The following is a 71,282-nucleotide window of genomic DNA, read 5'->3' as shown; positions in this document are numbered from 1 at the left end:
TTGCATTTTAGTTTTAGTTTGAGTTAACTATAATAACGCTGCTGCTGCTCACCTGCCTCTACTCAGGTGTGCAGAGATTCCTTTCATTCATTCTTTGAGTTAAATGTATAAACAATTGTTGGAAGAATTCACACCTTCACTTTCCTCCTTCATAGCAGCTTCATGAAATCAAAGTTTCAGTTTAGTTTGTGACCAAACCTGAAAAACTATTTTAACTGATGAATTATCTCTCAGTCACAAGTCATTCTGGTCTCAGTCTGTAATTTCAGGTCCTCTTATAAATGTTCTGGTGGTGATTTAGGAGATTATTGATGTTAACAGAGAATAAACTAATATTAGAAAGTGAAGCAGCTCAGACCTGGCAGAGAAAAGCTGGAGAGAAGCCGAAGAGGCAAAGTCCAAGTGAAAGTGTGTGTGTGTGTATGTGTGTGTGTGTGTGTGTGTGCGTGTGTGTGTGTGTGTGTGTGTGTGTGCGAGTGTGTTAAGTCCACACTCGTATCTCTGACATTTATTAAAAGGTTTGATGATAGCAGAGCGCTGAGAAACAGAGAAGTGAAAGAGGAAAGCAGTGACATCACACAGCAGGAGGAAGTCACCCGAGTCACAGAGTCACACGTCTACGCTTCGACTGAAACAGGAAGTCGTGTAAAGTCGGTCGGGGGGTTTTCTCGTGTTTGCTTTATAAGAAAAGAGAAGAGACGGGAACGAGAGACGAATAAAACAGAATGAATGATGAAAAGAAAGAGAGAAAGAGCAAAGTGAAAAAACAGGAAGTGAAAATTTCCTCAGAATAGAAGAAACAGTAAGAAAGTTAAAGAAGAGTCAATAAAACTTTTACTGTAATACTGCATACTACATCACTCATAATACTGCAGTACTTTTACTGCAATACTGCATACTACATCGCTCATAATACTGCAGTACTTTTACTGTAATACTGCATACTACATCGCTCATAATACTGCAGTACTTTTACTGCAATACTGCATACTACATCACTCATAATACTGCAGTACTTTTACTGCAATACTGCATACTACATCGCTCATAATACTGCAGTACTTTTACTGTAATACTGCATACTACATCGCTCATAATACTGCAGTACTTTTACTGTAATACTGCATACTACATCGCTCATAATACTGCAGTACTTTTACTGTAATACTGCATACTACATCACTCATAATACTGCAGTACTTTTACTGCAATACTGCATACTACATCGCTCATAATACTGCAGTACTTTTACTGTAATACTGCATACTACATCGCTCATAATACTGCAGTACTTTTACTGTAATACTGCATACTACATCGCTCATAATACTGCAGTACTTTTACTGTAATACTGCATACTACATCACTATAATACTGCAGTACTTTACTGTAATACTGCATACTACATCACTCATAATACTGCAGTACTTTACTGTAATACTGCATACTACATCACTCAGAATACTGCAGTACTTTTACTGTAATACTGCATACTACATCACTCATAATACTGCAGTACTCTTACTGTAATACTGCATACTACATCACTATAATACTGCAGTACTTTTACTGTAATACTACATACTACATCACTCATAATACTGCAGTACTTTACTGTAATACTGCATACTACATCACTCATAATACTGCAGTACTTTACTGTAATACTGCATACTACATCACTCAGAATACTGCAGTACTTTTACTGTAATACTGCATACTACATCACTCATAATACTGCAGTACTTTTACTGTAATACTGCATACTACATCACTCATAATACTGCAGTACTTTTACTGTAATACTGCATACTACATCACTCATAATACTGCAGTACTCTTACTGTAATACTGCATACTACATCATTCATAATACTGCAGTACTTTTACTGTAATACTGCATACTACATCACTCATAATACTGCAGTACTTTTACTGTAATACTGCATACTACATCACTCATAATACTGCAGTACTTTTACTGTAATACTGCATACTACATCACTCATAATACTGCAGTACTTTTACTGTAATACTGCATACTACATCACTATAATACTGCAGTACTTTTACTGTAATACTGCATACTACATCACTATAATACTGCAGTACTTTTACTGTAATACTGCATACTACATCACTATAATACTGCAGTACTTTTACTGTAATACTGCATACTACATCACTATAATACTGCAGTACTTTTCTTTATGATCCAACATCTGTACTGAATGTCCCAACATTGTAGTGGTGTGACTACATTACATCATGATGATTGTGAAACAGTGAAATGTGAACAGAGATAAGACTCAGCAGGTTTATGAGGTAAAGTTGAACACAGTGGAAAAAAGAATAAAGCCCATTAAATAACTTCATGGATGCATCTCTTTAGTTAAAGTCACATTAAACATCAGACTCAGACTAACCTCATATTCATGCTGCTGTGAACTTGTTTGCAGAGAGATAAACATACTTTGCTGATGTTTTGGCGCCCTCTGCTGGTCCAACACAGACATCACAGGTATGTTTGAGTCCTCATGTTATATTTAATACAGACTCTACATCTGTGTTGTAATTAAACTCACAAATACCAATATTCCTTCCATCTGTCATTCATTGCTCCCTCCTTCTCTCTTTCTTTCCTTCCCTCATTCCTTCCTTCCTTCTTTCCTTCCTCCATCCCTCCTTCTTTCCTTCCCTCCCTCCTTCCTTCCTTTCCTTCCTCCCTCCTTCTCTCTTTCTTTCCTTCCCTCATTCCTTCCTTCCTTATTTCCTTCCTCCATCCCTCCTTCTTTCCTTCCCTCCCTCCTTCCTTCCTTTCCTTCCTCCCTCCCTCTCTCTTTCTTTCCTCCCCCCTACCTTCCTCCCTTCCTTCTTTCCTCTGTCCTTCTTTCCTTCCTTCCTCCCTCCCTTCCTTCTTTCCTTCCCTCTTTTCTTCCTCCCTCCTTTCCTTCCTTCTCCTATCCTCCCTTCCTTCTTTCATCCCTCCTTTCCTTCCTTCTTCCTCCCTTCCTCCCTTCCTCCCTTGACTCAAGGACAACAGGAGGGTTAATACAGTTCATTTTATTTTAACTAGATGCTCCTAGATGTCTGCATCTTAAACTAAACATCTGAAGCACTTTTAAGCAGATGTGTGAGCAGCAGCAGACTTTAGGAGGAGATGTTTCCTTCACCTGACTGCAGGTGGCGCTGTGCTCCTTCACTCACAGCTGCAGCTTCATCTCACTCAGATACAAACTTCACCTGCAGAGCTGCTGAGGTCTGATTCAACTAACTGACTGATAGTTAACCCTTTACATGCTGTTCATACTCTGACTCATAATTAGTCTCTACACTAATTCACCATCAGTGTGATTTAATCATTCACAATCACTATTTTATGGTCCAGTTGAACATTTTATAGAATATGATGAATACAACATGTTTGAATGCTCATTTTTTAATATCCACAGGCCAAACTTGTACATTTGCATATATTAAAATGTGTATCAGCTGCACAACAATGTCAAAAAATGATGCATTTTATTTCTATTTTTAGATGCTGTAGGTCATGTGAGGAACGTCAAGCTTTAAATAAATGTGTATATGTTTTTATAGATGTCAAATGTAAAAATGTGAATTAAGATAAACTGTGAGTGATGCTGAGTGAATGAATCACATGACTGCAGATACATTTCATTTAACTTATAAACTTTCTCACATGTAAAATTATTTGATTGTATGAATCCAAGTAAATACAGCAAACTATATACTGTATTTATTTATTACGGTTTATTTAATAGTGAAATACACAATAAACACAGAGTTTGTGAAAGTAAGAGATTAAAATATAAAAAGAATAGTAAAATGATGTAATGTAGTGTTATATATCATATAAGACTTAAATCTCATGTTTTCTTTTCAGATAGGTAGAAAACATTTATTATGGTTGTTTTTTTAAGTATTCACATCTTATTTTGTTGTGTATTTAACTCTTAATGGTGAGCATTACTTATTAATTATTGATTATTTATTGATATTTTATTCATGTCTGGTTTTAGTTCATCACATTTTACTTATTTTATTACCTTTAATTTTCTGGTTTTATCTTATAGTGACTTTATTTATCATCATTATATCTTTATTATTTTTTATTAATGTTTTATTACCTTTTATTGTATTTGAGTATTCTTAACTTTATCTTAACTCTGCTGTTTCACTGCAGATTCATCAGAGTTATGACATCATTTCCTCATTTTGATTGATTGATAGATAACACTAACAGATCATAATGGTTCCTGCATGTGTTTTATTCATAAACAGGGTAGGAGTAAGGAGAGAGGGAGGAAGGAAAAAAGGAAGGAAAGGAGTAAGGAGGGAGGGAGGGAAAGAGGAAGGAAGGAAGGAGAGAAGGAAGGAAGGAAAGGAGTAAGTAGGGAGGGAGGAAGGAAGGAAGGAAGGAAAGTTGTAAGGAGGGAGGGAGGGAAAGAGGAAGGAAGTAAGGAGAGAAGGAAGGGAGGAAGGAAAGAAAGAAGCAAGGAAGGATGGAATAAGTGAGCAAAGAAAGAAGGAAGGAAAAATTAAAGAAAGAGGAAGGAAGGAAGGAAGGAAGGAAGGAAGGAAGGAACAGTCAAAAGAGATGGGGTCAATTTGACCCAGGAGGACGCCACCCTGCAGATTCATGAGCGTTATGACATCATTTCCTCAGTTTGATTGATTGATTGATTGATTGATTGATTGACTGATTGATTGATTGATTGATTGATTGATTGATTGATTGATTGATTGATTGATTGACTGATTGATTGATAGATTGATTGATAACACCAACAGATCATAATGGTTCCTGCATGTTTTCCTCTGAATCTCAGACTGACTCGATGTTTGTGCCTCGCTCATAAACAGGTTTCTGTGGTTTCCTCCGAACCTTCGCACGCTTCGGGCCTTTGTTGTCGTGAAGTGAATAATCCAGATTTGTGTGTTCAGACTCTTTGGGAGACGGCAGCTCGGAGCTAAAACTGATCCAAACAAACAAATGAAGTTAACTGAGTTAGAGAAGAAAGAACAGGACAGACTTTACCTCACAGGTGGTCCCAACCCGATGGTTTAAATATCATAAAACTTTAATCTTAATGTATTTAGACTGATTTAATATTTCATTTCAGAGGTTGTAAACATCAATAACTGAGTTCATCTATGAGTGTTCATTTGTTACAGACACGTTTTAATTTATATTTGTAATTCAAACAAAGTAACTCCATCGATCTTTGATTAAATATTAATAATAATCATGCATTTTATTTAAAGGCATCTTACAAAACACACATAAAACAGCTGTGTGTGTTAGCGGGGCGGCTGTGGCTCAGGAGGTAGAGCGGTCGTCCTCCGATTGGCGGTTCGATTCCCGGCTCCTCCAGTCCACATGTCGATGTGTCCTTGGGCAAGACACTTAACCCCAAATTGCTCCTGTTGCTATGCCAACGGTGTATGAATGTATACGAATGATTAGCTTCTCCTGATGTGCAGGTTGGCACCCTGCGTGGTAGCTGCTGCCATCAGTGTATGAATGTGTGTGAATGAGTTGTAGTGTAAAGCGCTTTGAGTGGCCGAAAAGACTAGAAAGACGTGTTAGCGTGCTAAGCTATATAAGTACAGAACATTTTACACTAAGCTCCTTTTTTTACAGTTGTTACATATAAACCATCAGAAGGTTTATTGGGTCATTACATTACATCATTACAAAACAGTAATGATTTGGTAGCGTGAACAATAACATGAATGCTAACGCTCGCTAACTAGCTAACCGTCATTTCCGGTATGTGTTCAACAGTGTTTGATTAGAGATGATAACCTGTGAAATATGAGCGCTACACTAGTAAGAACAGAGTTTACACAGTGTACGACACAGAAATGTGTGATTTGAGATACAGCATTAGTCTCAGCTGTACTTTGTGTTTAGCGTTAATTAGCAACTCTTAGCATGCTAACACACTCAGCTACACATGAGCCCCGTTTCCACTAAGGAACTTCAGGGTCATTTTACTGGGCCGTTGGTGTTTGTCTCCATAGTTGGATCTTCCCAGAAGGAAAATCTCCCAGAACTTTTACAGGGCTAGCCGAGTCCCTGCCTCGGGGTCGGTACTCTGTTCAGCCCCGAAAAAGTTCCTGGGTGGAGCTTGAGGTTGTCCCGATGCTGATTGGGTAAACTCAAAGCGGGACGTGGCGTCAACAGAAAGAGCTAAAATAAGCAGCATTAATAAAACCCAGCAGAAGAAGAACAGTAGTAGAAGGCATCTACACTGCCGGAAAAAAGTTTAAAGCGTCCACCGTCATGAACACCAACACAAACCAGAGACGTGGCAACCAGCTCAGCTCCTCCATGTTTACCTCCTCGTTATCGTCCTCTTTGTTATGCTCTCAGCGGTTACGGTCAGAGTTCGGTGGATCCTATCTAGATCCTCTGATGATCCTCCTCTCTGATGAGAGTACAGAGTGAGAGGACGTTCCTGTAAAGGTCCTAAATTTTACCAGGAACTTCCTTAATGGAAACGGGGCTAATAGCTGAACATGCTAATCATCATAGCCCCGTCTCCACTAAGGAAGTTCCTGGTAAAATCAGGCGCTTTCTGTTGACGCCACATCCTGCTTTGAGTTTACCCAATCAGCACTGAGTCAACCTCAAGTCGGACCCAGGAGTTTTTCGGGGCCGCCGGGAGTACAGACCCCGAGGCAGGGACTCGTTTAGCCCCGTAAAAGTTCCGGGAGATTAATTTGTGGTTTATTGTATTGGATGGATTGTTATGATGAAGCACTAAAGCTAAATATATTAACTACTGTATGTGAAAAGTTCTGCTTGTAAACATTCAAATTTCAGCAAATGCAACATATACTGTAAATATAATATATACTATAAACTAGGGGAGGGAATCATCAGAGGCTCCACGATACGATATTATCACGATACGATATTATTGTCATTATGAATATATTGCAATTCATTACTTTTTTCACCTGTAAATTATGTCCTCAAAGGAAGAAAACAACTTCAACTTTCATTTGAATGTTCTATAATAAAAGATTGATACTTGGCGTTCGTGTATCGATACAATATTGTCATGCAAAATATCGTGATACTCTGCTGTATCGATTCCCCCCCTCCAGTCCTACTATATATATACACACAGTCATACACACAGATAGTGTTATGCAAAAGTTTTTAGATTCTTATCCATGATGCAATTTCATTTGGGAGGTTTCTGATTTATTCTGCAGGACAACAAATAATAATAATAATCGGAACAAAATAAACAATGTTTAAAGTTTATAAATGTTCATATCCTGTCTTTAAATGCTAAAAACAGGAACTTATAGTAAAGTGTTTCCTCTGCAGTGATAAAGTTAAGACACAAAACAGGAAATGGAAGAAAGAAAAGCTTTTATTTTCCTTGTAAATGTGAAAGTTTAGCAGCAGCACAGTAACTTTAACATCTATCTTTTAAATTAATAGTTTACTTAACGTTGTAATTAACTCTTAATTAACAGCCCCACGATTAATCTTTGAACCCCCGGAGAGTCATTAAGTATCTCTGTGCAGAACCAGATCTGCAGCCCGCCACATGCAGCCAGATGTAAACTGCGGCCGCTCCTGCGTAACTCAACCCCGAAGTTTGCCAGAACAGATCCATCATCATTTACGCCCTGCTGAGCCGCCGTTTGTCCCAGCAGCTCTCCCGCCTGCTAAAGGTCAGAGCATAAGAGACTGTTTAGTGGCTCCGAGCCGCGTATGAAAGGCCGGCCTTGACGACCTCGGCAGCCGCGGAGCGAGAGAGGGCCGAGAGGAAATGAGCGTGAAATGAATGTCACATTGAAATCAAAGGCGGGGAAGATAAATGAGAGAGCTGCTTGGAAATCACCTGGACCCGGAGCCAGAGAGGGGGCAGACGCAGGGAGCGATGGACGGATGGGGAGGATGGATGGATGGATGGATGAAGGGAAGGAGGGAGGAGTAATTATTAGTGATTGAGCAGCCCCCCCCCCCCTCTCTCTCTCCCCCCTCACGTGTTTCATTAGCAGCGAGCCGCTCACACACAATCTCTTCTCTGTTGGGAGAAGCCAGAGCTCAGCAGCTCCAGTTTATTTGACCATTTGAAATCTTAACAGTTAATACCTGTATATTTCCAGCATAATATTGTCTCTGGCACGAGTCGCCAGAAAACGGATCCCCCGTGAAAATAAACGGCTGCGTTCGCATGCCAGGTAATACAAGGGCCATGTGGTGCAGGGGGGGGCGGGGTGGGGGGGGTGAGGGGGAGGAGGAGGAGGGAGGTCAGACAGGTGAAGGTGAAGCAGAAGAAGGAGTGAGGATGAAGAGAAGTGTAAGTTAAAAGGTGAAACTTAACCCTCCTGTTGTCCTCGAGTCAAGGAAGGGAGGGAGGAAGGAAGGATCGAAGGGAGGGAGGGAGGAAGGAAGGGAGGAGAGAAGGGAGGGAGGAAGGAAGAAGGGAAGGAAGGAAGGAGGGAAGGAAGGAAAGGAGGGAGGAAGGAAGGAAGGAAGGAAGGAAGGAAGGAGGGAAGGTAGGAGGGAGGGAGGAAAAAAGGAAGGAGGGAAGGAAGGAAGAAGAAAGGAAGGAAGGAGGAAGGAAGGAGGAAGGTAGGAGGGAGGGAGGAAAGAAGGAAGGAAAGAAGGAAGGGAGGAAAGAGAGAGTGAAGGAAAGAAAGACAAGGAAGGAGGGAGGAAGGAAGGAAGGAAGGAAGAAGAAAGGAAAGGAGGGAGGAAGGAAGGAGAGAAGGAAGGGAGGAAGGTAGGAGGGAGGAAAGAAAGAGAAAATGATGGAGGGAGGAAGGAAGGAAGGAAAGAAGGAACAGTCAAAACAGACGGGGTCAATTTGACCCGGGAGGACGACAGGAAGGTTAATGTAATATTATCGATCATCTCGAGTTCTTGAATCATTTTTGGAGCGAAAGTTAAAGTTGAGATTAAATTAAACATTTTGGCTTTAAGCAAATCAAACATTTAGATATTAAAACACATGTTCTGACTTTGATCTCCCTCGTAGCTCATGACTCACACATGAAAAACATCGTTATGATTATTATTATTATTATGGAGCTGTATTTATCCAGGAAGTCTCTTTGAGATCAAGCTTTATTTTATAAGAGAGAGACATGAGAACAGGTTCAGAGAGTCTCTACAAGCTGCTCTGTGATCGGGTCTCATACTGGATCATATTAATAGATCCAGGGTGATTTACACTAATACAGGAAGTCATTAGTTCTGGTTCTAATAAACCTAAAAACGTCAAAGCTGCAGCAAAACTTGTTATATAGAACAACTTTAATAATCGACTACCAGCAGCTTGCAGCCTTCATCAGGGTCATAAAACATTACAAGTAGAGCTGGGTATCTTTTAAAAGATGATGATATCAGTACCAACCATAGACTGTATATAAGAAATGGACGTAACATCCATGACATCACCCATTGGTTTGTGGACTGCTGCTCGGAAGCCAATAGTATCGGATCTGAGCAGCACCATCTTGAACATTTCAGGTGCATGCTGGGAAAAATAAAAACAGTGATTCTACTTATATGGGCATCAGGAGGAGCATGAGGCGCCCTCCTGAACCTGTGAACCAATCAACCTGTCAATCACCACGTAGCCACGCCCTAATGCATACCCTGCTTTATCGTCACATATAAAATCAGGGAGGCCAAAATGTCCCAAATGAACATCATACTGCATTGAAGAAGGCTTTAAACTAGCGATTGAGACCATAAACACATTTTGAAAACGTTTACTGAGGTTACAAATCAAGTGAGAAGTTGGTGAATTCTCCATTGACTTGTATAGAGACGGAAGTCCTTTTGACACCAAAACGGTCGCCCCCTGGTGGCCTTTTGATAGAATGCAGTTTTAAGTTACTTCCTCGTTGGCATCATTTCAGAGGACCGGAACTCCCCGCCTGGTACCAACCCAACCTTAAAGTGATACTGATACCAACTGAATACTTCATTAGATACCCATCATGTGAATAGAAGCATTAAATTACATAAAATGCCTCCACTCCTTCATTTTGAAAGTCTTCAAATAATTAATAACTATTAAATATAAAATGCTGCAGAGCAGAGCTGTGATCAACGTGAGAAAACAACTCTTTGTTCTAACAGCATTAAACAAACTAAATCAGACTCAAGTGAAAGTTAATCAATAAAAACACGTCATTCATTTTTAACCATATTTAAAGTCTTCTATATGCAGCAGTTTCTTATTTCCACCGGTAGATTATTACAGTGGTTTGCTGCTGTCTGAAAGTCCAAAGTTGTTGTCTTTATATGGAAAATGCAGTCGCCGTGGCAACTGCCCTGGTCTGTCCTGTCTAGAAGTTGAGTGAGTGAAATGATTTTGATAATCTGACAGATGGAAGCATATAATCTATAGACAAGAAATCACCACCAGCATGGTTATTAGAGAGCCTGAATTTATAGGTTGGGACCATAATGATAAAAAAAAACATGAAGATGATTGAATTAGTAGTTTTAGGCTTTTGATGGGAGTCAGTTGGCGGCTGGTGGAACTTAAAGTGCTTCAGTCTCAACACGTGGTCGCTGCTGCTTGATTTTAATCACCCAAATAAACACAAAGTCATATCTGGGAACCAAAATGTCGATGAAATAAATAAATAAGCTGCAGGTAGTAGTAGTAGAGGTTAATCATCACGTCAGGTTTCCTCCAAACATGAAGAACAAAAGTTAAAAAGCAGCTTTTAAAAGTGACGAGCTCAGCGTTTCTTTCCTGGAGCAGAATCGCTGTTTCTGCTCCTCTGAAAACACTGAAACACCTGCACACACACACACACACACACACACACACACACACACACACACACACACACACTACACACTCACACCTGCACACACACACACACACTCACACACACACACACACACACTACACACACACAACCACACACACACACCTCTACACACACACACACACACACACACTGCACATACACTGCAGATACACTGCACACACACACATCTCACACACACACTGCACACACGCTTCACACACACGCTGCACACACACCTCACACACACTTCACACACACACCTCACATACACTTCACACACACACTGCACACACGCTGCACACACACACGCTGCAAACACGCTACACACACACACACACCTACACACACACCTGCACACACACTGCACACACACACACACACTGCACACACACACGCTGCAAACACGCTGCACACACACACACACACCTACACACACACCTGCACACACACTGCACACACACACACACACACTGCACACACACTGCACACACACACACACCTGCACACACACACACACACACACACACCTACACACACACCTGCACACACACTGCACACACACACACACACACACTGCACACACACTGCACACACACATACACCTGCACACACGCTGCACACACACTGCACACACACGTGCACACACGCTGCACACACACACACACTGCACACACACACGCACACACACTGCACACACACACACACACACTGCACACACACTTCACACACACTGCACACACACTTCACACACACACTGCACACACGCTGCACACACACTACACACACACTGCACACACACACACACACACACACACACACACACACACACACACACACCTGCATACACACACACCTCACACTGCACACACACACCTCACACACACACACACACACACACACGCTGCCATTTCTCATCCTCAGGTTACCCGGCTCCTCCTGCCTGCTCTCCTTTCCACATCCACACATTTCCACAGTGCGTCAAAGGAAAAGAGAAGAGGGGGGGCTGTGGAAGGTGATAGGCTACAATCATCACCACCACCATCATCATCATCATCATCATCATCATGTAACACACACACACACACACACACACACACACAGAGGGACATGTTTACACACACGGTTTATTAGGAGCCAGAGTGGGTTTTCTCTCCCCTGGGCCGGCAGCTTCAGGGAGGAGCAGCGCTCAAAGTCAACATTTCCAGGCTGAAGGTAAATGACGGAGCTGCAGCCGCTCCAAACCACAGGCATGTTAAGCAAACACCTGTGGCTCAGGTGGAAAAGCGAGGCCTCTCTGGCCAAGAGAAGGAGCTCTTTCTCTTCAGGATCAACCCTCTCAGCGTTTGGACACTTGACACTGCGGCAGCTTAACAGTGAAAGCTGTAAACCAAAGCAGCAGCGTCTCTCAGGCCTCGGATGTTTAAACAGGAACAAACTTAAAGCGAAGTGGAGCATCATCGTGATGCCGCTTCATTTCATGATCATTTAGATGTTTGCATTAAATGTCAATGTGCATCTTTCTCCAGCCGGCACCTTAAAGGTCTGCATGTATCACACGTGTTAGACAGAGCTGCTGTTTTCAGTTAACTTCACCTTAAAGAAACATCACATACATAGAATAAGCTGCAGATGGTTTGTTATGTGTTAAAACTACCGGTCAGATGTTCTCACCTGTAGGATGTTTACATCAACTTTCAAGGCTTCATTTACGTCCATTTCTGTATAAAATGTTGCTGTTAACCAAGAAGACCTTTTTGATAATGCAGAAACATTTACATATTTTTACGTTTTCAGCTCAAGTTTTTGTTACTTCTGGCAGTTTACCGCTCACCTTTTTACCATTTATGGTTTTTCTCCGGACTTGAAACTGCAAAGATGAAGAGTCTCTTAAGCAGCAGTGTTTACATATAATATGAGTGTGTGTATATACAGTATATATGCAGTACTGTGCAAAAGATAGATAGATAGATAGATAGATAGATAGATATATAGATAGATAGATAGATAGATGATAGATAGATAGATAGATAGATAGATAGATAGATAGATAGATAGATAGATAGATAGATAGATGGATAGATAGATAGATAGATGATAGATAGATAGATAGATAGATAGATAGATAGATAGATAGATAGATGGATAGATAGATAGATAGATAGATAGATAGATAGATGGATAGATAGATAGATAGATAGATAGATAGATAGATAGATAGATAGATAGATAGATAGATAGATAGATAGATAGATAGATAGATAGATGGATGGATAGTTTTTTGTCCTTTAATGGAATTTACTCAACTTTATCAAGTTAATTGATTAATGAAAACTATTTATATCATTACTGTTAAAGGCGTCCTCACTTTACTTTAAAGTGCCTGAAACATTTGCACAGTACAGGATAAATACTATATATAAACTATAAAATATATATATATAAATGGCATTAAATCTGTACCAGACTGAGACAAATGTCAGTCCAAAACGTGGAAGTTTTGGAAAAATATGTTCCCAGGAATCGTCCAGACAGCCGTGAAATGTGTCCGAGGCATTTCAATATGTTGACACCAGATTCATAAAACAAGGAAGTTCTGATATTAACGTATAAAGTAAACTTGGGCTTTGCTTTTGGCTCCTTTTCGCTCTTTTTTAATAAAGAGTGAGAGAAAAAAGGGAAGAGTGCGAGCGAGCCCAGAGAGCGGACGAGAGAAGTAAGACTTTATTTTCCGATAGTTTCATGGCGGTTAGCTTCTAAAGCAGAAATAAAACAAACACTCAGCAGATGATTTAGTGAGCAGAGAGGAAGCTGCAGAGTCCTGCGTTAACTCAGCAGAGTCGTCAACAGGAAACAACCAACAGGACCACTCTGTGCTGCTTTCAACCTGCGTCACTTTTTAATTTGTCGTGGGTCCAATTTTAATAATCCACATGATTCTTCTTTTAATTCCTGGTCTGGTTGCAGAGGAGTTTATCTTATTATAAATCTATCATGGTTTCATTAATCATTTAAAATATTAACTTCAAGGAAGAAACTTGGAAGATTTGTTCTTCTGGAGAAAAACAACAGATACATGTCATCATTTCCTCCTTTTTAATTATGTCATTTTTAATGTGATATTGTTCATATTGTTCATATTACTGCAAGACATCAGATTTAATTTCAAACAGAACTTTTTGGTCTTTTTCCTGCTTGTTTGCGTCACAGGTGCTTTTCTAAGGCCCAGAAATAAAACTTCCTAAAATGTTTTAATAGGGTCAAAGATGAATAAGAGTCGGCAAGATGAGCAACTCAAGAATATGTTAATAGTGTTAAAAGCAGCATCAGGTTTGTTAAAATGTACATTTAGTATTTTTGTTGGTTTTATATCATCTGAAATGACATTTGCACCATTTTTTACCAAAAGTAAGACTGAATGCTCCTGAAAATGTCAAATGGTGTAACCACAAAAGAATGATACATATTACACATTTTATCCACCTACAGTGTATTTAAGTGGACTTATACTAATAATGACTTCATTTAAAAATATCACATGGAAATACATTTTTTTTGGAGTATTTCTACATTTAAATTTTAAAGCATTTTGTAAATATTGAGCAGGACGTATCATAAAAACAACAATTTTTTCTAAATAAGTTGTGAGAAATAATGTACAGTTTATTAAAATCATAGTATTGTGTTGCAAAAGTGGATTATATTTATTCCACATGTTAGTTCACATTTATTTACCTGTATATAACCAGATTTTTATGTTAAATATACTGGTTACACCATGTGGACATTGGGTTACATCACGTCTTTAAGAGGACAAAAAGTGTAAATGTTTCCTGATCTCCATGGTAACCCAGAGTAAATGTAATATGTAGAACAATTGTATTCCATTACCTTTATTTAATATAAAGTTATAATGTAAGATCATGCCAAACTAGTTGATATGGTGTTTTATTGACTATTTACTGTTTTTAAGCAAGTTGAATTATTTGGTACAAAGTTTTTATGGTTACACCACTTAGACATTTTTACCACAATCCTCTAATATATTCTCTCTAAATGGATCAAAAGCAGAAATTTGTTGCTGGGTCCACAAAAAAAGAATGTGAGAAGTTATTCATACGTTTATTTTATCATTTTAACTCCTCCACATGGACACAAACAAACATTTTTGACCGGGTCACAAATCTTTTTAAGTATTTTCGTGAATCAGTCGAGCCGTCAAATAAACTCTCACACACACATTGACGACGACGACGACCGCAGACCAGGAGACACATCCGTCATGTTACGTTCACAACAACTAACAACTTCCTTCAAAACAACAACAACTAAACACGCTGACGTGACTGCGGTCGCTCTGACTTTACGTTTGTTCCTCTCTCTGCATTTCAACCCTGTTTTTTGTGTTTTTTTCCTAGTCCTGCCTCAGAAGCGTCGCCCTTCTCCACGCTCGCTGCGAGGGTCACCACCAAAGGTTTACACTTCACCGACCGACTCCAAACCTGTCACAGTTTCCATGTTTGAACCTCAGTCTCACCGCTTCTCTCCCTCCTGCCTCCTTCTCCTTCTCCTCCTTCTCCTCCGTGTCAGAGCAGCCTGGAGTTAACTCGTCCTCCACCTCGGGGAGCGTTTCCTGTGAGCGATGAAGAAACTAATAAACAGACTCTCGCAGTGATCCGTGTCACATTGTTTGGCCCACCTGCAACCTGTAAACTCCTCGCCACGGACTGGATGTTCTCAATTTGTTCCACAAGGAGGGCCCTGGCTTATATTAGCCTAAAGGGGGCACTGGAAGAGCATCTGGTCAGGCAGTAAATACAGCAGCACGCTCGCTGGCTCTGGGTTCAGTTTCAAGTCAATTACCGAGGCCCAGAAACCACAAGACGGGGAGCAGGAGTTCTGTCACAGAGCGGGGCAGATCAGGGCACAACAATGGAGGTTTTAAGTGCTTAAACATTTCGCGTGAAGAGCAAAAAAGGAACTCGTCATGTAGTCATTTCCAAGAAGAAGCGAGGCTGCTTCGTCCATGAGAAATAAACGAGAAGGGAATAAACAGTTTAAAACCTGACAGAAGATTTTGTGTATGTTTTCTTTAAATACTGCAATGGCCCTCTCCTCTTCCTCCTCCTCCTCCTCCTCTTCCTTCTTCTCAAAAAATACTGAAAAGCATAAAACATTAAAGAAACCAAATGCGACAAAAACACTGAAAAACACAACATACAAAAAAGTGAAAACAAAAAACATGAAGAGAGAAATGAAACTCCGACAACGAGAAACAGCTGCAAAAAAGAAGAAGACAAACACAACATAAGAAGAGTGAAAACACAATCATTAAGAAAAATGCAACAAATATCAAAAATACCACATAGGAGAAAAAAAAAGGGAAAACAAACATAAAAAGAGAAAAAAACGCTATAAAAAAAAAGAAGAAGAAGAAGAAGAAGAGTCGGGTCAGTTTTTTATTTATATCACAAATCACAAATTCACCACGGGAAGCTTTACAGTGTGTACAGTAATACAACATCCCTCCATATACTGAGACCCCTCGGTTATAATAAAGAAAGAAACCCCCCCCCCCACCCCCGAAAAAAAGAAAGAAAAAAAAAACTTTAACAGAGAAAAGATGGAAGAAAAACCTCAAGAAGAGCAACAGAGGAGGCTCAGACTCCCGGGACGGACAGACAGGAAATACATGTTTGTGCGTATAAGTATATGAGATTATAACCCCCCCCCCCCCTCTTCACATGATGTCCTCCACCACTACTTTAACTTAAAGTCCCATCTGGAAAGAGTTTCACATCGTCTGTAACATAAAACAAACTGCAGAAGAAGAAGAAGACGTTGTGTCTGTTTATCTCGTTTACGCTGATAAATAAACTTTGATATAATAATCAGAGAGTTTCAGGTGTTGGATGTTGTTGCCTAGCAACAAACGAGCCGCTGTCATTAATCTGTGTGTATTTAAACTCTTTCTAACGTCGTCATATTTGTCATTTTTGTATAAATAATTGTATCTGTTAACTAGTTTGCAAATTTAATTTAATAAAGGACAAAAAAAGCCAAATTAATTTAGTTTACAGGTTGTTTAAACTAAATCAAAATTCCTGGAAATGTTAATGTAGTTTACTCGTATTTAACAAGTAAGCTTTGACATATAACAGGAAGGGTGGGGTGCAGTTTGAAAATAATATGAGCCTTTGTGGTGTATTTAAACTCTTTCTAACATCGTCATATTTGTCATTTTTAGATTTTTTTAAAGATAAAGATAAAGATACATTTTTGATCCCACAGTGGGGGAAATTAATTGCTACAGCAGCTCAAAAAAATAGTTATAGAGAAAAAACAACAAACAAAAACAAATATATACAACAATAAAATTATAAACTAAGTAAAAGGACCTTAAAGTGCAATTATAACATAAATATACAACAATAAAAACTAACTAAAACTAAAAATGTGTAAATTAATTGTATTTGTTTACTTGTTTGCAAACTCGCCTCAATTTGCCCATAAAGTGTTTTTAATAGAATTTAAATGAATTAAATACAGAGCAGAGCAATAAAGCCAAATTAATTTAGTTTACAGCTTATTTAACTTTTTTAACAAATTCCTGAAAATGTTCATATAATTTACATGTATTTAATAGTTAATCTGTGACATTTTACAGAAAGGGTGGGGAGCAATTAGGTACCAATTATAAGAAAAAGTAGGTTTTTTAAATAAGTGTAAAGTCATGTTTGGGTTCCAGGTTGTCAATTTGTAAAAGTTCTTAATATATGAGATAATATGAGCTGTTTATATAGTTTTTATGTGTAAATTAACTGTATTTGTGTACTTGTTTGTTTGTCACTTAAAATTGCCCCTTGGTGACAAATACAGTGTTTTAAAATGAATGAAACTAAATTAATACAGAGCGGAATGAGAAAGCAACATTTTTAACTTTACAGATAATTTAAATTTTATAACAAACTCCTGGAAATGTTCATGTGATTTACTCGTATTTAACGGGTCATTTTACTGAGTTCTGCAGAAAAGGTGGGGTGCAAAAAACAGAAAACGTTTTTTTTAATAATAAGTACAAAGTCAATTTGGGTTAAAAATGGTCAATTTGCAAAAGAACCTTAATTTATGACATAATTTATTAGAAATTGTATTTTACTGTCTGTTTTATTGCTTTTTTGTGCAGTAGAAGTGATCGTCACGGACACACACAAGAAGGAGAAGTAGACTCAAACTAACCGAAACTAAAGAAAAAGAAAAGAAAAAAGAGGAAAACAGCTGCTGCATAATAATAACAACAATAATATAACAGAGAAAAAAGGGAGAAAACAAGCATGTTTATGTCAGATTGTCTTATGAAAGTAAAGAAGCATGTGTGTGTCTGCGTGGGTGGGTTTACTATGGGAAAGATATAAAGAGTAGAGAAGGAGGGGGCGTATGCTAACCAAAGGAACAAAGAAAGAGAGAATAAAGACAATAAAGTAATATAAATATGTCTAAAATGCTCGGGGACAAAGAGGCACAGAGGAGGAACTGAGCGGGTCGGGACAGAATCGACTTCTTCTTTGTTTGTTTGTTTTTTCATATTATCATCTTTAGCTCTTTTCCCTCCTCTCCTCTTCCTTAGTGTCTTTACTTAAGGCTGCCACCAGGCCCTCAGGAGGTTAGAGTTAGAGTCAGTAGGGTTCGGGTCAGTAGGGTTCGGGTCAGAGCAGCCCACCACTACAGGACGGGTCTGTTCTGCCGAGTCTCAGGAGCATCTTTCTGTTTGGAGAAGGAATCTAATGGCGCTTTTCCACTATACAGTTCTAGTTCTACTCGACTCGACTATACTCTGTTTTTTTCTGCTTCTCCATCAAATTGTATGGATTTGCTCACAGCCAATCAATAGCAAGCATTCTTGGATTAAATGCAACATGTGATTGGTCCACTGCCACAGCAGCTACAACCCGTCTGTGGTGGTGAAGTCGTGGTGAACCGGATAAAAGACAGAGCATTTATGGTGCTTTTCCATTATACAGTTCTAGCACTACCTGACCCGACTCTACTCTGTTTCTGCGTCTCCATCAGGGATAGTAGCTGGCACCTGCTACTTTTTTAGTATCTGATTTGCAGAGGTTCCAAGCGAGCCGAGCCGATACTAAATGTGACATCAACAGACTGCCGGCCACTGATTGGTCAGAGAGTCGCTGGAAGAGTCATGAGCCGTCCCACACAAGAATCAAACCCGGCATTTTTAAATACCAACAACAGCGTTACAGAGATTCGTTTCTCTTCTCTTGCTTTGTGTGAGACAGAAAGCCTCATACAGCAGCAAGTACACCATCGCCTCCATGTCCTCCATTGTTTATGTGTTTGTGTCGCGTATAAAACATAGACTGTATATAAGAAATGGACGTAACATCTGTGACGTCACCCATTGGTTTGTGGACTGCTGCTTGGAAGCGAATAGTTTCGGATCTCAGCAGCGCCACCTTGCAAATTTCAGGTGCATACTGGGAAAAATAAAAACACGGATTCTACTTATATGGGCATCAGGAGGAGCATGAGGCGCCCTCCTGAACCTGTGAACCAATCAACCTGTCAATCACCACGTAGCCACGCCCTAATGCATACCCTGCTTTATCGTCACATATAAAATCAGGGAGGCCAAAATGTCCCAAATGAACATCATACTGCATTGAAGAAGGCTTTAAACTAGCGATTGAGACCATAAACACATTTTGAAAACGTTTACTGAGGTTAGAAATCAAGTGAGAAGTTGGTGAATTCTCCATTGACTTGTATAGAGACGGAAGTCCTTTTGACACCAAAACGGTCGCCCCCTGGTGGCCTTTTGATAGAATGCAGTTTTAAGTTACTTCCACGTTGGCCCTTCGCTCAGAGGACCGGAACTCCCTGCCTGGTTAGAGTTAGGGTTAAGGTGGAGAGGATGTGTGGTTGCTGTGTGGGAAACAGAGTTTGGATATAAAAGTATGCGATTCATTAATAATATTTGTGGTAGCAGTAATAGTGAAACAAACAAAGGGACGGTTGCTAGAAAGAAACGAGCAAATAAACGAGAAAGTAAATAAATAAATAGAAACGAATGAAAAGGAGACAGATTTTATTCTTTAGTTGTGTGTTTGTGTCTGTGAGTGTTTCCACTTGTATGTTCCTGTTTGTGTTTGTGTATTTATGTGAAAGCACACGGATGTTTGTTTGTTTGAGACTTTTCAATGAATTGTTCAGATTGTTGTTTTGTTTGTTCCAGATTTGACTTTTCGGTTCAAAGGTTTAACCGCTGTGAGATGCTGAGTGTGAGTCTGCTTTTATAGTTTAATAAAAGATATTTTTATAACGATCGTCATGGCAACCAGTAGAGGAATTTAGACATTTGACAACTTTTGAACAGAAATGAAAATATTTTAATTGTTATACTTTTGTATAGATGCTCCAAATGTGTGTCCATTGAGGCTGTTCTGGGTCAGATTATATCCGAATCTATTGACATGTGTTTTAGTGAAATGAATAGTTAATAGTTTTAATAAGATAGTAGTTATGAGGATTTCTTTTTATGATGTAGCAGTGAAGACGGATGGCTCTAATGGTTTTACAATAAACCCCACAGTTCCATAAAGTTCTGCTCATTTTCACTTATAACATTTAACCACCAAAAAGAGACATAAAAATGACTTAAAGAGACTTAAATTGACTAAAGAAACGTAAAAAATACAAGAAAGAGATTTAAAATGACTAAAAACAACCTACAGTTAGTTTGAGTGACAGCTGCCATCTAGTTACCATGGTAACGTAGAGATGGAGTGACTAAAGAGACTCAAAACTTCCAAAAAGAGACATTTCAATCATTATTGCTATGTTATATTTTCATGTCTTAGGTAAAATAGGACATGATATTGTGTGATAGGAGATGTTTAGTGGTGTAAAAGCTAATAAATACACTCTCTCTGCTCTCTGAGACATGAATCAAGGTTTAATCACATTTATTGATCAGTCAGATCCACTATTGATGCTTTCTAAACACATCTGGGCTTCAACATTTGGTATAAACCATAGACTGTATATAAGAAATGGACGTAACATCCGTGACGTCACCCATTGGTTTGTGGACTGCTGCTCGGAGGCCAATAGTATCGGATCTGAGCAGCGCCATCTTGAACATTTCAGGTGCATGCTGGGAAAAATAAAAACAGGGATTCTACTTATATGGGCATCAGGAGGAGCATGAGGCGCCCTCCTGAACCTGTGAACCAATCAACCTGTCAATCACCACGTAGCCACGCCCTAATGCATACCCTGCTTTATCGTCACATATAAAATCAGGGAGGCCAAAATGTCCCAAATGAACATCATACTGCATTGAAGAAGGCTTTAAACTAGCGATTGAGACCATAAACACATTTTGAAAACGTTTACTGAGGTCAGAAATCAAGTGAGAAGTTGGTGAATTCTCCATTGACTTGTATAGAGACGGAAGTCCTTTTTACACCAAAACGGTCGCCCCCTGGTGGCCTTTTGATAGAATGCAGTTTTAAGTTACTTCCGCGTTGGCCTCATTTCAGAGGACCGGAACTCCCCGCCTGGAATAAACACTTTTTATGAGGGGAACAAACTGAAAGGATGTAGAGTATGAACAGTATGTAAAGGGTTAAGTATGTCCAAGTCGTCCCAGTATACACAGTGACAGTATATTATATGTATTCTGTGAATGGTTTAGCATTGAATTAGTCTTCAACACTCTTGTTCATGGATATGTTAAAGGTATTTTTTTTGCATATTTGAGCACAGAAGTAATTATTGGAGCTGATTTTAAGATCTTTTTCCCATTTATTTATTGGAGGAGGTTATGGTGGAATCAATGGTTTGTGTGAGTTAGCTGTTTTATTGATGCTGTCCAGTAGGTCTAGTGGTTGAAGGTTGTTTTTGCTTTGATTTCAAGCATTAACCGGGTGTATTGTAAGTTTTGCCCCTCCTTAATACCATGCTTTTGCTCCAACTGTTGGAATCACTGAGTATTATTTTCAAAGATTGGGGAGTAGATGTGTTTTGTGACTTTTTCCCCTCCGTTTGGTGCCACGAGTGATTTGTTAACGAGAAAAATTCTGGGTTGTGTCAGATGGGTGTAAGTGGGCTCTGTGACATTGTGAAGTTTGTCATTTTATTGACTTTCCACCAGGCTGACAGAGTCGTGGCACTTAACGGTGTTTTTAAAAGCAGTTGTGTTTTTTAAAGCAGTGTTGCTAAGGAGGGGTGGATCCTCCATCGCTATTTCTTGGCTTTCTGTTTGTTCTGTATCCAGCCATGAGTGATGATGATTGTGGATCCATTTGGTAATATATTATAGTTGGTTGGCATGGTGATAGTGCTGGAAGTGAGATGCTTCTAGCCTCCTCTGAGTTTTTGGTTTTTGTGTAGTGTGCTCAGTTTTATTCTGGGGTTTGTTAGGACTGTGTCTGCTGTGTTAGACCATCTGAACAGTGAAGTGAACTGGGATCATTGTAAACAGCTAGTTGATTTTTGGTATTTTTGGAGATTTAGCCCATGAGCGATAATAGTGTATAATAATAGTGTGTCGTTCTGTGTTGTTTTTAACCTTCATGTCGTCCCTGACCCCGTCTGTTTTGACTGTTCCTTCTTTCCTCCCTTCCTTCCTTCCGCCTGTACTTCCTCCATCCCCCTTTCTTCCCTCCTTCTTTCCTTCCGTCTTTTCTCCCTTCCTTCCTTCTTTCCTTCCTCCCTCCATCCTTCTCTCTTTCCTCTGTCCTTCTTTCCTTCCTTCCTTACTCTTTTCTTTTCTCCCTCCCTTCCTTCTTTCCTCCCTCCCTCCTTCTCTCTTTCTTTCCTCTGTCCTTCTTTCCTTCCTTCCTCTTTTCCTTTCTCCCTCCCTCCCTCCTTCCTTCCCTCCTTCCTTCCTCCCTCCTTTCCTTCCTCCCTCCCTCCTTTCCTTCCTTCTGCCTCCCTTCCTTCCTTGACTCGAGGACAACAGGAGGGTTAATAATAAAGCGTAGTTTATACCTAGATATGTGATATTGCCTGTGGTGTGGAAGGTGGCTTCTTAAGTGGAATAACCCATTTATGCTGACATAAATGGCTGCGGCTATGGCTAAGGAGGTAGAGTGGTCATCCACTAACCGGAAAAGATCGGCGGTTCAATTCCCGGCTCCTCTAGTCCACATGTTGATGTGTCCTAGGGCAAAATGCTTAACCCCAAATTGCTCCTGATGGCTGCACCAATGTAGCCTGAATGTGTGTGAATGTTAGTCTCCATCAGTGTGTGAATGGGTGAATGTAACATGTAGTGTAAAAGTGCTTTGAGTGGTCGAAAGACTAGAAAAGCGCTTTTTAAGTACAGTCCAGTTACCATAAGGGGAAAATAGTTTAGCAATCAGAAATGTTAGACTAGTTATTGGTGATTTTGATTATATTCTTATTGAAAAACTGAATCATTTTATAATTTATACCAAACTGCAACACTGTGCATTGGATCCTCCAAACTACTAAATTAGCAGAAAATAAATGAACTAGTTAAATAAAATGTTACCCAAAATTACAGAAATATAACATAAAGAAGAGGATGGCAAAATGATTAAATTATTATTTGAAAAAGAAAAGAAGTCTGATCAGGAAGATGTCGAGCAACTTCAATGTGCCACCACCCGATCTGTTGTGTTTCTCTTAAAGGTCTTTTTTATTGACCAACAGTTGTTTAGATTTCTCTAAATCTATCTTAAAGCATAAATTGGTGCCATGGCATTAATCTGATGGCCGTAACCCCTAAAACAAGAACCTGTTGCTCTGAAAATACACACTAACCCGGTGCAATGCATCTCTCCTTGGTTAATGTTTTATTGCGCACTGTCTCTGTTTAAATAAAATCAAAAGTACAAACATTTTTGTGCCTAAACCTAATCAAACCTTAACCACAGTGTTGACACATCATCAAACCTGCATTATTAATGACCGTCGACTCCGATTGGCTGGAAGTGTGGTCCGGACTTTCACCACCAGCCAATACAACCTAATGGATAATGCAGTATGTTAGCTGAGAAATGTAGTCGGCTAACATCATCGAACAACCGGCACCCATTACAGTGCCAGGTGGAGGACGAGGACTGTGACTGTCTGCTGTCACCTCTCCACAGTGACTCTGAGACTAAACAGTTACCACAGTCAGACTTCACAGGAAACACCTCAGCTCCGTCACATTCGTAGTAAAAGAACAAACAAACCTAAAAAAAGGCATTTTTTAGACAAAATGTTGATATTTGAATCCTGTGGAATAATAACGATGCACCTCTCTGTCATATCTGGGGAACTATTACCAATGGGCATTAAAAATACCCAGGTACCCATACAGGACACAGTGTCAATAATGATTAAGGGTTATTCTCATTTCCAGTTAATTCATACTTACGTGCAAAGCAACAACAGCTGAATCAAATAAACCCACAGTAGTGTTGTGCTGCTGCTGCTGGTTCACCACCAACGACACTAATGAGAAGCAATTTCTCGAAATTACACACAACACCTTTAAAAAGACTGAGGAGATAGAAGTGAGTAATCTTACAGTACGGGAGGTCCCACCATCCCCCCGATCCATCCATGTTTTCAACAATACCAGCTGCTCAGTGTTTGTGTTTTAATATTTGTGGGATTTCTTTTACTGTTTGTATTTTTACTTTTGTATATTTTAGCATTTTTGGGAAATTGGAGCATGTTTTCTTAATGTTTATGCTTTTGTGTGTGTTTATTGTCCTGAGGGACCACCGTGTCTAACAGAGGAAAACCTCAATGTAATTTTCATGTGCTCGTATTTTGTGGAGAGAAAAGTGTAAAGAAGTCCTCATTCAGGAGTCACATGATCGCACCTGAGCCTGAGAGGAAATCAGGAGCTCTCCCCTCAGGTGCCATCAATTCACCTTAATGAAACCTCAGCCGTTGCTGTGTGCTTCCCTTTAGATGAACTTCCTTATTTAATATATGATGTATCGTTATGGCACTCAGTTTCTGCTGAGAATTCATTTGATGGGTTAATAATTGTGTTCTCTGTTTGCAGTTTAAACCACACGCGCTGAAAAGGAAATCCACAAAGAAAATAAAACAGCTCTACATTTTTGAACCTTGGATTCCTGCCTCGTCTATGTGTCTCAAACACACTCAGCCAACCCCACTAACCATGAGATTATGCATCCCACAAAAAGTATTAACATTTAAGTTCATTGATAATACACAAACATCTACGTGTTTATCTGAAGTATGCACTTAAGACTCGTAGCAGCTCTCTAACCTTTGCTTGCAATTTCTGGTTTATGTGATGAGTTTAACCACCTGGCGACACGCACAGTCACGCAAGGCACGCAATCCCTTTAAAACACTAACCAACATCCTGATGTACGAATCCCATCTTCTTCTCGTTTGTTTCAAAGCGATGTTTAACAGTGTGACACCTGGTGAACACGCACAGGATTACACACACACACACACACACACACACATACAAGCGCATACATGTACACGCAGTCCTAACTCGCAGCAGATGACATGAGGCTGAAGTCAGGGGTAACTCAAGTGAAGCAACCAGGGACAATTATTTGGGTCCTAAAGGAACGTTTCACCAAAACAAGCTGTAAACGAGCTGTAAACAAGGAAATAAGTTGGAGCTTTTCTTCTGCTTTCAGCTGCTGTTCAAAACCTTCTTTTAAGCCGTGCCACGACTTCGACAGGTCAGCCAGCGAATAAGAAGAAGCAGCTATCACACAGTACTCAGCCTGGAAAAACTGTCTGAGCTTGTTCACATCATGTTATTAATCAAGAGCACAGACTTCATTAGTTTTGCCGGTATATGGTCATAAAGGTAACAATATGCTTCGTCAGAAATGCCTGTCTATGATCAAATAGCTTCATAAACCTCTATATCTTTTCAACACTGGATTAGCTGGGGGCTTTCCAAAACCAGCGATCCGCCAATTAAACCCACTTCACGCCATGATTGACCAGCTGTGTGGAGGTGAGCCAGGGTTTAAAGCCTCTTTATTCACTCTTGACAAAACTATCTCTATCACTTTTCTTGCAAACAACCAAGTACAACTGTAAATATGCACTGTTAATCCTGATATTGACACGACATACAATACAACTTTTGATCTTTAGATTGTTATCCATAACGCAACACCATCAAGGAGCCATCTGATTGGCCCCAAATTGAACCAAAGTCATAAAGAACTATCTTCATCAACATGAAGATCAAGGAGTCCTGCAGCAGATGGTTTGGCTCCAACAGAGTCCTGATCTCAACATGATGGAGTCAGTCTGGGATTAACATGAAGAGACAAAAGCAGCCGAGGCATCCAAATCCACTTCTCTGAGATGGATGAACAACTGACCTGCAGAGTACCTGAAACACTGTGCAGATGTACCGAAGAGTACTGCTGCTATTTTAAAGACAAAGCTGCACACAGCAAATACTGATTTAATTTAAGTTGAAGTTAATTAGTGAATAAAAACTATTCATGACATTATTTTTGAAAGCCTCCTCACTTTTAGCAGCTAAGTACTGTGTCTACTAATCAGTCTCCTTGCCGCTCTATGACGACCAATGAATAAACTTGGAGGATGGTCAGACTCTGTAGGGTTCATTGTCTTAGATTCATGAATGTCTGTAAAATATTTGCTGCCAATCCATTATGAAAATGTTGAGATATTTCACAGAGTATGTGACCTGCTGGTGGCAGTGCAGGAAAAGTCAGATAATCACCAAAGTCAGTAGGTTTCTTCCTCTGGTGACCATGAATGTCTGTACCACATGTCATGATAATCCATCGAATAGTTGTTGAGATATTTAAATTAAAACCATAAATGTGAACCTCATGGTGGCACTAAGATGAATTGGTAAAGTCAGTAGGGTTCTTCCTCTTGAGACCATGAATGGTACGAAATATCCTGACAATCTATTAAATGCTTGTTTAGATATTTCACTAAAAACCCAAAGTCTCAATATGACCATTAACGTTTGCACCAAATTTCTTCCATCCAACCCTTATTTTACTCTGAATGACATGTTACGTCATGGTGGAGCTACTTGGTAAATCAGAAGATCACCAACATCTGCAGGACTCATCCTCTGGTGACCATGAATGTTTGTACCAAATTTAATGATAATCCATCAAATAGTTGTTGAGCTATTTAAATTAAAACCACAAATGTGAACCTCATGGTGGCGCCAAGAGGAAAAGATAACAGATCTGCAAAGTCATTAAGATTCGTCCTCTGGTCACCATGAATGATACTATATTTCATGACAATCCATCAAATGATTGTTTAGATATTTTGCTAAAAGCCCAGAACGTAAGTAAGACCATTAATATCTGCACGACACATGCTACCTCATGGTGGAGCTACTTGGTAAGTCAGAAGATCACCAACGTCAGCAGGATTCAATCCTCTGGAAAACATGAATCTGTGAACCAAATTCCATGATAATCCATCAAATAGTTGTTGAGCTATTTAAATTAAAAGGAGACTTGACTTGACTTAAGAGGAAAAGTCAATGGATGTGCAAAGTCTTTAGGATTCTTCTTCTGGTGACAATGAATTGTCCGAAATTTCCTGACAATCTATCAAATGGTTGTGTAGATATTTCACTAAAACCCAGAACGTCCATCTGACCTTTAATGTCCGCATCCATTCAACCGTTATTTTACCCTGAATGGTGGCGCTACCTGTAAAGTCAGACGATGTCCAACGTCAGCAGGATTCATCATCTGGAAAACAATGAATGGTACCAAATTTCATGATAATCCATCAAACGGTCATTGAGATATTTCAGTCTGGACCAAAGTGGTGGACAGACGGATATTTACCTCCCAGGAGCCACGTAGCTGCTGTGGCTTAAAAATATACCAGGAGTTATAATTGTAGCTGTCACTTTTGGAAATGTTGGAAAAGTCAGTTTGGAAAGAAACTCGGCTTTTGTCTAGTGCGTATTTTTGTGACTGTGTGTTTTAAAATAACAACAAAGAATAAAATATCATTCTGACTAAGGCATTAAGATACACAAACACTGAACCCGGTCAGACAAATATGTAGACAGTGGGTTTAGTTTTCAGTCTGACAATGCTGCACAGGCAGGACTGCTGAGATGTGTTTTCTCTAATAGAGTCCACGCTGACGGAAGATTTCTGTACATCACAGAATATCGGAAACATAAACACCGATTCACACCTGCTGAATTCACCCCAGATTATTTTTGTAACTTTAATTATAGTGGAACCTCTCTCGCATTAGCGGACAATGTGACTATTATTTCCAATTATATAACAAAAATAACAATATCAGCCCACTGACTGACGCACGTGTGCAGCCAAACCATGAATATTCTATATTTCCGCCATCTAAACAAACCTTTTTTCCTCCTATGGTGTGACGCTTTATAAACACAGCAGCAGCAGGTTTCCAGCGAGTCTCAGCAGCGACAACAGGATGCGTCTCCAAGCAGTGGCTCACAGTTATGAAAGGAGGGTAACAAATTGACTCTTTATTTTATCGGTCTAACCTCACGGCAGACGCTGTCTCGCTGTGCGGTTTAGCAGCATCACTCACCCCTGTCTGTCTAAATATCAGCGGTGCAGCCGACACACCCTCTGTGAGTTATTATTGTCGTTGCAGGGCAAAGCCCGGGCGGACTGGAGAGCACATTCAGACAGAGACTGCGTTAAACCACGCAGAGGATATGACTGTCGACCATTTATTCTACACAACTGACTGTCTGCTGATTATCTGATCAGAATGTGAATATTAATATTTCATCTCTGTTTCAAGTTAAATTATATAGGTTTGGTTGAAAAGGGACTCCTTAAATCCCTCATGAAAGAATGTGATGCTGCTACTGAAGTACTGCAGTATTATGAGCGATGTAGTATGCAGTATTACGGTAAAAGTACTGCAGTATTATGAGGGATGTAGTATGCAGTATTACGGTAAAAGTACTGCAGTATTATGAGCGATGTAGTATGCAGTATTACGGTAAAAGTACTGCAGTATTATGAGCGATGTAGTGTGCAGGATTACAGTAAAAGTACTGCAGTATTATGAGCGATGTAGTATGCAGTATTACAGTAAAAGTACTGCAGTATTATGAGCGATGTAGTATGCAGTATTACGGTAAAAGTACTGCAGTATTATGAGCGATGTAGTGTGCAGGATTACAGTAAAAGTACTGCAGTATTATGAGTGATGTAGTATGCAGTATTACAGTAAAAGTACTGCAGTATTATGAGTGATGTAGTATGCAGTATTACAGTAAAAGTACTGCAGTATTATGAGTGATGTAGTATGCAGTATTACGGTAAAAGTACTGCAGTATTATGAGCGATGTAGTGTGCAGGATTACAGTAAAAGTACTGCAGTATTATGAGCGATGTAGTATGCAGTATTACGGTAAAAGTACTGCAGTATTATGAGCGATGTAGTGTGCAGGATTACAGTAAAAGTACTGCAGTATTATGAGTGATGTAGTATGCAGTATTACAGTAAAAGTACTGCAGTATTATGAGCGATGTAGTATGCAGTATTACAGTAAAAGTACTGCAGTATTATGAGTGATGTAGTATGCAGTATTACAGTAAAAGTACTGCAGTATTATGAGTGATGTAGTATGCAGTATTACAGTAAAAGTACTGCAGTATTATGAGTGATGTAGTATGCAGTATTACAGTAAAAGTACTGCAGTATTATGAGTGATGTAGTATGCAGTATTACAGTAAAAGTACTGCAGTATTATGAGTGACGTAGTATGCAGTATTACAGTATAAAGTACTGCAGTATTATGAGTGATGTAGTATGCAGTATTACAGTAAAAGTACTGCAGTATTATAGTGATGTAGTATGCAGTATTACAGTAAAAGTACTGCAGTATTATGAGTGACGTAGTATGCAGTATTACAGTATAAAGTACTGCAGTATTATGAGTGATGTAGTATGCAGTATTACAGTAAAAGTACTGCAGTATTATAGTGATGTAGTATGCAGTATTACAGTAAAAGTACTGCAGTATTATAGTGATGTAGTATGCAGTATTACAGTAAAAGTACTGCAGTATTATGAGTGATGTAGTATGCAGTATTACAGTAAAAGTACTGCAGTATTATGAGTGATGTAGTATGCAGTATTACAGTAAAAGTACTGCAGTATTATAGTGATGTAGTATGCAGTATTACAGTAAAAGTACTGCAGTATTATGAGTGATGTAGTATGCAGTATTACAGTAAAGTACTGCAGTATTATAGTGATGTAGTATGCAGTATTACAGTAAAGTACTGCAGTATTATAGTGATGTAGTATGCAGTATTACAGTAAAGTAGTGGTTTGGTCCTCTGACTGATATATTATTATTATGACATCATTAGATTATTAATAGTGAAGCATCAGTGTTAGAGCAGCATGTTACTGTTGTAGCTGCTGGAGGTGGAGCTAGTTTACACTACTTTATATACAGTTAGCTAGTTTAGTCCAGTGGTTCCCACTTAAGCACAGTACTTGAGTAAATGTACTTAGTTACTTTCCGTCACAGGTGACTCTCGATTCTCACAAACTGTTACAATGTGCAGATCTCTGAAAAGACTAAAGATGATGACTTATGACAGATTGTTGATAACCATGTCAGATTAAATCTTTTTTATTGTGTTGTTGACATCATGCAGAATAAAATGTGGTTCTTTGGTCCATTAAGTTTGAACTCCAGGATGATCTTTGCCTTCAAAGCAGCTCCATGTGTTAGAGATGTTTGCACTTGGTGTCCCGGCTCTGACTCTGGCCTGGGGTTTTTGTTGCATGTCCCAATCTCAAAAATGTCAACAAGTTATATTTCAGGTCAACAAGTTATATTTCAGAAATAATTCTCTGCTCATTTGACTTTGGAAATGCAACCAAAGGTAATGTTTCCTGCATGCTGCTTAAGATGAACCACATTTCCTCTAAATGTCCTGCATGTTCATAGTTTTTAGGTGCACTACCGTTAAATTTTATTCCCACATTCTCTCAGAGGATCAATCCTTCTGACTTTGATGATCCTGAGTGAAATATCTCAACAACTGTTGGACAGACTACAATGAAATTTAGTTTAAGGCTTCAACAAACAATTATTTTCAGTATTGATTATTTTCTCAATCATTTTTTTTGTCTTCAAATTGAAAAAAATTAGTGAGAAATTATGATTATTATTTTCCAGAGTCGAAGGTGACGTCTTCAAATGTCTTGCTTTGTGTGACCAACAGTCCAAGAACCGAGAATATTGAGTTTACTATCATTTATACTTTCAAAAGAGCATCAAATCCTCCCATCTGAGAAACTACCATGAGTAAATATCATCATTTGTTTTGCTCAAAAAAAGTTTATTTTAATTTTGTCCAAAACCTGCAGCATCAGTTTCATCTGTGCTTTGTTAGCAAATGTTAGAATAGTAACACTGAAACTAAGACTGTAAACAGCTAAAAATCAGCATGTTAGTATGACTGTAGACTTTAGTTTCTTGCTATAACAAAATTAAAATTTCTCTCAGGTCAAAGTTTACATTATTGCTCCATTAAAGCACAAAAACAGATTTCTTTAAACCTTTCATAGATTCATTCATTCATTCATTTCATAGATTTCGGCTGTTAAATGAACATTAAACCTCTCTGTCTGCTTGTGTAGCTGTAGCCTTTTAAATCAAATTTAAGTGACTTGTGGTTCTTTATGTGTTTTTATTCAAAATGATCAGCATGTAAAGTCAGTCTGGCAGAAACAACAGTATACTCTGTTAATGCACAGAAAAGTGAGGCTTATTTTACAATGAAACCAAACATAAACGTGTTCATGAGCCTCGTCTGAGCTGCAGCCGCTCGGCCGGTCGCTGTTACTCACATCCTTCAGCTGCTTAGTCGAATTGACTGGATCAGGTTGATTTTATGTGTGATCCATGACAGCCTCATATTATCCAATCACTTCTGTTCATCCATCACGGCCTCATGCCGAGCTGCATGCTGAGACGCTTAGATCGAGAGAAAAGGGAAGAAAGTAAGACAGACAGAGAGGGAAAGAGAAACTGTATCATAACACCAGCTCTGGTTACAAACCTCCAGAGACTCGGCTCTGCTGCCAAACTCTCCAAATTTGAACCCAAGCTTTCTGGCTGCTAATTATTCCTCGAGCTGGGTCTAAACTAAATTTATGACACGAAGCTGGCGCTCCTTGTGGCATCATAAATTAAACTGGCAAAAAGTTTAAGAATCAAAACCAAAGCCTGCAGCGGAGGAAGGAAACAGGAAGAAAAACTCAAAAGAGCAGAAAGTAAAAAGCCGACTCTCTGACCTGCTTTTGGATTCTGATGCTGTGACTTTTTGTGTAATTTCTGAGGTTGTGCAGATGAAACCTAAATGTTTAAACTGCCCTCAAACTACATATATAGAGGTTTCAGTAACAGCGCCCTCTGGTGGTCATAATAATTATGACGGAGCAAAAGAAGGAAATGAGGTTATTTCTCTTTTGTCAGTTTTGGCTCAAAGCTCTCAGGTGGACAGGTGTGACAGAGCTGCGTCCCTATTGGTCAGTTACTTCTGGGGGAACAGGTCAATGCTCTGTAGTGCAATAAGTGGTGCGACTTAAATTATTCCCCAGACAACTCGTTCTGTTGCTCGCAACAAGTAATCTTAATAAAAGAAAAATTAAAGTAAAAATCAATTATTCTGTTTTTTTGTATTAGTTTAGGTTATTGTTAGTAATGATAAATAACCATATAGATATGTTGGCTGCTGAATTATATGAATTTAAAGTTACAAAATAACTACATTGGTTGTTTGTTTTGGCCTTAATCATCCTGTGTCTAGTCCAGTGTTTACCATACTATAGTCTACCATAGACTGTAAATAATGATCATAGGCATCATAAAGTCACCCTGTGGTTTGTGGACTCCTGTTTTGAAGCATTGAGTTTGTTTTTTGACTGTCGCCATCTTGGACTTTTGGAGCCAGAAGTGACCATATACGAACAAGGAGGAGGAGGTGACGCTAACGCTAGCTGCTGGCTTGTTTAGTCTATGGCTAATTGTGACAATGCTAATTTTCGTTAGCAAAACAACAGGCTTAAAATAAATTAAAACAAAATATATCCACCAGAAAAAAGAAAAAACAAACCTACAACTATTACAACCAAACACTGAATAAGACTTTTTAAGCAACCAAAATGTAAAAAAATTAGCTTTCATGAACTGAAAACACGCAATACGCCTCCACTTTGTGAATCTGGGGTTACGCCACGGTTACGTCTCAAAGTGACCACGCCCTTAATTATGCATAACTTTTAACACTATTTAAATTTAAAGGATGAGTTATATAAAGATGAATTAATCATAAATGGAGACATAACCTCTAAAGACCAAAACTGTTTATTGTTCCAGGCCGTAAACATGTTTATTTCAGCTGTAAAGTAAAGTTGGGCATTTTAACGCAGACTAGGGCTGGGCATCGGTACCGAAATATATCGAAACCAACTAGTATCAAAACATCTGCCATCAAACGATACCTACAATCAATCCTTTTTGCACCCAGAGCTAGAAAATATGACTATTTGTACGGACTCGCTCTCAGCCAATCAACACAAGCATTAAATATTAATAATTTGAAGACTTTAAAAACTGTGTAAAAATCAAATCAATTAGATGAGGAGGCGTGGTGGCATTTTATGTAATTTAATGCTTCTATTAATATGATGGGTATTGAATAAAGTACTCAGTTAGTATCAGTATCACACTTTAAGGGTTCTTGGATTGGTGGTAGCATATTTTTAAATGACAAACCTACTGAGAATGAATTACCCATTCACTTCAATGGGAAGTAAGAAAAGTGAGAATATTGTAATTAAGTTTATATACATATAATGTGTGTGTGTGTGTGTGTGTGTGTTTCTATTGTAAGTTTGCTGTTGAGGTCATTATTTTGACTTTATTGTACCGAAGGGGAAATTCAGTCCTTTACATATCAGACAACAGTTCAGACTATTTTAGTTTCAATGTATTTGTTTATTGAAATATTACAAATGTAATCCTTTAATAAGGGACTCAAACAGCTAATGTAGTGTATATTGTAATAACTTGATTTTCACCATTTAAATATTTTACACATCTATATAAAAACAAAAATTCAAATTAATCGACTGAATTTGACATATTGCCACACACACACACACACACACACACACACACACACACACACACACACACACACAGTTATAATTTTATGTGAAAGTCTGCCTGGTGCAGAAAGGTTTAATCATTTATAAAAATAAAAATAGTTTTGGTGAATAAAGCAGTAAATGAGTTAACAGTTATATTTGTTATATTACTCATACAGTGTTAATTTTATATTACTGTTGAGTTATTTATGTTTCTGTAATGAAGTATTTTTACTTTATAACAGTGTTATTACTACTTTTACTCGTGTAAAACTTGAGTGGTATTTGATACCTGTGTGTGTTTGACATGAGCTGACCCTCCTTTAACCTTTTTGTTTCGATAAAGTAGAAGAAAAAAAAACTGCTCACTTCAAAATGACATAATGCAAAGTCCCCTTTTTTTTCTTGGGGGGTTTGGTTTTTGTGCCATTTTGTGTTACAGCTCGAGTGAGTCATCATCGGTGGAAAGAGGGGAGGAAGATTTGAGGAGAAATATTGCTGTTAAATGAGTTTGGACAGCATGACATCACGGGGTAATTAAAACAGCTTTCTGGAATTCCGTTTCCAATTCCTGCGCTCAGGTTTGTTGGAGGATTTTTTCGAGCACCTGCAGGTTGGTGTGTGAGTTAAATATTTTCACTGGACGGAGTTCAAACTTTGAAGGGAAAGAGAGAAAAAAAAAACGGAGGCAGCGGCATTACGCCATTCTTGCCTCTCTTGGAAAAAGAGGGATTTAAAGAAGTTTCTTACAAGATATCCAGCAGAATAGAGCCGCGCAGAGTTTAACACGAGTCCACCTTTTCTCTGGGATTTCTGCACTTGTGTCACAGACGGATCTTTCAGCACTATGCTTCTCACACATGACGCATGGGAGAAGAAGGATTTGCAGGATTTGTTTCTTGAACTTATAAAACTTAGTTATAGTCCACATCTTTGCTTTTACAGCCTCGCATATGTCTACAGCTCGTTTCAGACTGGAGGAGCTCGTTTTATTCATCTCTCCTGCGGCGGAGCGCAGAGGAAACTCAGAGGATGAAAGACTCGGACCAAACGGGACTCCCTCTTCTTTTTTTAAGCAAACAGATCAATTAGACTAATTCTGAACAGACTGCGGTTTATTACAATGACGGCCTGGCAGCAGGCTAAAGGGCTTTAGGATGAAAGTTGTGAAGCGTTGTTGTCTTCTGCTGAGCTGCTGGACTCTCATTTACCTGCATCCCGTCCTCGGTTCACTCAGCCGGACCAGACCGACCGAGCAGCACCTCCACCGGCTCGGAGAGGCAGCGGAGCGCGGGGGAGGAGAGCAGGCTCACCGGAGAACCGGAGGGGGGCTCGGTGGGTCCACATTAGCAGCAGGCGGTAAACCAGTCACAGCTTCTGGGACCTGGAAATCATCACCGGTGAGCCCGGCGAGGATCACGCGGATCCGCGCGGGTCCACCGTTAATTAAGGGCGAGACAACCATTAAAAGCAAACTGTCTGCGTCCGCATCCTCATCACCGGGCAGCCACCGGACCGTGCCGGGCGGACACCGGGCTCAGCTGCAGCACCGGGACAGAGGGGCAGGGTTGGGGCGCTCCTGGTCACCCGGCGGGCACGCTGCTGCTTTCAGCGCACATGCAGCAGTGAAAGGAGTCGGGGTTGCGGCTGGTGGAGGTGGAGGAGGACCAGCGGGGAAAACTTTGGGGAAGGTTGTTTCCAGAGCGGGTGCAGCAGCTCCAGCGCGCCCCGGGCCTCAGAGAGCGGCTCCGGCGGCGCAGCGGGGGGCCGACACCAGGAGCCCCAAACTGAGCGACCCGCAGCACAAAGAGCCGCTGGTGATTCCTCACGACTACATGCTGTCTCTGTACTGGTCTCTGTCCACCGGGGACCTGAACAGCAGCGCTCTGCATGCAGCGGGTCTGGCCAACACCATCACCAGCTTCGTGGATAAAGGGCAAGGTAAACACAAGGTCTCTCTCAGCTGTCACAACCTTTTCAACAACTTCTCCTGGTGATGTTTAGGAGTCTCTGAATGATTTTGTCCTATGGCTGGGCATTATAGCGAGATTATATCGATATCGTGATATAAGACTTATTATCGTCTTATCGTCTATTTTGTATATGGTAATATCGTGATATGTCATCAGTGTTTCTTTTCCTGGTTTTAAAGGCTGCATTACAGTAAAGTATATAATTTTCTTCCTTTTACCCATTTTGTCATTATATCCACATTACCAAATTATTTATCTATATTTTGTGAAAGCTTTAAGAGTCATCTCTACATTATCGTTGCAATATCGACATTGAGGTATTTGGTTAAAAATGTCGTGATACTTGATTTTGTCCATATCACCCAGTCCTACTTTGTCCCACAGATGGTTTCATGTAACTGTTTTATTGAGCAGATTTTCATTTCCAGATATATCAAACATGTCTTTAGTAACATAAATTGAAAAAAAGCTTTTTTTTTCCCTTGTAAGAAAACAGATGAAGTAGCTTCTCTTTTGTTCAAATCGATCATAGACGACCCAGAAATTTGAGACATTTGAACTTAAAAAGAAAATGTGATGGATCTTCATTCTCTCTTTGGAAAAACAGCCAAACAGATAAAACAAATAAATAAATCAGTCTTTAAATAGCATTACTGAGCCTGTTGTGGTGACATGTAAACTTCATGATGTATCCATGCTGCAGTCGTTCGTCATCTGCACTGCTTCAGCATTAAAGGATACTACCTGTCTGAGGATGAACTGTTACCTGACGTTTGGCAGCAGTGAAGCAGTAAATCACCATTGAAAGCAGAACTTACTGTATGAAGGATGATTCTGATGATCTGTGGTCTTAATTAAGTGAATGATTTATCAGGACATTTGACTAAAGAAGTGACAGAAAGGAAGAAAAGAAGGTTGGAGCAGAATCAGGGTAAAAACTGAGGTTAAAGCAGCTGATTGTAAATCCTTGACTGAGTTTGTCTTCTAAGTTCTTCGTAACTACTTTAAAACTTGATTTATTATAAACGGAGTCAGTTTGCACCAGTAAAGCTTCAAGAATGTCTTAGCTAGTAAACAATTTAGTAATGAGTAAATCTGTTGCTAGGGAACCTGCGTAGCGCCGTCCAATAAGAGGCAACCAACTATGTAAACAGGAAGTGTACTCTTTGATCTGAACAGCTCCGGTGTTAGCAAACTAACATTTAGTAGAGCTGCTACGATTAGTTGATTAATCGCTACTATTTTGATAATTGAGTAATCATTGTAGTAATTCTTTAAAGCTATAAACACTAAAATCTGCTTAGTTTTAACTTCTCAAATGTGAAGATTTGATGCTTTTTTTGGTTGTACGTGACAGTGAACTGCTTAAATGCTTGTTTTTCGGACTTTTGGTCGGACAATGCACGACGTTTGAAGACGTCAACTTCTACTCTATTTCTTTATATTCAAAATAATAAATGAAATAATCATCAGATTAATTAATAATGAAAATAATCATTCAGTTCAGCCCAGTAGAACCTGATAATGTAATAAAAGGCCTCATAACTCAATAAAAAATGTAATAAAACCTGATAATGTATTAAAGTGCATTTCCTAATAATGTAATAATCTTTGTACCGATGACGTTATAAATTATTACATTATTGGGTATTTTTGCAGAACCTAATAATGTAGTAATTTCCCAATACTGTAATAACATTCTAACATTTTTTATTGAGTTAAGAGGGGTTTTTTTATTACATCATTGGGAAATTATTACATTATCAGGTCCTACAATCCCTTAACGTTAGCTTTGTTCATTCAGCTAGCTAACACAACAGTTTAGGGCTGCAAAGATTTATCGTTCAAAATCATTTCAAAATGTGAACATGTTCTTGTTTTTTTGTTTCTTTATGACAGTAAACTGAATATATTTTGGTTGTGGACTAATGGTAGGGACAAAAAAAAATACATCTGTAGAAGTGGTGTCTGGTTTTGAGGAACAGTGATCAACATTTCTCACAATTTTAAACCAAACAACAAATCAATTCATTGAGAAAATAATGGTTAATTGCAGCTCTGCCACAGTTTCCACCTGCAGTTAGTAGCTGTAAATATTCATCGTACCAACTAGTTAGTGTGGTTTTAATTTAGTGAGGCGTAAATCTGCTCTCAGTAAACTGTGACGTTATAACGAGGGTAAGTTTGAACTTACGAACAGCCGCCGGAGTCGACTCCTGAGAGAGAGAGAGAGAGAGAGAGAAGAAACCAGAGGCTGTGAATGAGGAGGAAGACGAGGGCTGACAGTGTAGGGGAGGTGTCTGATTTCGAGGGCTGGGAGATCTGCAGATCTGAGGGGAGCGGACTGGAAGTCAAACTACAGTCTGGAGGTTACTGGGAGGGAGGGCGGCGCTGCAAACACGGCTGTAAATTGTCTAAATGTGGACATGTCTGTGTTCAGGAGTCCACATGAGGTAAGAGAGAAAAACAAGAGGAGAGCATCTGGAGGGGAGTAGGGAAGGTCGGCCTCTGCAGTGATGGGAAAAGAGATGACTCTGTGACTCATAACAGTTGCTGGATCTGACTTCAAAGCTGCAGGAAGCTGCTGCGAGCTGAAGAGAGAGCTGTCACACGTCTGAATGTCACTCCAGTATGTGTTAAAGGAACAGTCCAACATTTTTGGGATATATGTTTATGTGCGTTCTTGGCCCAGAGTTGCACGAAAAAATCTGGAGCCAGCTGCTGGTTAGCTTAGCTTAGCATAAAGACTGGAAACAGGGGGCCTGGCTTCGTTTATTGGTAACAAAATCCACCTACTGGCTTACATTTGTTTCCATTTTTGGCAAATTGTCTCCATTAAAAGTCTGCTGAATTAGCTGCTAGCGGTTCCTGTTTGCAGCGTAGCCATGGACGTACAGACAACGATCACCGGATCACTTTGAGACAAGAATAGTTAAAATTGTGATGACTCCCAGGCAAGTTTTGAGCTATGGGAAATCTTTTATTCTCCATGATTTCTTAGCAGATTTATGGATGTTTATTCACTTAGACATCAGGGATAAAGATGCCCACTGGAAGTCAAACTCACACTGAATCTAAAAATATGTTTACGATGTCTGTGTGTTCAGATTTGATTGAGTTATGAGCCTGAGAAAAAGTAAGCTACGAATTTTCAGGTGCTAACAGTTTTTTGGCAAGGCAGGTTTATCACCTTTCAACAACAAGGCAATTCAAAGTGCTTTACATAAAACATAAAAGGCATGAAGACAAGATGTAAAAGAACACAAGAACACATTATACAACACATTTAAATAGTTTTAAAAGAGTAAAATAGAAAATAAAAGATAAATTAGAATAAGAGATAAAACAGGAGAATAAAAAATGAGTGCAGTGAAGCAAACTGAAAAGTCTTTATTTAAAAGAAATGTGAGCTTGTTCTGGATATTTGGTGCATAAAATTAAATTGTCCATGTTTAGTTTTGACTCCGTCTCTGACATCTTAAAGTACTTTAATTGCCACTGCTGCTGCTCCAACTGCTGACTGTGTCGATAAGCGTCCAAATCAGCGGCCAAACTACAATTAACAAATAACGTCTCATTTGCAACTGTCTTTTTGACTCCAGTCTTAAGAGATCAAACTTTATCTGTGTCAAGAAAAAGGGAGTCTGGTAGATTTCAGTCGGTGTAAAAAGTGTTTTGGTTGCTCGGTTTAAGTTTCGTGACAGGTGAAAACATTTGAAAGTGTCTCCCAACGTCTTTACTGCAGAAACTCAGCTGTCACAGACGATAAAGAAGCTTAAAAAGACTCGACTTAAATGCCAAAAAAGCCACTGTGCACTACCTGCTCAGCACCAAACAAACAGACACAGTTATCTGTAGACTAGCTGGTGAACATAGTGGAGCATTTAGATATTTCCCTCAGGAGTTGGTAGAGAGTAAAAACAGAGATAAAAGAGAGAATATTGGACTTATATTCAGCAGGTGGACAGAAACCTGATGAACTAATGAATGATAATGTTGATCAGTAACTGCTGGATGTGGACATAAGTTCAACATATCATGTGTTTACTGCTTGTTCCTGTTGAAAACTAGTAGATAAAACAGGTGTCAAACATACGGCCCATGGGCTAGAACCGGCCCAACAGTGGGTCTAATTCGGCCCCTTTGAATAACTGTTAAATAAGTGTTAAAATTGCAGAAAATTCTTGCTTATTTTCATTCGCTATTCACAGTCAGGTCAAGGTTTGTGATCTTCGCATTAACATCCAGCTTGATAATTGAGTTGCAGCCTGATTCAGATGTAATGAACTCTTTCCTTACTATGCAATGGTTTTACTGGCCCCGCCCGCTTCAAATTAAAGTCCCGCCCACAGATCAATTTGGACGGTATGTGGCTTCCTGAACTAAAATGAGTTTGACAGATAAAAGAGTTGCCCTCAGATAAAACATCAGTTAATGTAGGTTTAAAGTTTGATTTGGAGTATTTTTGTACTATTGTTGTATTGCTATTTTTTCTTCCAACACCAAAAATGATGTCCTTTGTAACTGTGTGACAATATAGAAAGAAATACTTAATGTTTATTGGTGATTGCAGCTTGCAGGCTGCAACATTTATTAGTGCAAACAAAGCGAAGGGCGTTTTCCATCCTTCTTTTCCAATGAGCTGCTGTCATTGGTGGCAGACGACTTAATTTGAGATGTAGACTATTGCCACAAGGGGGCAGCAACATTATATACAGTAACACAACGTAAGCCAAATGTAAACACAAAAGTAACCTAAGTAGTGTTTTACCTGGTAACCTTAAGTAAAAGTATAACATAACTGCTCAACACTTTAATTTAACAATAACTAAGGTAGATTTAGTGCACAGTCAGGCTGATAAATGGTTCCACGGTTCAGCTCAACTAAATGTTCGTGGTTGATGCAGGTGGGGAGTTCCGGTCCTCTGAAATTAGGCCAACGCGGAAGTAACTTAAAACTGCATTCTATCAAAAGGCCACCAGGGGGCGACCGTTTTGGTGTCAAAAGGACTTCCGTCTCTATACAAGTCAATGGAGAATTCACCAACTTCTCACTTGATTTCTAACCTCAGTAAACGTTTTCAAAATGTGTTTATGGTCTCAATCGCTAGTTTAAAGCCTTCTTCAATGCAGTATGATGTTCATTTGGGACATTTTGGCCTCCCTGATTTTATATGTAATGATAAAGCAGGGTATGCATTAGGGCGTGGCTACGTCGTGATTGACAGGTTGATTGGTTCACAGGTTCAGGAGGGCGCCTCATGCTCCTCCTGATGCCCATATAAGTAGAATCCGTGTTTTTATTTTTCCCGGCATGCACCGGAACTTTTCAAGATGGCGCTGCTCAGATCCGATACTATTGGCCTCCGAGCAGCAGTCCACAAACCAATGGGTGACGTCACGGATGTTACGTCCATTTCTTATATACAGTCTATGGGTTGATGCAAAGAAATCAGACGATAGTGTAGCTGCTAGATTGTCCCGGCAGGCTTCATTCATCGCAGGCAAGGATGTGTTTGAAAAGTATTTTCTATCTGGGATGATGTATCTTGGGTCGAGCTTTTAAACAGTTGCTCAAAGCCCTCGTCTTCCACTGTTTGGATTGGCATAATATCCTTGGCCAAACAATATGTAACCGCATCAGTAATTTCCATCCACCGTTGGAGTGCAACTAGCAAGTGCTCCAGTGACGCTCGGTTTAGTCATGTGTTTACTTTAGTATCTCCTCCTCGCATGTCTTCATAGCCTGGTTGTACTGAACGGTGTGTTTTGTGGTGAAACAAGTTTTGTTGTGTTTCCACCTTTAGCCGTAACAGTTTTCTTGCATATTTGTAAAATATTGTATGGTGTTGGTCTGACCTCTTGCAGCCAAACCACTTCCACACTATTAAAGTCGCTTTTTCGGTACTAACTCTTCATCGAGGTTGTCGGTGCTCCATGTTTGGGTTTGTGTCGTCAACTAGCGAACAGTGTTGGGGAAACTTACAAAATGACTGCAATTAATAAGTAACTAGCTCCATTCCAGCATTAGCTTGTGAGAACAGTAACTTTAGTGTTACTTTGTGATTCCTCATGTAGTTTTAATCCAGACCTCCTTTAAATATAATGACTGTACCATCATCACACAGCCAAGTCTGATCCATCATCTGTTAATCTTTACACTAACAGCAGGAATGACAGACACAATGTCACATTTACAGTCTTTATTGGACTAAAGTGTCTTCTCTAACATAAACTCACATACAAGTTATAAGCTACATATCCAGGCTTTTAAACACATCTACATCACTGCAACAGACCAACACACACTACTTACATGTTACTGTGATTTTCTTGCTCTTATTTCCTCCCACTAATTCTAAATAATGTGCTTTTTATGCAAAGTGAATGTTGTCCCTTCTGAGCTGCCGTACAGGTTTGCAGTGATACAACCGGAGCACGTAGTCTGGTGTCTGCCTGACAAAAAAGTCGTAACAGTGAGAATTTGTAGTAGGGCTGGGCAATATATTGATATTATATCGATATCGTGATATGAGACGAGATATGGTCTTAGATTTTGGATATCGTAATACCGCGATATATCATCAGAATTGTCTTTTCCTGGTTTTAAAGCTTCATTACATTAAAATATATAATTTTGTAAACCTAACTGACTGTTCTAGCTGTTCTATTATTCACCTTTTACCCACTTTGTCATTATATCCACATTACTGATGATTATTTATCAAACATTTCAGTGTAAATATTTTGTGAAAGCATCGATACTCATCTCTACAATATTGTTGCCATATCGATATCGAAGTATTTGGTCTAAAATATCGTGATATTTCATTTTGTCCATATCGCCCAGCACTAATTTATGGTGTATTTTCTTTTTCTTGTGGTAAAACGTTAGCTACAGGAATAGTTGGTTAAAATAATAACAGATTACCTTTTTGAAAATATAAATAAAAAACTAACCAACGCGCTAGATTACTTGGATGACTTTTTTGATGTAATGAGTAACCTAATAATTGTGAACGTAAATGCGTTATACATCATTGCGTCACTATATCATTAACATCGTGATATGACACTTTTTAATCACGTGAACATTTATACCAGTATTATCGTGGACGGTACAGGCGGGGAATTCCGGTCCTCTGAAATGAGGCCAACGCGGAAGTAACTTAAAACTGCATTCTATCAAAAGGCCACCAGGGGGCGACCGTTTTGGTGTCAAAAGGACTTCCGTCTCTATACAAGTCAATGGAGAATTCACCAACTTCTCACTTGATTTCTAACCTCAGTAAACGTTTTCAAAATGTGTTTATGGTCTCAATCGCTAGTTTAAAGCCTTCTTCAATGCAGTATGATGTTCATTTGGGACATTTTGGCCTCCCTGATTTTATATGTGACGATAAAGCAGGGTATGCATTAGGGCGTGGCTACGTCCGTATGGGACGGTATGATGGCACAGCGCTATGTTTACATCTTATAATTAGCGTCTAATATTGAAGAGAAAACGTTGAACAGCTTCTGGAAAAACGTGAGAATCAACATCCGTAATTCATACTTGCTATACGTGTGTGTGTGTGTGTGTGTGTGTGTGTGTGTGTGTGTGTGTGTGTAGCCATCTGGCCGCTGCCTCTCAGTGATATACGGCCTGAGGAGGGTAAATAAACATTGGTCACAGCCAGCCTGTGTAATGTTATCTTTACTGTGTGTAAAACTGTTTAAAAAGCATGTTTAAATGAGCAGAGTTTAATATTCCTGGTTTACGTTTCGAGCTCTTAATGTTCTTTTAATTTGGACTTTATTTGTTTAGTGAGTCCTCTGCAAATGGCCGCTGACCTCGTCCACATGTGGAGAGGAGAGAGGCAGAAACTGATGGCCTGACACTCACTTTCACCCACTGCACCCCTTTTCTTTCCTTCTCTCCATCTTTCCTTCCTCCTTTATTTCTCTCTCTTTCATCCCAACTGTATCCTTCTCTCTCTTTCTTTCAGTCATTCTTTTTGGCTCTTTCTTTTCGTCTTTCTTTCTCTTTATATAGTTTTTTCTTCCATCCGTTGTCTGTTTTTTCTCTCTTTCTTTACCTCTTTCTCTCCATCTTTCTTTCCTTCCATCCTTTCTCTCCATCTTTCTTTCCTTCCATCCTTTCTCTCTGTCTTTCTTTTCTTTCTGTCAGTCTTTCCATCTCTCTCTTTCTTCCTTGTCTGTTTCTTTTCATCTGTATCCTTCCTTCTTTCTCTTTCTGTCATTCTTTTTGGTTCTTTCTTTCTCTTTATATACTTTTTTCTTCCATCCGTTGTCTGTTTTTTCTTTCTTTACCTCTTTCTCTACATCTTTCTTTCCTTCCATCCTCTCTCTCTGTCTTTCTTTTCTTTCTGTCAATCTTTCCATCTCTCTCTTTCTTTCTTTCTTCTTGTCTGTTTCTTTTCATCTGTATCCTTCCTTCTTTCTCTTTCTTTCAGTCGTTCTTTTTGGCTCTTTCTTTCTCTTTATATACTTCTTTCTTCCATCCGTTTTTCCCCCCTTTCTTTACCTCTTTCTCTCCATCTTTCTTTCCTTCCATCCTTTCTCTCTGTCTTTCTTTTCTTTCTTTGTCAATTTCTGTCAGTCTTTCCATCTCTTTCTTTCTTCTTGTCTGTTTTCTTTCCATCTGTATACTTCAGTCTTTTTGGCTCTTTTTTCATCCTTCCCTCCTTCCTCTCTTTCTTTCTTTCTATACTTTATTTTTCCATCCTGTTTTTCTGTCCCTTTCCCTTCCCTCTCTTTCTTTCTTTCTTTCTTTCTTTCTTTCTTTCTTTCATCTCTTTCATCATTTCTTTGAGAGGTAAGAAAGACCTTGCATTCTTTCTCGCTATCTTTCCATCTTTCTTTCCTTCCATCCTTTCTCTCTGTCTTTCTTTTCTTTCTTTGTCAATTTCTGTCAGTCTTTCCATCTCTTTCTTTCTTCTTGTCTGTTTTCTTTCCATCTGTATACTTCATTCTTTTTGGCTCTCTTTTCATCCTTCCCTCCTTCCTCTCTTTCTTTCTTTCTTTCTATACTTTATTTTTCCATCCTGTTTTTCTGTCCCTTTCCCTTCCCTTCCCTCTCTTTCTTTCTTTTTTTCTTTCTTTCATCTCTTTCATCATTTCTTTGAGAGGTAAGAAAGACCTTGCATTCTTTCTCGCTATCTTTCCATCTTTCTTTCATCCTTCCCTCCTTCCTTCCTTTCTTTCTTCTCTTTTATTACTCACCAGATGATAAGACTTTGTAGGTTCGAGTATCTTTTTGCATTAATTCAGGTGCAAAACATTGAGCTTTTAAATACTTTGGGATTCTGCAGAGATGAAATAATCTGAGGAGTTTTGGAGATGTGACGACTTTTTATTCAATCTGGACGTTTGAAATTGTTTTGGGCCGATTTTTAGTAATTTGTGCTTCTTTTTGTGTCATTTTTTTATTAATAGAATTTAAGTTATATTCCAAGAAATGAGTCTGAGATGAGGCTGATGCTGCGTTTATCAGAGTTATCGTAATGTTGAGTTTCTGACTTTTAAATATCGTTCACATAAACATCCAATTACGACTGAGAATGTTCTTTTTAAAGCTCCGATATATCTATAACTGCAACTCAACTCAACTTTATTTATAAAGCACTTTAAAACAACCACAGCTGAAACAAGGTGCTGTACATAAACAATTAACAGGAAATAAATACTAAAATAATTGTTTTATTGTTTTTAAAACTAATTAAAAACAATAAAACAATAACTAAAAACAAACCACAAGACACTAAAACAGGAGCAGAGTCTCATGCAGGGTTGAAAGCCAACGAATAAAAATGGGTTTTAAGACGAGTTTTAAAAATAACTATAGCGGTGCCTTAAAAAAAGAAACACAGTAAAGAAAGATGTTCAGCATAATAAAAATGTAATAATTTCTATGATGTTATATTGTTGAGTCAGTGTTTTAATCATATGTTAAACATCATGATGCTTGAACACTCACTCTCAGTTTAACAGCTGTTCATATGAAACTTTTGATGTTAAATGTTATTAACTAAAAAGAAATTAAAATCATTTATTGTATTGTGTTGTTGTGTTTATACAGATAAACCAGCAGAGCAAAGGCGTTAGGATCAATATACAGGATGTAAAAACAAGGACACTTTTATGATGATTGAGCTTCTTATTGTCTCTTTATCCATCATATTAACACTGAAACACTGGAATGACCTCAACCAATCTGAACCTGTGTAGGAGAGACTCTAAAGTAGAAAGTAGAACGATGAGTAGACCAGTTTTCACTCTTTTTAGACTCTTAGAAAAAGTCTCAGTAGAAACGTAAACACAACTCAAATTTCTCCTATTTGTTTTGTTTTTTTTACAATTTTCGACCGAACCAGCTCACATGTCAAAACTAACACAGGATACGTGTAGCGGACGTCTTAGCTGCAATAAAAAGTAATTCTTAGTTTGACTTTTACAGATTTCTTATTATACGTCTGAGGTGTAAACGTTACATCTTGCAAACTGTTTCATCCGCGCTGTTTTCAGAGTGTGTGACAGTTTGTGAAATCAGATTCCTCTGTTTGAACTTTAACTTGATCTTCCAGAGAGAAGTGCCAGCGTGTGTGTGTGTGTGTGTGTGTGTGTGTGTGTGTGTGTGTGTGTGTGTGTGTGTGTGTGTGTGAGTGTGTGTGTGTGTTTCCTCTGGAGCAGATGCTGGTTCACTGTCTATCGGCAGTGAGTAGCTGCAGGTCCATAATAACATGCCTGTTTACAGTCTGATGTGGTCTCCCTGTCTGGTTCTAATGTACTTTTCAATGCAAGCTAAAGTCCTGGATAGGAAGGAGGGGGAATGACGTGAGAAGAAGTGCTGCTGTGTGTGTGTGTGTGTGTGTGTGTGTGTGTTTGCTTCAGTGGATTTCCTTGCTGGATTTCATTTGGACATTGAAGTTCACTGGTTTCCCTCACTGACAACAAAAGAAAACATTACACACCACACCATCCAGTTCATTCCTCCTGATGTTTTTGGGCTCATGAGCAAGTGTGTGACGACCGTGTGTGTGAGTGTGTGTGTGTGTGTGTGTGTGTGTGTGTGTGTGTTACTACCTACTGAAGCGTTATCGTTATAAGATTGCTGCGAGGATATGTGATAATATTTTTGTTATTTACTTTTTTTCTATATTTGTTTTTAAAGCAGCAGTCATGTTTCCATATGAACAGTAAAGATGTTTTCCTCTCTGTAATCATTCCTCCTGTTCATACTGACTATTAAAACCTTCAAATGTGCTTTCAATGTAAAGTGATGGAGGACTAAACCCACAGTGTTTCCACACAGTCATTTCAAAGTAGATGATCAGCTTCTATTGAGCTTCATCAGTGTGAGTTAGTCATATCAAGTGATATCTGACACATTTACAGTGTTTTTAGCATCAGATTCCCTCTTAGTGTTTCCCTGTTGAGCTGTGATGTAACCATAGTAACAAAAAGACTTTGCTACTAAAAACACTGTAACGTTGAAACATAGAAGATGAAGATGAAGATTTGACTCATTCAGACGACTGAAGCTTCATATTAGCTTCAGATCAACTTTTAAATCCATGTTTCCACAGAAGGAGGACTGTGGGTTTAGTCCTCCATCACTTCCATTGTAAACATTATGAAGGATCTTCTAATGGTCAGTATGAACAGGAGGAATCATTACAGCAAGAAAAACACACTTAATGCTCATTTGTTCTCCTGGTTTAAGACTGAGTTAAAAAATATTGAACTCGTCCTTTAAGGTTTCAGCATATATTAGATTATTGACCAGAAGGTGATGGTAGTTTTTATCACTTTATTCCTTTATAGTCCTTTATAGTCACTTGGATCTCATCATTTTTATGGAGTAAAAAAGAGATGAAGAAAGAAAAGAAAAGCAGGGAATCAAACTGTATTAACACTTTTTATGTATATGTGTCTTTTTTATATACTGTAATGAATCTTAGTGTCAACTCACTCAAAACAATCTTGACAAAGGTGTGTTTCCCTCCATCTTTCTTTTCATAAAAAGTACTTGAAGTGAAAATGGAAAATATTCAGAAAAGAATCCTGAAACATTGCAAAAGTTTTTATGTTCAGAGATGTAAAAGTTTCTGTGTGAATCTCAGTTTGGTTGTTTTAGTGATTAAAATTCAGCACAAGAGAGAAAAACAGACGATGTAACAGCTGATATCTGTTTGTGTTCATATGATCAGTGAAATCTAACATTTGTTTAGGGGAGAAATGTTTGATCTGTGAGGTTGTTTCCATCCACCTGACTTTATTCACACTTTACATTTACACTTTAGTTAAGTTGAGGCAGATGTTAGTTTCCACGTGTAGTTTCACTTTGTGTTCAACTTCCTGTCAGTCTGAACCTTCTGTGTGTGTTTGACTTGCCTCCCTTTACAGATGATCGCGGGCCCCAACTGAGACGGCAGCGGTATCACTTCAACATCAGCTCCCTGGAACGAGACGGGCTCCTGGGGGCCGAGCTACGCATCCTGAGGAAACGTCTGTCTGACCCCCGCAAAGCCTCGATGGCAGCGCTGGGATCCACAGCCGCCGATGGAGGAGGAGGAGGAGGAGGAGGAGGCGCGTCCCCCTGCCTGAAGCTGTACACCTGCGCCTCAGCTAAACAAAAGTCTGCTCTGCTCCAGATCAGGAACGTGGAGGATCTGAGCGGCGGGTTCAGCAGCAAATGGGAAGTGTTCGACATATCAAAAGTCTTCAAGGGTTTCAAGAACCAGCAGATCCAGCAGCTGTGCTTTGAGCTGGAAGCCCTGGAGCACCGGGGCGGTCGGCCCACGGATCTGCGCTCTCTGGGGTTCGCCCGACCGGGAAGGACCAACAAGGAAAAGGCCTTCTTCTTGGCGTTCGGCAAAAGCAAGAAACGCGACCTTTTCTACAACGAGATCAAAGCGCGGTCGGGCCACGACAACAAAACCGTCTACGAGTATCTGTTCACGCAGCGGAGGATGCGCCGAGCTCCCGCGGCGAGGGGCGCCAACAAGAAGCCGCTGCAGCAGCCGCACACGCTCCCGCAGCACCAGGCGGCCAAGACGCAGACGAGACCGCGTTGCCACCGGAGACGCCTGCACGTCAACTTCAAAGAGATGGGCTGGGACGACTGGATCATCGCGCCGCTGGAGTACGAGTCCTTCCACTGCGACGGCGTCTGCGACTTCCCCATCCGCTCGCACCTGGAGCCCACCAACCACGCCATCATACAGACGCTGATGAACTCCATGGACCCGGAGTCGACGCCGCCCACCTGCTGCGTCCCCACGAGACTCAGCCCCATCAGCATCCTCTACATCGACTCGGCCAACAACGTCGTGTACAAGCAGTATGAGGACATGGTGGTGGAGTCGTGTGGCTGCAGGTAGCGAACAAAAGGTGAGAGGCTTCACTGATGAGGGGGAGACTGAGTTTTTTGTTCATGAGGATCAACGCTGAGCAGGAACATTTTTTTTAATTTTTTATTTCAGCCCCGACTGCTGAGCAACAGACATTACTCTTCACACTCAAGTGGACTATCAGACTGCATACCAAAGACAGTAACACACTGCTAAAGACTAAACAGAGAAAGATAAACTCACGGTGATGCTCTCGAACGCCCACTCACTAAAACTTGTGTGTAACGTGGACACGATGAGAAAGACTCAAACTATTTCTTTTTGTTGTTGATAAAAATATTCGCTCATATTTTAGATTTTTACTGCCTATTCTATTTTTTTTTTCCTTCTCTTCAGATTCGTATCTATGTTCCTGATTGGTGTAAAAAGTTTGCGTGTAACAGAAAATGCTATTGAAACATTAGTGAGTTATACTTTTCCAGCACTTACCTGCCATTCAGATCAGTATGCCTTATCCCCAAGACTGACTTTTTTTTATTTTTATAAAGCATGTGAAGAATTTGTGATGTATAAATACAGGCCAGTGATGAAGTGCTGATCTGACCTGCTGCAAATGTGGGAAAGTTGCATAAACGACTGTTCAATAAAAATGTCTAATTGACTGAGCTCCAAACTCCTATCAGTGCTGACCTCTGCCCCCCCTACAAGACGCTGCATGTAGACTAAACTATCACAGGAATTTGTGAGATTCTCAGATGCCAAATCACATTTTTTCCCATCTCAGCAATATCGTTATTAATATTTCCAAATAACTTCCAACCGTAAAGAAAGTGTTCAGAGAGAAGAGAGAACGGTGATCTCAATGTTACAAGCTGCATGTTAGGTCATAGATATCTACATGTTGATGCAATGAGAGGAACTAGTACTTTACTCAAGTATGAGTTAGAGGTACTAGTACTTTACTGTAGTACAGGTTGAGGTACTTGTACTTTACTGTAGTACAGTTTGAGGTACTTGTACTTTACTGCAGTACAGTTTGAAGTACTTTTACTTTACTGTAGTACAGTTTGAGGTACTTGTACTTTACTCTAGTATAGTTTGAGGTACTTGTACTTTACTGTAGTACAGTTTGAGGTACTTGTACTTTACTGTAGTACAGTTTGAGGTACTTGTATTTTTAGCTTTAGTTACTTTTCAGATGCAGATTTGACACAATGGATAATATAACAAGCTTTTAAAATACAACACATTGTTAAAGATGAAACCAAACAGCAGTGTGTAGTCGGCTCACATTTCAGATGTCTATGAGTTGTTAACAGATCCACCAAATACTGATTTTTCCCTCTAAAATCAAAGATTAGAGAAAAAGTCCAAAAACCGAAAACACATTAGTGTATCAGAACTTAGTTTTTTCTTCTTTCCTCTCCCATTAATCATCTCACCACCCCTCACATTTATCTGCTGACCCTTTGGAGGGGCCCCACCCCTAGGTTGGTAACCACTGGACTAAACTAGCTAACTGTATATAAAGTAGTGTAAACTAGCTCCACCTCCAGCAGCTACAACAGTAACATGCTGCTCTAACACTGATGCTTCACTATTAATAATCTAATGATGTCATAATAATAATATATCAGTCAGAGGACCAAACCACTACTTTACTGTAATACTGCATACTACATCACTCATAATACTGCAGTACTTTTACTGTAATACTGCATACTACATCACTCATAATACTGCAGTACTTTTACTGTAATACTGCATACTACATCACTATAATACTGCAGTACTTTTACTGTAATACTGCATACTACATCGCTCATAATACTGCAGTACTTTTACTGTAATACTGCATACTACATCACTATAATACTGCAGTACTTTTACTGTAATACTGCATACTACATCGCTCATAATACTGCAGTACTTTACTGTAATACTGCATACTACATCACTCATAATACTGCAGTACTTTTACTGTAATACTGCATACTACATCTACAATTCACAATATCTCAAAGTTTTCGGGGGCAAAGTTGACCCAAACACTCAATACCTACTTATTGTGAACCACTGCTTTAAAACACCTCATTCCTCTCCTCATGTCTCGACCCCTCAGCCTATTTTCAGACCCCCAACCTGCAGTTTAAGCACACCCCCCCCCTGCTGTAACGTAGTACAGAAGCTGACAGTGTGTAAAGCTGCACAGACACCTGAAACTCCTCCAACAGCAGCGACACTTTCAACTCTGTGTGTTTCACGCAGCCGGCAGCGAGCGCACCTGTCCGCCTGACCCCTCGTAAAGCTGCTCTACCATTGGACGAAGCCATCTGCGCCGGGCCCAGTGCTTGTTTCTCTTGGAGACGGAGTGATGTAAGCATTTCCTTTAATCAAAGCTGAGGCATGCCAGTGGTATTGCCCCCCCCCTCCCCTTCTCCTCCTACCCCCTCCTTGCTCTCGAAATCTGAACTGACAAGCCGAAGGTGGGGAGAGACTGAGTAGAAAAACTTTTACAAGAGAGCCAAAGTCTGCAGACTCCACTTGAGGAAACGTTCCACAGTCTGGATATCTGTATTAAGGCAGACTGAAGACAGCAGTTTGGGAATATCAACACTCCTAGTTTTTGTTTCTAATCCCAGAGCGGATCATTTTGAGCTCAGGATACAAGTTGAGTTTGGAAAGCATTTAGTTGCAACTGTCCATGAGGTAATATGTCACGGAGCAGCTGCAGAAAACCCCCTTTTTAAAAAAAATGAATACACATAAAACCTCTGCATCTTAAGTCAAACTGCTGCTGCATTTTCACGTATTACTCCTGAACATTTAACAGAGCAACCGGCTCACTTTTTTTAAAAGGGTCTGAATTTAGAAATCGAGACCAGAATGAGTCACTAAAAGAAAAGATTGACTCAGTGTTTCTAGAGAGAAGTTGAGGTTTTATTGAATAGGAGTCAGCTGGAGCATCGAGCAGCCATCTTTAACCTTTGTGTCGTCCTCCCGGGTCAAATTGACCCCATCTGTTTTGACTGTTCCTTCTTTCCTTCCTTCCTTCCTTCCTTCCTTCCTTCCTTCCTTCCTTCCATCTGTCCTTCCTCCCTCCTCCTTTCCTCTGTCCTTCCTTCTTTCCTCCTCCATCCTTCCTTCCCTCATTCCTTCCTCCCTCCCTTCCTCTTTCCTTTCTCCCCTCCTCCCTCCTTCCTTCTCTTTCCTTCCTCTCTTTCCTCCCTTCCTCCATCCCCCTTTCCTCTGTCCTTCTTTCCTCCTTTCCTTCCTCCCCTCCTTCCTTCCTTCCTCCCTCCCTTCCTTCCCTCCTTCCTTCCTCCCTCCTTTCCTTCCTCCTTTCCTTCCTTCTCCTCTCTTCCTTCCTCCTTTTCGTCCTTCTTACTCCCTTCCTTCCTTCCTCCCTCCCTCACTCATTTCTTTCCTTCTTCCTCCCTTCCCTCCTTCCTTCCTCCCTCCTTTCCTTCCTTCTTTCTCCCTCCCTCCTACCTTCCTTCTTCCTCCCTTCCTTCCTTGACTTTAGGACGACAGGAGGGTTAAGTTACTTCAGCCTGAAGACTCTTGACTGGAGCGTCTCTTATCGAGTGCAGGACGCCACACGAAGAAGATGAAACAAGTGAAAATGGAGAAAACAGCTTCTTACTTTTAGTAACAGTCCTGTGTTTGTTACACAGACGTGTGATCGCAGCCCAGACATGAAGAAAAGAGCAGACAGTGTTTCATCTCTCCAGCTCAGAGGAAGCTTCAGAGACATTTAAATCATCATTTATTTGCTTTATCACATTTAGCGTTTTTCAACTTTTCCACCTCATCCAAGCATCCCGTGTTTCCACTCACACTTTTTTATGCACATTTTCAGTTTGAGGAATAATTCTCACAGACATCAGATCGTATGAGTTCATCATCAGTTCATCAAATGTTATTTCAATCAGGAGGACCAGTGAATAGAAAGATATTTATTGTAAATATGTAGGGATGTCCGATATTATCGGCCGATATTCACGTAAAAATGTAATATCGTGAAATATCGGTATCAGGGTTTTATAACCGATATTTGTTCTGTAGGCTTCAGCATTTCCGAGCCTGCATGAACGCAGCATGGGACGTTTACCGGCGCTTGATGACGTATAACAACAACAACAACACGCTAGACTGGGTGGCTAACCGTGGCTAACCGTAGCTAACAAGTTCATAGCGTCCACCGTCATGTACACGAACACACAAACAGAAGGTTTACCTCCTCGTTGTCATTTTCTCTTTTATGTTTTCGGCAGTGATATCGGTATCGGAAATTAAGAGTTGGGGAATATCGGAATATCGGATATCGGCAGAAAAGTCAATATCGAGCATCTCTGTAAATATGTAATGAACAAAATCTTAGTAATGACAAAGTCTTTGGTCAATTTGACCCAGGAGGACAACAGGAGGGTTAGTTGTTATTTTTAATAGTCATGAAACTGAATTTATTATAGTGCATTAAATACGATTAAAAACAGGTTGTGTGTGATATAACTGTCATTTTGGTGTAATGAGGTAGTTATTATATTTATTACCTTTACGTTATTAAAAAGGGAATCTGTCCTCTTTGAGCATTTTACCACATGAATAATAATATAATCAATAGTTTTATAGGCTGTTATTAGAATGAACCGGGGAATCCGTGTGTCCACCACGAAAGAGGATTCCCATTGATTTTACATTGGTGTTGTTTCCGTGACGGGGACACGTAACTTTGACACATTGCGTGTCCCCACCACGGAATTCAGTGTTAACGGGGATCGATCCCCTGTCACGTATTTCTGAGAGATCAGGTTGGTAAAAACAGTCACACACTCACTGTAAGATTCAGGAGTCTTCTGGTCGTCCTCTTACTTCTTTCAGACTGAGCAGCAACTTTTATCTTGAAGGTTTTGTGAATTATTCTTTCTCCTAACTAACTCGGCCGGTGAGGAGCTACTTTTAGCCGTCGGAGGTCCCAAAGTTGATATTTAGTTTAGGGGTCTCGGCTTTGAATGAAAATGAAAAACATGTTTGTTCACAGGCTATTTGATTTATGGCTCTTGTGATTTGTGTGTCGCTCAACAACAATCACCTCATTCTTTTCAGATGGGGGAAGGAACCCATTCACTGAGGCTCCACACAGCAGCTAAATATAGCAACTAAATGCCCGTTACAGATAAGACGTATTCATACTGGTTTGTTCCCAGACTGAGAGCCGCTTTAAAAAAATCACCCTGAGATTAACAGCCATGCAAACATACAGCTTGTGATTCAACACAGCTGCACTTAGATTAGATATTAAACATACACATATATATATAAACCACGTATCAGTTCCTCTATGGACAACATATATCAGGTATTATTTAGCGCTATCTATTCAGTGTTATTTTAATAATGAATTAATCAGTTTGAGTCATTTATTAATCTGGTCTCTGGTTGTTTCTCCTCTGTGAATCTGCTGCTGTCAACACAAACACAAATAGTCCAAATATAGCACACACACACATTTTAATCAAAGTTACACAAAATTGGCAAAAGAAAAAGTGTATTATGTGTGTTTGTTTCTATCCTTTTCAGCTGTGTGAATATTGGGACATAAACAATCAGCTGAAGAAGAAGAAACACAACGAGATGATGTCATTAAAAGAGCATCAGTCAAAACTCAAACAATGACAAACATGATGGAAATGTGACATTTCTGTTTGTTTCATGGACTCATTTAACTCAGTATGATGATCCATGATACAGTTATAATATTCAATCTGTTGATTCGTGCACATGGACACAAGTTTAAATTTTTTCATGACACTTTAACACGACTTTAAAAGTAAGGTTTCAACTGGAAATGTCTTTCAGTGCATCATTAAACCAGCAGAACATCATCACTTTGGTTAAGGTCTGGTTAGGCTTAGGGAAAGATGGATAGATAGATACATGGATGGATAGATAGATAAATGGATGGATAGATAGATAGATAGATAGATAGATAGATAGATAGATAGATAGATAGATAGATGGATATACTTTATTGATCCCAAGCTGGGAAATGACAGTGTAGCAGCAGCATTACACAGACACATAGTGACGATAACAACATATAGTATGAGGATATAAAGAATAAGAATATAAAAATATGTCCCTTCTACAGCGGAGCTGGAGCAGCCTGTGTGAGAAGGTGCTCCGCTGTCTGTCCGCTGTGTGATGGAGAGGATGCTGCTGGTCATTGAGATCATGGTTTGGGTTAAAATGATGACTTACAATGTTTTGTGGAGAGGAGAGAGAAGGAAGGGTGGAAGGAAAGGAGGAAGGAAGGAAGGAAGGAAGAGGGAGCAAAGAAAGAGGGAAAGAGGGGGAGAACGAAGGAAAAGAGGAAGGGAAGGAGGAACAGTCAAAAGAGACGGGGTCAATTTGACCCGGGTGGACGACAGAGGGGTTAAATCCTCCTCAGACTTGTTATACAGCGTAAAAAATATATCGCTGCCACAAGAAAGCCGAATGTTTACTCGGAAGCAGTAAACACCCTCGAGATGAGCTCGCTATGGTGACTTTTCATTCTTCTATCTATCGGTCTCTGTTTAGTTTTAAAATAAACAGTCACAGAGCCTCCCGAGGTCACCGTGGAGACAAACTGATGAACCAGAGCTCATCAAACTGACCCCGTCTGTTTTGACTGTTCCTCCCTTCCTTCCTTCCGTCTGTCCTTCCTCCCTCCCTCCTTCTCTTTCTTTCCTCCCCCTACCTTCCTCCCTTCCTTCTTTCCTCCCTCCTACCTTCCTTCCTTCCTTATTTCCTCCATCATTCCTTCCTTCCTTCCTTTCGTTCCTTCCTTCTTTCCTCCCTTCCTTCCTTCTGTCCTACCTTCCTCCCTCCCTCCTTCTTTCCTTTCCTTTCTCCCTTCCTTCTTTCCTCCCTCCCTCCTTCTCTTTATTTCCTCCCCCTACCTTCTTCCCTTCCTTCTTTCCTCCCTCATACCTTCCTTCCTTATTTCCTCCATCATTCCTTCCTTCCTTTCGTTCCTTCCTTCTTTCCTTTCCTTCCTTCCTTCCTTCCTTCCTTCCTTGACTCGAGGACAACAGGAGGGTTAAGTCAAATGCTTCATTTTCCTCAGACAACAGTAAACTCTCTTTAAGATATATATATATATATATATATATATATATATATATATATATATATATATATATATATATATATATATATATATATATACTGTATACATTTAAATTCCCTCCTCACATATTTTGCACATTTAAATACACAGTGAACGAGTCCAAACACAATATTCAGCAGCTCCGTTTTTCTTCCATTTAACCGAAGAAAAATCTCGTCTCTAAAAAAACGTCTTTAACCCTCCTGTTGTCCTCAGGTCAAGAAAGGACAGGAGGAAGGGAGGAAAGAAGGAAGGAAGGGAGGAAAGGAGTAAGGAAGGAAAGGAGGGATGAGGAAAAGAGGAAGGGAGGAAGGAGAGAAGGAAGGAAGGAAGGAAAGGAGTAAGGAGGGATGAGGAAAAGAGGAAGGAGAGAAGGAAGGAAGGAAAGGAGTAAGGAGGGAGGGAGGAAAAGAGGAAGGGAGGAAGGAGAGAAGGAAGGAAGGAAAGGAGTAAGGGGGATGAGGAAAAGAGGAAGGAGAGAAGGAAGGAAAGGAGTAAGGAAGGAGGGAGGAAGGAAAGAAGGGAGGAAAGAAGGAAGGAGGGAGGGAGGAAAAGAGGAAGGAAGTAAGGAGAGAAGGAAGGGTGGAAGGAAATAAGGAAGGAAGGAAGGAAGGAAAGGAGTAAGGAGGGAGGGAGGAAAAGAGGAAGGAAGTAAGGAGAGAAGGAAGGGTGGAAGGAGGAGGGAGCAAAGAAAGAGGGAAGGAGGGGGAGAACGAAGGAAAAATTAAAGAAAGAGGAAGGAAGGAAGGAAGGAAATAAACAGTCACAGAGCCTCCCGAGGTTACCGTGGAGACAAACTGATGCTGCGAACCAGAGCTCATCGCCGACGCCGACGCTGCAGCAGCATCGAACGCCCGGCGGTAACAAGACGAGGGAGGAGGGATCGAGTGTTGTTAAATGGACATTGGGAAACAGTATTCCCCACAGAGAGAGCGCCTGGCTTTAATTATCACACATTTCCACACATTAGCCCATCTGAGATTCAGGCCCGGGATTACACTAACAGCTGATTTAAATCTACATGTATGATTTATGGTGACTGATATTTCCTATGATTTATGACGGTGTAAAAGTCTGTTGGCTCGACAGGAAATGAAACATAATTGGGAAATTGACTTCACGGTATGCTTTCTTGTATTTTTTTTTTTCTTCCTCCTTTCTTTCTCCTCCTCCTCCCATCGTGGATTGTTTAAGGAGGAACACAATGGAAGAGAAAAGCTCCTGTTGGGTTTGATATTACGGCTCATGAAGGGAAAAAACCTCTGTGGTGGAAGTATAGGAACAAGAAGACTTTGCTACTAAAGAAGACTCATCTTCATCTCCTTCTTTCTTTCTTCTGTCTTTCTCCTCCCTTTTTTTCTTAATTTTCCTTTCATTTTTCTTTATTTCCTTTTCACTTTCTTCCTTCCTTTCTTACTGTCTTCTTCTTTTACTTTCTTCGTCTTCTTGCCGTTTTCTTTTCTTTCTTTCTTTCTTTCTTGCTTTCTCTTCTTGGTCCTCCTTTTTCTTGTTTTTTCTTCATCTTTTTTTCTTTCTTGTCGTTTCTTCCTCTTCCTCCTTTCTTACTATCATTTTTCATCTTCTTCCCACTCCTTTTTTCTTTCTCTTTCCTTCCTTCCTTCCTTCCTTTCTTTCTTTTCTTGGTCCTCCTTTTTCTTGTTTTTTCTTCTTGTCGTTTCTTCCTCTTCCTCCTTTCTTTTTATCTCTTTCATTTTTCATCTTCTTCCCCCTCCATATTTTTCTTCGTCTTCTTCCCCGTTTTCTTTTCTATCTTTCTTTCTTTCTCTTCTTGGTTCTCCTTTTTTCTTGTCATTTCTTCATCTTCCTCCTTTCTTTTTTTATCTCTTTCTTACTTCATCTTCTTCCCCCTCCTTGTTCTTTCTTTCTTTCAGACGACTGAAGATTGAACATAGAAGATGAAGATTTGACTCATTCAGACGACTGAAGCTTCATATTAGCTTCAGATCAACTTTTAAACATGTTTACACAGAAGGAGGACTGTGGATTTAGTCCTCCATCACTTCCATTGTAAACATGATGAAGGGATCTTCTAATGGTCAGTATGAACAGGAGGAATCATTACAGCAAGATTATTGTCGTCCTCCCAGGTCAAATTGACCCCGTCTGTTTTGACTGTTCCTTCTTTCCTTATTTCTTTTCCTTCCTTCCTTCATCGTCCTTCCTTCTTTCCTTCCTTCCTCCCTTCCTCTTTTCCTTTCTCCCTCCTACTTTCCTTCCTTCCTTCTTTCCTCCGTCCATCCTTCCTTCCTTCCTCTGTCCTTCTTTCCTTCCTTCCTCTTTTCCTTTCTCCCGTCCTCCCTCCTTTCTTTCCTCCGTCCTTTCCTTCATTCTTCCTCCCTCCTTCCTTCTTTCCTCCGTCCTTCCTCCCTTCCTTCCTCCCTCCTTTCCTTCCTCCCTCTTTTCCTTTCTCCCTCCCTCTTTCCTCCCTTCCTTCCTTGACTCGAGAACAACAGGAGGGTTAATGTTAATTTGGGCTCCTGACTGTTGATTTTAGACACACTTGAACATCTGTAAACCCGTCCTTTAAGGTTTAACATGTTTGTGTTTCAGTATAAATTATAACGGTTGGCCAAGAAGTGACAGCAGGAAAACTTCTTGTCTTTGTGTTTCCTCCGACAGTGAAACACAGAAGACTTGATTTGACTCATTTGGACGTCTGAAGCTTCACATTAGCTTCAGATAAACGTTATAAAAGCTTCTAATGGTCAGACACACTTTAAAAAACTGCGAACTCGTCCTTTAACACTTCATTTTTAAGGACGTCTGCTATTTTGACAAACAGAGGAGAACTAAACGAGGATGTCAAAACTATGAACCTCAAAAATCTGCAAACCGCTCCGACTGCAGATAGAAGCCGATAATTCAAGAGGTCACGATATGTTGTTTTTAGGCATTCTTCTTCCTTTAGACAGTCTTCTTCTATCAGCGAGTGATTGAACAACAACAACAGATCTCTGCCACAAGAACAGAAGAAAACCGTCAAATTAAGAGCAGCAGATCCAACAGAAACAGCTCAGGAAGGCAACAATACTGCTCTGTGGTTTGTGTTTTTTGGGGGGAAAGTTTCTCTCTCGGCTGAAGCAGCTCCGACCCCGAAAAAAAGGATTTTTGTTTGCAAACAGAAAAAAGAATGAAAAACGTTATAAATCTCAGCACCTGGCGAAACAACAGTGGAGCCAATGAAACCAAAGTTCTCCAAAGTGGACGTTATATATATATATATATATATATATATGGAGGTGGACTCTCCGTATTACTCCACAGTGCAGCTCTACTGGCCCCGGCCCGTAATCACATTACGTTGTAGTGAACTCTGCGGTTCGACTTCTCAAGCCCAGAAATCTGTAGTAAAGCAGAAACATGGATTGTTTACGGGTTTCGGGTTTCCTTGTCGCTGTTTGTGGCCGGGAATTGTGGCAAAGTGTCAGGCCGAATCCAAGTGAACAGGATCAAGAACCCAGTTGAAGAGGGCTATTGTGTTTCCCCGCTCAGACGTAATCAGAAACATATGCCCTCCATCTCCAACGCTGAAAAGGGAGGCTTGTTTAACAGGGCTTAACTTCATTGAACACAACTTTAATGGTCGCCCCTATTACACGATTTAACAATGATGTTTCGGGAAAGCTTGCAAAAAAAGCATTTGTGTGTGTGTGTGTGTGTGTGTGTGTGTGTGTGTGTGTGTGTGTGTGTGTGTGTGTGTGTCCCATGAGAGGACCGTGCACGCCCGGCAGGCTTGTGTTCCCACCAAGATCTGCAGACCTGAACAACCTGAGCCAGAGTTACTGTTCCACATCTCCGTCACACACACACTCACACACACACACACACACACACACACACACACACACACACACGCACACACACACACAGGGCTGCATTTTGATAATGACGTTTTTTTTGTTGTTGTTGTTTTTTTTATTCCACTTTAAACTGTAATCTGATTATTTTTCACTCTATCATGTTGTTTTAAATCAATCTTACACTGTAAGCAGATTCCAGATAAACCATAATTAAGGCTTCAACTACCAATTACTTTCATTTTCAATTAATCATGTTCATTATTTCCTTTGATTAAGAATAAAATAAGACGGTAAAAATGTAGATGTTGATGAGGTGACGTCTTTAAATGTCTCGTTTTGTCCACAAGCCAAAAATATTCAGTTTATTGTCACACAGGACGAAAAGAAACCAGAAATAATTCACATCTGCCAAATTACATTTGAAACGCTGGAATCAGAGTTTGGAGGTTTTTTTTCTTTCTTTAAAAAAAAAAAAAAACAACAACTCAAAACAAGAAGCCCATTGTCAAAATAGTTGGCGATTAATTTAATAGTTGGCAACTAATTGACTAATCGTTGCAGCTCTTAGTAATAATCATCATTTGTGAGGTTTTATTTATGTTCCACACAGTGATGTTAAAGGTTGTGATGTTGGGGGCAGATCAGCTGCTTCAATCAAAAGAGTGAAAACAGGCTCTGCATCATTAGGTCCACTCAGCAGGAACAGCGGATACACCTTGGATGTATTAAAGGAGAGAACTGGATACTTGCTTTCATTCCTGTGAAAGTCGCTCCGCGGTCGATGAAGCCAAAAAAAAAGAAAATAAAAAAGTCTCCACAGTGTTTCCGCGGGCTTCTACTGAGCATGCTCCACAGGCCCAAAAAATGTGGAAGTCCTTGGCCGACTCACTTCCTGTTGGCTCCTTCTTCACTGAAATGTGGATAAAATAATTTAATCATCACTTTCAAACGTTCCAACTTTCCAAAAATGTTATCTCACCGAGTGGATCGAGTTCTGATAATAAAATGAGTCATTTTGCTCAGAAACGTTTTTTTATTTTTTATTCGCCGTTTTACAGCTGCGATCGTGTGCGAGGGGGAAAAAAATGTTGTGTTGGCTCGGAGCGCGTCATGTGACAGACAGGAAGTTAATTACACGGTTCGACCAGTATGTCAAATCGGCTTCACAGCTCGGGCGCTGCTCCCGGGTTGGTTGGGAGACACGCACGTGAGTCATGAGGTCACTTCCTGTCTGACTTCTGTGTCATTCAGCGTTTCTTTCATTGGACTCTTGAACTGAGCTGAAGTGAGTTCCTGCTGCTGTAAGAAGTTTAAAACCTTTTAGATTTTAATAAAGTTAAATCTCCACTCATGACTAATCAGAGTTAGAATAATGAAAAGTTTCTGACACATTTTAAACTCTGAGTCATTATTATAGTCTGAAATCTGTTTCTTAACCTTCCTGTCGTCCTCCCGGGTCAAATTGACCCCGTCAGTTTTGACTGTTCCTTCTGTCCTTCCTTCCTTCTTTCCTCCCTACCTCCTTCTCTCTTTCTTTCCTCCCCCCTACCTTCTGTCGTTCTTTCCTTCCTTCCTCTTTTCCTTTCTCCCTCCCTCCTACTTTCCTCCGTCCTTCCTTCCTCCCTCCTACCTTCCTTCCTTCTTTCTTTTCCTCCCCCTACCTTCTTTCCTTTCTCCCTCCCTCCCTCCTTCTGTCTTTCTTTCCTTCCTTCCTCTTTTCCTTTCTCCCTCCCTCCTACTTTCCTTCCTTCCTCCCTCCCTCCTACCTTCCTTCCTTTCCTTCCTCCCTCCCTCCCTCCTTCTCTTTCTTTCCTTTCTCCCTCCCTCCTCCTTCTTTCCTCCCCTCTACTTTCTTTCCTTCCTTCCTTTCCTTTCCTTCTTCCTCCCTTCCTCCCTTGACTTGAGGACAACAGGAGGGTTAATAATGCCTGTAAACCAAACTAATAATCAGACTGAGCAGTTTATTAGAACATCTGTGTGATCTAAACTCAATCAGCTCAGTTTTTGCTGACGTTGTGAGAAAAGTGATAATTTAACTTTATGATGATTTATAAAGTCGTAGCGGCTGCTGCTGGTGTGATGGAGAACATTATACTAGAACAGTGGTCTCCAACCCTGCTCCTGGAGAGCTACTGCCCTGCATGTTTTAGGTATCTCTTCACTCTAACTCGTTATCAAGCAGCTGAGGCTCGTCAAAGGGCTTGATAACGAGTTGATTATTAGAATCAGGTGTGTTAGAGTGAGGAGATACCTAAAACATGCAGGGCAGTAGCTCTCCAGGAGCAGGGTTGGAGACCACTGTACTAGAAGCTATACCACCACATTAACATACAACGGGGGCAAAATATCAGGAACACTTTATAGTATAATAATAATAATAATAATAATAATAAGTTCAACATATTGGAACATAGCTGTACAAAAACATACAAAAACATACAAAAACATACAATGGAAATGGAAACGATTGTGCCTCCATATTTTTATATTTTACTTTATTTTATTGTATTTTTATCTTAAATAAATTGAGCTCTTACTATTCCTCTTACTTACTGTTTTATTTATTATTATATTTGTGTATGATTATATTGTATTTTAATAACTGTACAGCACTTTGGTTCAACTGCTTTATAAATAAAGTTTGACTTGACTTGATATCTTTTCCACCCAAACTTCACACACTGCTGATTCCAAGAAGTTAATAAATAAAATGTTAAAGAAATAAACATCAAATGACAATAATAACACTAATGAGATAAATCTAAAATAAGAAATAAAGGTTATAGGACTTTATATAAATACTCATTTGCTCCAAAGATGGAGTCAATAAAGTTTTTGAATCTTGAATCTCACAAGTATTTAAGTGTAATGTATTAATATAAGTGTTTTACATGAGAAGGTGAGAGAACAATAAACACACATACAATAAATATATATATATGAAAATATAGAGACTCTTATGTTATAACATATATCCCTTATATACCGTATATAAGTATAGTAGTTTACACAGATACACAACATCCAATTAAAATATATAAAAATATACATAAAGTTGGAATTAAATATCTTTTACTTCTTCTCATGAAATGATTGTGACAATGTGATTTATTCTTGATAGATAAAGTTTATATATTCTCATTATACCTGGTTTAAAGGTGATTACTGATGTTTATAAATAGAAAATAAAAAGAGGAATGTGTCTGAAAACTAAATTATTACAACTTTATGGGCGATGTTCTAAACATTTTACATCTTCATCAGTAGAAGACGGACTGTGTAACTTCTCTCAGCATTAAATATATCTTTCCTGGCTCATGACATCACAATGTATAATAACAGCAAAAAAAAAACGGACGGAGGAAAGAAGGAAGGTAGGAGCGAGGGAGGAAAGGAGGGATGGAGGGAGAGAGGAAGGGAGGAAGGTAAGGGGGAGGAAAGAAGGAAGGGAGGGAGGAAAGAAGGAAGGGAGGAGCGAGGGAGGAAAGGAGGGAGAGAGGAAGGGAGGAAGGTAAGGGGGAGGAAAGAAGGAGGGAGGGATGAAAGAAGGAAGGGAGGGAGGAAGGGAAGGAAGGTAGGAGGGAGGGAAGTAGGAAAGGAAGGAAGGAAGGTAGGAGCGAGGGAGGACAGAATGAAGGTAGGGGGGACCAAAGAAAGAGAAGGAGGGAGGAAAGAAGGAAGGTAGGAAGAAAGGAAAGAAGGAAGGTGGGGGGAGGAAAGAAAGAGAAGGAGGGAGGAAAGAAGGTAGGAGGGAGGAAAGAAGGAAGGTAGGAGCGAGGGAGGAAAGGATCACTTAGGTTTATTTGCTTTTTCATTTCATTAACTAACTGCTTCACACTGATAATAATCCCCTCATCCTACAGGGTTATGGGTTATGGGTTATGGGTTATGGGTTAGGGTCTTCCACCTCTGGATCCGTCTCTCTGTGTTTTCACCACATCTCTTTCCAGACATCTTCCTCTCGGGGTTTTTGTTGCTATCAGATCTGGCTTCGGCCGAGCTGACCGGTGTTTAACTTTTTAGTAAATGCGCTCGTGGTTCCTGGACAGATGTGAGGGAGGAATTTTATCATGTGGCCAAAAACAGAGCTGCTGTAATCTGGCACGCTGTGTGTGACACCTACGATCACAGCTGTGTGTGTGTTTCCCAGCATGCATCTGGGTGTGTACATGTGTTAGTCTGTGTGTGTGTGTGTGTGTGTGTGTTAGTCTGTGTGTGTGTCGGTGTGTCTGTGTCTATGTGTGTGTGTGTCTATGTCTATGTCTATGTGTGTGTGTGTGTCTATGTGTGTGTGTGTCGGTTTGTCTGTGTCTATGTGTGTCTCTGTGTGTGTGTGTGTCTATGTGTGTGTGTGTGTGTGTGTGTCGGTATGTCTGTGTCTATGTGTGTGTGTGTCTCTATGTGTGTGTCTCTATGTGTGTGTGTGTCTCTATGTGTGTGTGTGTGTGTCGGTATGTGTGTGTGTCGGTTTGTCTGTGTCTATGTGTGTGTGTATGTCTATGTGTGTGTGTGTCGGTTTGTCTGTGTCTATGTGTGTCTCTGTGTGTGTGTGTGTGTCTATGTGTGTCGGTTTGTCTGTGTCTATGTGTGTCTATGTGTGTGTCTCTATGTGTGTGTGTGTGTGTGTGTGTGTGTCTATGTGTGTGTCGATATGTGTGTGTGTGTGTGTGTGTCTCTGTGTGTGTGTGTGTGTGTGTGTGTAGTGGTGGAATGTAAATGAGTACATTTACTCAAGTACTGTACAATTTGAGGTACTTGACGCAGTATTTCCATCTTACACAACTTTATAAAATACACAGTCGTCCATAAAGTTGGAATAATTTAGTTTTCAGACACATTCCTCTTTTTATTTTCTATTTATAAACATCAGTAATCACCTTTAAACCAGGTATAATGAGACTGATCAATACAATGTTGAGAATATTTACACTTTATCTATCAAGAATAAATCAAATTGACACAATCATTTCATGAGAAGAAGTAAAACATATTTTATTCCAACTTTATTGGCGATCGGTTTCACACATTTTTAGAAGTTATAGTCTATAGGCCTCATTCAAATGACATTATACCTAATTTTTGGGTTAACGCTTGGGTCAAAATTGACCCTCCTGTTGTCCTTCAGTCAAGGAAGGAAGGGAGGGAGGGAGGGAGGAAGGAAGGATGGAAGGGAGGAAAGAAGGAAGGAAGGGAGGAAGGAAGGATGGAAGGGAGGGAAAGAGCAAGGAAGTAAGGAGAGGAGGAAGGAAAGGAGTAAGGAGGGAGGAAAAGAGGAACGAAGTAAGGAGAGGAGGAAGAGAGGAAAAAAGTATGGAAGGAGGAGGGAGCAAAGAAAGAGGGAAGGAGGGGAAGAACGAAGGAAAAATTAAAGAAAGAGGGAGGAAGGAAGGAAAGAAGGAACAGTCAAAAGAGATGGGGTCAATTTGACCCGGGAGGACGACGGGAGGGTTAAGTATATGTTGAATTTGTTATCAAACAGCTGTTTATTTCCACATCCAGCAGTTACTGATCAACTTTATCATTCATTAGTTCATTGTGTTTCTGTCCACCTGCTGAATATAAATCCAATATTCTCTCTCTTTTAGCTCTGTTGTTACTCTCTTCCAACTCCAAAATATCTAAATGCTCCACTATGTTGAGCAGCTAGTCTACAGATAACTGAGTACTGTGGCTTTTTACAGCTTTTTCTACTTTAATGGTGAAGGCTTGGTTTAAGGTAAAGGTTGGGGTTAAGGGAAATGAATGTACGTCAATGTAAAGTCCTCGAAACACGACTGTATGTGTGTGTATGTGCGTTTTAAGGTGGTGGATTTATAAAGCACACAGACCAGGTTACAGTCTAAATGTACGGCCCAGAAGGGGGGTATTTTTCTACAGTTCAACATCTCCGAGCCTTGGCAGAAGAGCAGCTGAGTACATTTCAGTCCAGTTCAAACCTCATCGCACAGGTCCAACTTTTTATCATGAGTTAGTGCTGCTGCTGCTGCTTTGCCCTCCTCCTCCTCCTCTTCCTCCTCCAGGAATCGCTTAAAAAAAAAAAAGCCACAATTTCTGTCCCGCTGTGAAAACATAGCTCTCTTTTCAGCGCAAACCCCGACCTGGAAAGCATTTGATTGAGGCGTACATGTTTCGTGTTAAGATACAGTGGGTCTATTCATTTCTATTCACTTGTTGAGAGTGTAAGAGCAGAAGCACACCACAGTATGTTGTTAGCTTTGAGGAAGAGACTTGTTTCCATGGCGGTGTCAACAGCTGCAGCGACAGCATCTTGATTCTTTTTCCTCATGTTTCTGGTTTGAGTTTCTTTCTCCAGGGGTGAGATATTAGTTTAGGCAGCTTGGAGTGGGTTTTTCCTGCTCTCTTTTTATCAATTACTATCATTTAGGAATCAGTTTGCACCCCTGTTTCCTCGATATTACGCTCATAGGCTGTGCTGGTGTTTTCGCACAAATTAGCATAAATGTATTTGGCAAGTTGCAAAAATGTTGATACTGAACATTTGAGTGAAATTGTTCTTTCTTACGCCAAAATATCCAATCATGCAGCACAATATCTGCTGATGGGATCTTTGATACAGAAAAAGTTATGCAGTGACTTGAAGCGCAACATTTTTCCTTGATGATTATTTTGACATCAACCTTCGGCTCTTCTGTCAGAGTCCTTGCCTCTCGTTCCCCTCCAATCTCATTCCTTCTATAATGAACATGATCCAGGCAGTGATTACATTTACCAGCACTGTACTATACTCCTCCACTACCCTCAAATTAATGCACGTATGTTAGCTGCTGCAAGAGGCTGCAATGTTAGACAATATATGTTCAGCCGACAGTAGTTAGTCCAGTTGATCCTTCGTCTAACACAGAAGCTTTGGTTAAACTGGCGTAAGGTTTCTGAAGGCAGGCATCCGACTATCACGTTGTATCAGGTATCAATGAACCTGAACATAAAGAAACCACAACCATCAGCTGTGCACTGGAGATCTTTTACTAGAGATGTAATCACTCCAGTAAAAAGGCTTGTTAAAAGAAGAAAGCTTTATATTGTGGTATCTGGATGTTTCTCTACTGGAAATGACATACGATATACCCAACAGCAGATCTCCCACCAGTCAGCTGCTGCCTTATTTAGGTTTATATAGTGAAATGAGGAGGTATCATAAAGAAAACTCTGAATGAATCCTCTGTTCCTCATCCATGACACACTTTCAGTATGAAAAAGTAAATAAAAACAGGAAGTTCATCTTAAAATGACGCATCGCATCACGCCGCTTTGCCTGCAGCCTGTTAGCACGCTCTAATAGAAAACAAAAATCCATCAAAGTGATTTTGTCGCAGACTCTAAACTCACATCCACTGTTAATATTCCTTTATTCATCCAACGGTGGGGAAATTGAGATTATTGCAGCAGCAAGTGGAAAGTAAAAAAAAAAAAATTGATGACCAAGCTTTCTATTAATAAAAAATAAAAAGGAGAAACTGTTCCGCAGCCCAGCAGGAACAGACTGGACCTTAGTATTGGCACTGAGAGACTCTGTGGTGCAAGACTACTGAGAAAACCAGTCATCAGTGTAGAACCTGATAATGTCATAACTTCCTGATGAGTGCAATAAAGTGCATTTCCCAATAATGTTATTACAATATTGGGAAATTACTACATTAGGTTTAGCCAATAATGTAATAACTTCCCATTAATGTAATCATTTATTACATTGGGAAATGAACTTTATTACATTATCAGGAAGTTATTACATTTTTATTGAGTTATGAGGGATTTTATTACATTATTGGGAAATTACTACATTATCAGGTTCTACAATCGGGAGCAATGGGGACCAGGCCTCCTTTTGGAGACTCCTCGGTACCCCGGGTGACCGAGGTCAATGCAGGATCAAGATGGGAGACTCCAGTGAAACACGGGAGACTGGAATGATGGATTTAAATTGTATTTCCAACTGAATAAAGCCTTGGGCAAATTCAGGGTCCGTCTTCCAGTAAACAGCAAGGGACTTAGGGAAGGCTTGGCTCGTCATTTAAAAAACATCCTGTGTAACTCCAACATCATGCCAGGAAAAAGGCAAGCAGGGCTGGTGAATGTCTGCTGGGTCCATTAATGGTTGGATCCTTCTGTCAAACAAACATGAACAAGACAGCACTGAGTAGAGCAGTTACAGAACAAAGGATCCCACATGACTGAGCTGAAAACCAGGACTTAAATACAAACTGAAAATAATGAAACAACAAGGAACAGGTGGAAGGACATGAGGACAGGCTGGGAGCTGATTGGCTGAAGCTGGGTTAACGAGGCTGATACAGGGCAGGTGTGGAGAGAGGAGCAAGCTGAGGACACGAGAGGAAAAGCCAAGAACACGATCGTACACATAAATATAACTTAAATACACGAGTCACGCTGAGCAGAAACAGCAAACATACCTCAACATAACACTGACAACCTTTCTGTAAAGAACTCAAACATACATAAAACACTGAAGGTAAACTTGCTGAGTCAGTCCTCACTCACATTTCCTAAAGAAAACATCTAGCGTGAAAGAAAAACTTCAACTTTAAAACTTCAAGGACCGACTGCCACTCAGTCCAAGTCAACAAACGAGGCCGAGGGCATCTGGTGGACTGGTGGGGGGGGCACAGAGTCAGACTGGGACATAACCATGACACCAGTGTTCCCATCAATATTGGTCTTTAACCTCGTTCATGTCAACTGCTTAAATATCAGATATCAGATGAGGTGGAAGTGGAAGACGGGGAGGGTGAGGCACAGAGAAGCATTGAATCTCATGCCGTTTCTGAAATAGTCACGAAATTTAATGTAGATTCTTGTACGCTGAACATTTTCATAAGTTTTTATTTTTATGTAGTTTTTCAGTTTGCTTTTTTATTTCAGTTTAGTTTTAGTGAGTTTACCAAGTGATGTAGTGTTAGGGCACTTTCACACCGACAGCAGTTGGTGCGCACTAAACAGTCCATTCAGGCCGAAAGCTCTTAGTTCGGTTCGTTTTCGTTGGTGTGAAAGCATCAATCGCACTAAATCAAGCGGACCGAGACCTCCAAAAAGAGGTGGTCTCGGTCCGCTTGACTCCGCACCAAAACCGACCTACCGGAAGATGAGGGAACGTCAATCGGACCAATCTTGATTCGTTTGCAGGTGTGAACGCAGACCACAACATAGTAACAATTTTACTGCCTGGTGCGGACCTGATAATCAAACTAGTGGTGTGAAAGCGCCCTTAGTCTTAGTTTTAGTGTTTCAGGTATTAGAAGGAAAGGGTTGATTAGTAGAAGCTGTAAAGGATGAAATAATGCTGACAGTTAGTTTTCTCCTTTTTATTTTTATTTCAGTCAACTAAATTATTTTTTCACTGCTAGTCTTAGTTTTAGTTAACTATAATAACCCTGACGTGGACACAAATTGTTCAATTTTTTCGTGACACTGAAGCATGACTTTCAAACTAACATTATATTTCGTGCCTGCACCTCGTAACACTGTCCAATGAGAAACAGCAGTGATGATGCTAACACAGTCACATAGAGAAAGTTACTTTACAGGCAGCAAGAAATAAACAGAGCGTCCCAAGCATAGACTGTATATAAAATGGACATAACATCCGTGACGTCACCCATTGGTTTGTGGACTGCTGCTTGGAAGCGAATAGTTTCAGATCTAATTGAAAATTTCAGGTGCATGCCGGGTAAAAAAAAAACACGGATTCTACTTATATGGGCATCAGGAGGAGCATGAGGCGCCCTCCTGAACCTGTGAACCAATCAACCTGTCAATCACGACGTAGCCACGCCCTAATGCATACCCTGCTTTATCGTCACATATAAAATCAGGGAGGCCAAAATGTCCCAAATGAACATCATACGGCATTGAAGAAGGCTTTAAACTAGCGATTGAGACCATAAACACATTTTGAAAACATTTACTGAGGTTAGAAATCAAGTGAGAAGTTGGTGAATTCTCCATTGACTTGTATAGAGACGGAAGTCCTTTTGACACCAAAACGGTCGCCCCCTGGTGGCCTTTTGATAGAATGCAGTTTTAAGTTACTTCCTCGTTGGCCTCATTTCAGAGGACCAGAACTCCCCGCCTGGTCCCAAGACATTCAACCAGCTACGTGACTTACAAACACAGAAATAACGTTAGCATGAAAACCATAAATACAGAAACGTGATAATAAAAACAAAGAAATGTTAGCAGAAAAATATCTGAGTAATGTAACATTAAACAATAAAGTTACGTTAGTGGGGAAAACAACATTACATTAGCATAAAAACAAAAACAAATTTAACAGAAGAATAAATACTGTAAGCTTATAAACAATAAAGTTGTTTTAGCATGAAAACAACAGTTACGTTAGCACAAAAACTATAAAGTTACGTTAGCATGAAAACAGTAAAGTGACATTGGCAGGAAACAACAAAGTTAAATAGCTATAAATTCCTGCCGTTTACTCATAAATGTTCCAGACGCTGAGCTGCAGTGTTGACAGAGAATACAAGATTTAATCAGCGTTACTCATCACCTGTTTCTTATTTCCTTCTGTCTTTCATTCCACTCTGTCTTTCTTTGATCTTGTTTGTCCTTTTTCTTTCCCTTCATCGTTCCCATTGTTCCATCTTTCATCTTTAAACTGACTAAATCTGAAGACAGAATATTCAATTAAATTAAACTCTTGTCCTCTTCATTTGAAGTACTTGAACTTTTCATCTAGTAGTTACAACTAAAGGAGCTGTACACATTTAAAAACACACTAAAAGTAATAAAGAAATACATAAAAATACATTAAAAATAAAACAATAAGAGAATAAAACATGAAAATACCTGAAAAATTAGATATTAAAGTGCACGGGAAGTACATTTAAAGCCAGTTTGAACGTTTTTAATCAGCTTTTAAAGGAAGGGCTGACTACTTTACATAGTTTAGTAA

At 39.8% G+C, this 71,282-nt stretch overlaps 1 protein-coding gene across 1 annotated transcript; it reads left to right on the top strand.

The window, feature by feature from the left end:
- The first annotated feature begins 35,189 nt into the window (after positions 1–35,189).
- gdf5 (growth differentiation factor 5) lies at positions 35,190–49,390 on the top strand. The gene is made up of 2 exons (XM_062416346.1): positions 35,190–35,973; positions 48,414–49,390. The coding sequence occupies exons 1-2, from the start codon at positions 35,190–35,192 to the stop codon at positions 49,388–49,390; spliced, it is 1,761 nt and encodes a 586-aa protein (XP_062272330.1).
- The last annotated feature ends 21,892 nt before the right edge of the window (positions 49,391–71,282 follow it).

The sequence above is a fragment of the Scomber scombrus genome, chromosome 3 (assembly GCF_963691925.1).
Source record: "Scomber scombrus chromosome 3, fScoSco1.1, whole genome shotgun sequence".
Taxonomy (NCBI): Eukaryota; Metazoa; Chordata; class Actinopteri; order Scombriformes; family Scombridae; genus Scomber; species Scomber scombrus.
The sequence above is the reverse complement of the archived record's forward strand: the minus strand, read 5'-3'. Positions and strand labels throughout refer to the sequence as shown.

What these genes read in the sequence shown, in the direction of transcription:
- gdf5 (XM_062416346.1), top strand. Translation starts at nt 35,190, where the DNA reads ATGAAAGTTGTGAAGCGTTGTTGTCTTCTGCTGAGCTGCTGGACTCTC. An exon ending in CTTCGTGGATAAAGGGCAAG is followed by an intron (nt 35,974 to 48,413) that starts GTAAACACAAGG and finishes CTCCCTTTACAG; the next exon opens with ATGATCGCGGGCCCCAACTG.